Here is a 69,333-nt window from a genome sequence, read left to right as displayed (position 1 = left end):
CATAAGATTACGAGATAAGTCGAAACAAAGGTTTGCTCCTTTTGTAGTTTTATTGTTGGGTGTGGCTATGACTCAGTTGCCTGATTTTTAAGCAAAACCCTTAAAACTAAGTTGACGATTCAGAACTGTTGGATTAAGATATATGTGTGTTATCCTAACTCCTCCCTCTCCCACATGTTGTCGTTGGATTAAGATCCAACGCCAAGCAAGTCGACTGATCTCTATCTTGAAAACAGGTGACTTATGTATAGCAAACTAGTTTATTGTTTCATGTTTTCTTGCTTCATTCGATTACCCAAAAACTGTTATCAGCACTAGGAACCTTCAAGGTCCGGTTTATGACATCACTATGAACCTAGTGTTTATGAACAGTGGAATAGCCAAAGAGCGCATCACCTCCACCTCTTAAACCCAAAATGTCACATTCTGGCACCTCCGCAGCAGTGACTGGTGCATTTCTTTGAGAATCATGTGTTGTAAATGTGTTCTACTGAAGCTGAAGAAAAGTGCTTTTTTTTTCTTGTATCGTACTCTGGCATAGGTTTTGTTGGTCACACGGTTGTTGAATTTAAAACAGCACTGTGGAAACCAAATGAAGAAACTAAAATAGATGGGACCAAAGGCAAATAACAATTTATCCTTTTAAGTCTGATAACATGACTTCAAATTAGATTTATCTTTCAAGTAGTTTATAATTCCTAATGCTGAATATTTTTGTAAAAACTTATTGATTATCAGCACTGGTTGTCTGTTTGCAGATAAGGGACCTGCACATCGCTAAAGAAGAAGAAGATATTGGATTTTATGCTGGTTTTGTTGGTGAGTTCTCTTCAAAGCAAAGCTCCTCTTTTATGTCAATCTTCTGAAACACTTGAACATAGCTGTGTAAGGATATTGTTCTGTGAAGGATATGCCTCAGCTTTATCTATCATGATAAACTTATGGTGCCTTTTCTGTCAATGAAGGTGCTTCATATATGTGTGGCAGAGCACTCTCATCTGTAATATGGGGAGTTGTGGCTGATAAGTACGGGAGGAAACCAGTTCTTGTAATTACCCTATTTTCAGTGTAAGGATATTCATTCAACATCCCTAAAATGGATATTGTTTCAACAAAATGTAGACAGTTGTACTCTCAGACATAGATTTTCTTTGGTTGTAATTTGCCAGATGCAGCCAGAATTTAAGCATGTTTTCTCATCCATTTCAGAATTATCTTCAATACACTCTTTGGACTCAGCTCAAGTTATTGGATGGCATTAGCCACAAGAGGTCTGCTTGGACTTTTTTCTGGTATGCTCGGACCAATTAAGGTACCTTAACCAAATTGAGTGCCTCCCTTTCGGTTACTAGAATCTTCCATCATGTTCTTGCAGCTTATTTACCTACTGCTCAGATGCCTGATTCATATTCTTATATTTATTCAACAGTAGCTTCTTTAAAAAAAATTTACCGGCCTGAATTTTTCTTGCATTATTTCATCAGAGAAGGATGGTTCGTAACTTCAGTTGCGGTGAAATGCACACTACTGTTAGATTGTTAGCCTGTTTCGGAAGAAGCTTGTTTGTTAGAGTGATTGAGGCCTTTTAATAGCATGGTTTGAGACCACATAATTTTTTCCAACCAGCTAGTATTCACATGCTGCACTGTTATTAATTTCTAAGAACAGTATAAAGACTACCCACAATAATGCCAAAGCAAATAACAATTATAAGCTGAAAGTCATGAATGTGATTGTGGTCTGTTAGGATTCAATCTTGCTGTCTTGGTAGCTTTGTGATCTTGAGACCTCAAAGACAACATAGCGATTAGATGTACAAATCAAACGTATCGCCACACTAATTGTTTTTGGTCTTATTTTTGTGTTCAGGCTTATGCTACAGAAGTTTCCCGGAAAGAACACAGTCACCTGGCATTATCACTTGTAAGATGCTCGAGTATCACTTGTAAGATGCTCGAGTTATTACTTAAAATTCTTCTGTTACTCCCAAGTTCCAACTTTACTGGGCAATTATATTAAACGGCCTGTTGCTTTTTGTTGGATAATCCATCAGATTTCCTCCTCACGTGGCATAGGCCTTATTGTTGGACCAGCCATTGGTGGTTATCTTGCACAGGTAATATAGTTCATTTAATCTTTTCATGGAACTGAGTCTTGGTCTGTTATCATCTATGATGACTCTACATCAAACTTATTATATTCATTATCAAGTTTTTTTTATTGTCCTCTTTCTAATCATCCTATTATATAGTTCATTTATCTGCTGTTTTATATAGATCAACCATTTACTCATGATAATCAAATTATGGCAACATATTCTCCCATTTATAAAACTTATGTTAAAGAACATGCATGAAAGATGCTAATTCTATTCATTATTAATTTCTAAGGCGCCAAAACTAGCTACTTAATTTGATTGTTTCAAATTTATTATGTTGATATGCAATTATGGTTAAGAAATGTTTAGAAGCTCTGTAAGCAAATTTTGCTTGTGGATTGCAGCCTGCAGATAAATATCCAGGCATATTCTCTCAGAACTCCATATTTGGGAGGTAAGCATGTGAATCCTTTTTAAATGCTTTTTTATTCGCTTTGCTTATCTTTTTTATATCCCTTTATTCTTTGATGCTAATTCTGTTTAAACATGCATTTTTTTAGGTTTCCATATTTTCTCCCCTGCCTATGCATATCACTCCTTGCCATTGCTGCTTTAATTGCTTGCTTCTGGCTTCCGGTGAGTCTGTTGTTCCTAGATGCATACAATTAATATTTTTGTGTTGAAGCAAACACCGTTTTGGGATAAGAAATAACCGTTTCCCCTTTAATGTTCACTATAAGCGGAGTTGCATGCTCCCAGTAGGCCTCTGTATTCTTGCCTGACCAGCACTTGTTGGTGTCATAACATAATGATTGGCAAGGATAGGTAGATGACAAATAAATGAAGTACAACGGGTTGAGAAATGTCCTTTTTAAACTAGATATGACTGTGATAGGACATTTGTTCTATCTACCATATGTATTCTGTATTTTGTCCTAAAACACAGCTGGGCAACTAGTCAGTTCTGTAGGATCTGAAAGTAGACCCTTGAGAACGCAATAATATCAAGTAATAGTTTGATAATAGCTTGCGTGGTTAGTGGGTTGGTTGTACTCCCTGCCTACCAGTGATCAAATATCAGGTTTGGCTCCTTGTGTGTCTTATTAAAGCGGATTGTTCCTTCAGTAGTATACTAGTATATGCGACATAACCATCAATAACGAGGTGCCCGTGGCGAATTTGTCAACCTTCAACCTCCATGACTCCAAATTTGTCTAGAAGTGTGTTTTTAAGAACCCCGTTTTGGCACTGAATCACATTTCTACGTGATAATCCATCAATATTGAGAGTTTGATAAAAAAAGATATTTTGTTGTTTTTGTTCAGCATTACATACAACTGCGGTGCTATGATTTCTTGAATGGGCACTCAGCTAATGATAAGAGTAGATAGGAATGGACTCAACCAATGATAGGAGTAGTGTTAAGGTATTTCACGTTTGTTGTATGTGTAGCCACACTTGATTTTCGGACAAAGACTTTACATGCTATGAACCCCCAGATCCTAAGCATAAGTTGTAAGTCTGCACAATGGGAGACTGAGTGAAAGGATCAAGGCTATCGACTTGAGTGGGTGAACAAATTTTGAGCCTGAAGTTTGGTTACTTGGCAACAGTTAGGAATTTGGTGATGATGTAATTGCTAAAGTGAGGGGAAAAGCTAGCATAAGTTATTTACAGGATTCAAACACAAAGTTTTAGAGACAACCGAGGCGTGAAGGTTTCATGTCAAAGTTCAGATCCTTGGCGGGATCCTATGTCTCCATTGAGGAAGCTTGATCCAAGATCAAATCTATCACCAACGTGCTCTGTCAAGGGCTTGAAAATGCAAACCCCCCTCATTTGTGGTAGCTTCTTCGCCTTGCAGTAGGCGAGTTCCGAACCATCACAAACTTCTTGAGGCTTTTCACAATCTTCTCGAAGGCTCTCAAGTGATTACTAGCCGACACGCGGACGCCAATCTCCAAGAGTAATAAACTGCGATCAACTATCTTGGAGACTAACTCCCCTCTTTCTTCTCTCTCTCTCTCTATCTATCTATCTATCTATCTATCTTTCTCTCTCTCTCTCTCAGATTTCCCCTAGAGGATCCTTGAGGGCAGAAGAATAAACTGGCCAAGAGTTTCAGTATAAGAGGGTTGAGGTAGTCCCATAAAAAACTAGCCGTTATGAAGAAATAGCAGATACTCTGAATCTCAGAGGTCCCAACATTTTGAAATAGCAGATACTTTGATGGTCAGAACAGATCTTGGACCCGTGACATGAACTCAGAATTCTGACTTTCGAGAGGACAATGGACTGAAGCCAACATCGCAGGTTCCAACTTGAACCCACATTTGGAAAGTTCAAATGACCTCGAAGTAGTGTTTCCAGAGAGCGTTTTCCAAGGTTCCGAGATTTCAAAAACCTCAGCTGAGGTGGACCGAAAGTATTGTTGGACACTTCAAGTATTTTCGGACACCTCAACTTTCAGACGCAGATATTCAGAGATTTCAAAGACTAAGTCCAGAGGAGAATCTCAGGCACTTCAGAAATTTTTGGGAGCTCTGACTATAGGATGGAAAAGTGACCTTGATCTTCATTTCTTTGAGGCATATTTCCCAACCTTTTTGGGTTCTTCAATGCTGATTATATTCTTTGCATTTGGGACTAAACACTTGATCACACTTGATGCACACATTAGTCCCTTAATTGTTTTTCCATCAATCATCAAGACCCACTTAGAGATCCAAAGTGCACTTTCACTGGGCTCTGTTGACAAGGTGCCCAGGAGCGGATGTGGTAGAAAGGGAGTTTTTTTCTTGCTTGATTGATAGTGAATAAAGTGTAGCCTTGCATGACTCCTGATGGAAAACATCAGCTTGAGTCCTAAGCAAACTAGCAACTTAGAAGGAGATCTGATCTCTAGATGGAAACATTGAAATCCAACATATAACGATAGAGGCTTATCTCTAAGCCTAGCCTGCTGCCGGCTGCCGCCGCACCCATCTGGCTCTGGCCCTGGGTTTGCGCTGGCAGTGGTACGGTATGTGCAACCCCACATAAAACATTACCCACATGAACTGACCTGTACTTGATGAGTTGACATGTCTGAAATGGTGCAGGAAACTTTGCATAAACACAAAGATACGATTTCAAATAATTCAGTTGAAGCTGCTGAAGAATCTCTTTCCGATCCAAATGCTGAAGAAAACTGTGGTGGATGTCTCAGTTTATTCACAAACGGCCCATTGATTTCCGCTATCACTGTATATTGCATTTTCTCTCTTCAGGACATGGCTTATGCAGAGGTAATGTTATATATTGCTGTGGTTCTTTAGCAGCCCATGTTTTTCGTTGCTTACATTGCCATTAATATTGATCGATTTTCTTCTGGAAAGACATAAATTGCAGGTATTTTCACTTTGGGCTGTCAGTGACAGGAAATATGGTGGATTAAGCTTTTCTTCTCAAGATGTGGGCAGCATTCTTGCAACCTCAGGTATTATAGAGTAGACACAATAGGAAATTCCCACTAAAACTGGAGTTGAGAATTTACAGGTCATGACCCTTGGATTTATTCATTGAGATTGAATCTATGATGGGGGATCCAAGGGAAGCTCTAGACCCTTGTAATGTGACTATTCATATGGCAATGCAAACATATAAAATAGGGAAATTTACATCTATTCCACTGCATAATGGCATCTGGTGTTGCCCGTATTTTACTGACCATAGTGAGATCTGAATGATTAGACTAAATGAGTATTGCCTATTTACAATACTGAACGTTGCAGTGGCATTTGTTGGAACTGCGCACTTTGAAGTGGTGCAAATTGCCTATATAAAATATGTAATGTGGGCACATATTAATGCAGCTTTATCTTATATGACTAAAATATATGCTCTTAATTTTTTTTAATTCAGGCTAGCACCATAATTTATATGAAGCATGTGAGCAATGGGGGACCTTTTTTTTGCGGTGAACTCAGTTAATCATTTTTCATCCATTGTGCTGTGTTGTGTTACATGCAAAGTTTGCTACTTTTTGTCAGGTCTCTTCCTCCTAATATATCAAATTTTGATTTTTCCGTCGGTTGCGAAGTCTATAGAACCCATCGCATTAGTCCGAACAATTGCAGTAAGACCATTTATTACTTGCTTGATAGCTTGGTTATATTATAACGGTTCAGCTTATTAGACATTGTGGTGTGCAGATATTGACAATACCACTTCTTTCGAGCTATTCATTCATGCCTGCATTATCGGGGTTCTTTCTTCAGTTGGTAGTAAATTGTGCATCTTTTCTGAAGAATGCTTTCTCAGTGAGTACAAAGCTCCTTCTTTTGTTGTGTGGAACAAGTTTTGAAGTTTGGACATGCTAATAGTTCCTATTTTTACTAACAAATTTTATGTCTCCATTTATCTTATTGATCACTAAGCAGAACCGCAAATAGTGATTCTATTTGTGCAATACAAATTCGAACAAGCCGCTAGTTATCCATATTTGGACAATTATTTCAAAGTTGCCTATGCTTATCTTACCGATCACTAAAAATGACACGTTTATAGCCTTATATGTTTCAACTAAAGGCAGCCGCTACTAGTTGCTACAATATTTTACTCATGCTCTTCTAAAATATTTCAGGTAACTACCATCACTGTGTTTAACATTTTAATGAATGATGCTGTGGTAAGTTCACAGTTTTACTAACGATGGGAAATCATATCAATAGTTATCTTCATTCATGCCTGTGGAAGTTGGCACTCACCTTTTTAACCTTGGGATACACATAACAGAGTCAAGACCTAAGAGCTTCGGCCAATGGCCTCTCCGTAACATTAATGTCCATCTTCAAAGCTATTGCTCCAGCTATTGCCGGTGTTATGTAAGTATCTATGATCCAGCATATCCCACTATCCTATTCCAACCACAGGGGAAGATTTAGCAAGTGTAGGATAATATGCAGATTTCAGTTTGATTAGTCTGGAACAGGTGTTAGAGATGAATTCACTTAATATTTTCTGTGGCACACAGCGACTATATCAGCTCCCCAGATAGTTGCATTTACTTTTTTGTGTATCAGTTTGTTGGTAGTGGCAAATTAAACAAATGTCAGTTTATTTGTTGTGATTTTCAACTCCCGAACTCCTTTTCATACAACAGATCAATATCATAATTCATTGTTTTATATTTGTATACAACTGTGAATGACACTTTATTTGCAAAACTGAGGCTATCTTGTATTACATTTTCAGCAAAACATCACTTCACCTTACCATGTTAATTGCATTTTTTTCCTTGTAGATTCTCATGGGCTCAAAGGCGTCAAACAGCTCCATTTCTTCCAGGTATTTACGTTGGTACTAAATCGATCTACTTGTACTAAACCAATTTCTATCCCGCATCGTATGCAAATGCTTTAACCATTTGAATCGAAGGATTAAAATACAGAAATGCATGTCTAGCATGCTAGTTTAAAGGATAACTGGAGATATGTAGAGCTTAACCAATGCTACAGTCAAAAGGGTCATTGATTGTGAAAGTCATCTCTTAATTTTTCCTAAATTATGATGAACGAACACGAGAGGTTCTTTCTCTCCTTGACTTGCCGACTGCTTCTGCTATTGGTGTGAAATGTCTCAACTTCCTAATTCATACGAGGCTCATTTGCGATGCTTAAAAGGGCAACATAGTAAAACCAGAAGATGCAGTGATGGACTGATTTTTCAAAATAACCTAGTTAAATCCACAACTCCAGTTTTGGTTAAGCTATTCTCTTTTCTAAGTATTACTATTAGTGGTCATACTATTAGGGCCACATAGTAGACCAGAAGATGCATTGAGAAGAGCTTCATGCGCTAGCCAACGCAACCAAAAGACCGATCTGATCGAAAGGGCTAGGAAATCCACTTATACTTCAACACCCCCCCCCCCCCCCCTCATGTGTGGCTCCCTTATGCCTAAACGCGGACCGAAAGTGGGTTGCAATTTAGATGCCATGAAGAGTTTCATGCAATAGCCAACACAACAAAAAGACTGATTTGATGAAAAAGGCTAGGCAATTCATTTATATTTCAACACTTCCTCTCACGTGTGGCTCCATCAGTCCTAAACGTGGACGGAAAGTGGGTCTGATACCATGAAGAGCTTCATGTGCTAGCCAACAAACCAAAAGACCAATCTGATGAAAAGGGCTAGTCAATCCACTTATACTTCAACAGATTGACTGAGTTCTATCAGGATCACGTTAATTCTGCACCTTTAGTTTTGGTTAAACTAAGATTTCGTAAGGAGATTAACCTTCTCACATTTAAGGTTTTACAGAAGTGCAAGTGCAAATCGTAATATACATTCCCTCCATCTGGAAATGTGGGTCGGTTTTGACTTCTTTTGAGTCTCCAATGAGAAACTTTGACTACAGTTTCCACCTATGATATGGTATGGAAAAAAAATGAAAGAGTTTTACAAGAAAAATGCTTTGACATTATTTCCATAAGTGACTTTTTATCATCTCACTTACTACTATTAGTGGCAATAAATTCAGAAGGTTAACTTCATGCATATCTCACATGCTTGCATTTCCTACTTTGTTTGAAACTAGCAACTTGCATTTCTTAACAGAGGGAGAGCGAGTATTTACCCAAACTGAAAAGATTGCCTACTATTGATACGATGTAAATCATGAAGCTCTAATTGCGTTGATACCTGCTTCGAATTTATGTTGCAGGCGACCACTTGGTGTTTTTCATGCTGAACGTGGTCACGCTTGTCGGTATTACTCTCACTTTCAGACCGTTCTTTGCTAGAAGCAGCACGAAGCACTAATACAGGCTACCATGACTTCGAATTACGATCTGGACGAACATTAACCAGGATTTATCAAATACTCCAGTGTCTTAATCTTGCTCCCTTAAGCTTAATTAGCGATTTAGCGTATTTGTTGTACGCCGCAGACTATTAGTACTGTTTATGCTGAAAGGGCTGTATCTGCGTATTTGACTGTTCGATAATCTATAATCTTGTTTCCCATGTGTGTTCGCGTGAGCTGAGAAGTTTGGCACAGCGACGCAGGTACTTCCACCCTTTCGCGTGAACTTCTGACCGTCCATCCATGTATATCTCCAACCGTTGATCCTTTCCAAATTCTTTGAAGTTCCCTGCATGTACAAGACGCACTTTCAGTAACCGTTGGGACATCTCCAACAATTTGTTATTAGCATATTTTCGACGCATCAAGCTACGGCAGAGCGAGACTGGAACGCCTCCTTTTATCACCCGAAGGAGAGAGTGATGCGGGCCTTTATGATCAAAATGCTATTTCTCTTCACGAGTTTTATGTTGACTTCTTCCATCATTATCATTTGCAAGCAGGACGAGAAGTTGTTATGCAATAAACTAATTAAAAAACGTACAAATCAAGGATGAGTACCGAGAAATGATGTACTCCCTCTGACCCATATTACTTGTCCTAGATTTAGTACAAAGTTGTACTAAATCAACGACAAGTAATTTTGGCCAGAGGGAGTAGAAAAATATGAAAAAAGTCACCATGTGCGGTACAATCGAAACTTACCATAGATAACAAATAACCAACAATTGACATATGCATCAAAGAACAATAAAATGATAAATATGAGTAGTGTAAGGACCTATGATTATGCATACTTAAATAATCACCATTAAGCATGTCATTACATCATTAATGCAATATGAAAATGGCTATTAAGTATTTTATTTCTTCTATAAACACTTTAAACCGTAAATACGAACCTTGTGGAGCACTCCTTGTGAGTTGTTGTAGCAAGGAGCGGTTGAGGCGATAGGGAAGGGCGGTCGGACCTCAGGGGAGCAAGGGACGACGGGAACTCAGAGGGGGCAAGGGCAGCGGGAATAGGACCTAGCAGATCTGGATGCCAAGGGATCGTGGGAGCTTGGGCCGGCATCGAGAGGAACCTCCGTTCCGTTGGCAGAAGGGCGGCGGCCAAGAGAGAGGTAGTGGCTGAGGCCGTACGTGACAGGGGAGGACAGTGTGGTCGATTGGGTCGAGTAGGAATAGAATCGAACCGGTACGTGGCAGTTTCGGTGTTGTATGTAATTTGGTGGGACGATAAATTGTTAAAAGGTCTGTTTGTAAGCTGCAGCCCCTGGTGGAAGCACGAAATCGTAACTTCCAGCCGGTAACGTATTTTTTGGAGTGCTTCTATGGATCTGCTTCTTGAAGCCGGCCCAAAACAAGATCTTTGTTTGGGCTCCAGATTTCACAGCCTAGAAGCCGTTGGAGATGCTCCTAGGAGCCTAGTCAGATGTCGTTGTGAGCCCCCTCGTGCTAATCAGATGGTAGCTTGAAGTTTCGAGCCTACTATTCTATGTGTCTCTCACACCTCGCTTGAAAAACTCACATACCAATGTCTCCCATCTCGGTTTCAAATAAATTGGCACAATTGGATGTCGCTCCGCACCCAACCACCAGGTCGGAGCCAGACGTTGCACCACCTCCTTGGGTTCTTGCCACATGTAGCTCTTCCTCTACAATTTCCTTCCAACAAAGCTTCATGTAAATCATTGTGACCTTCCATCTCCGCCTCCACCTCTCACATGTGCTTTAGGTCTGCGGCGAGAACATGAACAAAGAGAGATGCACATGTTGGACATATGGCCTAGAGGCAATCATGTGATGCAATCATGTGAGGATGTTATTTCCAAAGTAATCATGAATTAATCTTATTGTCCTTGAACATCATCACTGATATGTATCAATAAATATGTGATTTGTTTGTGAGACTATATATTCTATGATGTTATTCTAATGGTCCCTAGTCATTGAGGTTATGCGGACACATAACCTAGACTAGCAATGTGACTCAATATGATGACTATGTTTCACAAGTCATAGTGCAAGGTGTTTCCTACTGATAGCATGGACTCGACAATGAGATTACTGAGTCGGATAGACCCGCACTGAGACACAACGAGATGACCTCATGAGATGATTGACATGCACTGCACCTGCGACACTTGGACTAACTGTTCGTGGGATCGGCGAGGAGGAGCAGGCAGATCGACTACTCTGCATCGACACACATCACCGACTCTATTTCCGCTACGGGTCTGCGTGTCTAGTGGTAATCTTGTGATACATTATCTACAGCATTGATTCGGGCGGAATCGGTAGAATATTTTATTTTGTGCCAGCGTAGCCTAACGTGTTCCCCAACAGCACACAGGGCAGGCTCTGGGCTTGTGCAGCCAGGATGACCCTGGGCCTCCAACAGCTGGTAGTCAACAATAAGCCGCATAGTGTCTTCCTGTTTTCTCCTCTCCTCTACACTTCCCCATTCCCCAATCAGCAATTGTCAATCAACCTCGGTTTTAATCCCTAGGGCCCAGGGGCGGAGGGAGCACCCAGACCAGCACGGGCCCTGGCCCCCCCTAATATTTGGAATTTGTACTTAAGCCTCCTCATAATCTTTGCAATTTTATCCTATAAGCTCTAGTTTTTATGCTTCGGCCCTCCCAATAAATCATCTCTTCTATTCTGGCCCTCCCTATGTTTTTTTCCTGCCTCCGCCCCTGCTAGGACCCCTCTATGCTAGCTATCCTAGGACCAGCCTTGGATGCACATGTTTTAGATGGGCTAACTAAGGAACGAAGGAGGCATGCAGGCCAGGGGGCTATGAACAGCCAGTTTCTTCGTCTTGCTCTTTTCTATCCATTGTGTGGACTCGCACCTCCACCGCCATTAACTGCTACTCTCTCTTTTGCCGCCTCGACGAATAGCCGGTTGCTTCGCCTTGCTCTTTTCTCTCCGATGATGTATGGACTCTCGCACCTCCGCCGCCTTTAACTGCCACTCTCTCCTCCGTGGCCTCCACCGCCACGACCTACCATCTCTCGGCCAACATATGGAATCCCCCAAAAATATATAAATCTGTACATAAATGACTTTCAGTATTTCTCACTCATCCATGAATCATCTTTTGAATATATCACTGCTCCCTCCGTCTGGAAATAAGTTACTTGAATTTGTTTAAATTCGCATGTATCTATACACTAAAACACGTCTAGATACATAAGAGTCTAGACAAATCCCTGCCACTTATTTTTGATAAAATTGAGTACAAAGCTATTCTGCAGATTATGAAAGCCATGGGTTTTGGTAGTGAATGGTGCTCATGGATCTCACTGATACTTCATTCTGCAATAAGTTAGATTCTCCTGAATGGTGTGCCAGGCACAATCATTCACTATAAAAGGAGTGTTAGACAGGGAGACCCATTATCTCCCCTTCGTTTTGTCCTTGTGGCTGATCTTCTTCAGACTCCTCTCAACCATGCCATGCACCACGGACTGATCCAAAGACCTATCAACTCAGATGCCAGCCCAGATTTCCCTATTATCCAATATGCTGATGATACCATTATTGTGATGAAATCTGATCCTGCTCAAATCATGGTGCTTCAGAATATTCTCCAACAATTCCATAAGTCTATCGGTCTGAAGGTGAATTTCCAGAAATCAAATTTGATCCCTTTAAATACTCCGCATGATGAGGCTGATGCCTTGGCTGGATTTTTGAGCTGTCAGATTGGGTCCCTGCCTTCACGTACCTTGGCTTGCCACTTGGGCACTTGGCACCACCAAGCCTAAGATTGTGGATTTCATGCCACTGATCAAGAGAGTCGTTGAAACCAGGCTGACTTGTTTTCTAATATGCTGTCAGATGGGGGCAAACTACAGATGGTCAATTCTGTTTTATCATCAATTCCCACATTTTATATGGCCACATTTTTTCTTCCTCAAGGTGTTATCTCCCAACTGGATAAATACAGGAGACACTGTTTGGCGAGGCAATGATCTCACCAAGAAATCCCCTCCACTTTTTGCCTGGGAATTGGTTTGCAGACCCAAATCTGAAGGTGGTCTTGGTGCCACTAACCTGTAGAAAAACAAACTGTGCATTCATTATGAAAAAACCTGCACAAGTTTTTCAACATGGTTGACTTGCCTTGGATTTCATTTGTTTGGGAAAAGCATTATGCCAACGGCATCTCCGCAAATCTTTCTGCTTGTGCCTCGTTCTGGTGGAAGGTCTGCATTAAACTTTTGCAAACATACAAGTCACTTGCTCGCCGCTCACTTGGTGATGGTAAAACCATCATGTTCTGGCATGACATTTGGGAGGATACCCCATTATCTAATAAATGGCCACACCTTTCTCATTTGCCTAAGATCGGAATTCTTCTGCCAAGGACATCATTCAGTGTGATGATTTGAGTGCTCAGTTCCATCTTCCTTTCTGTGAAGAGGCTTACCCGCAATATCAGGAACTTATGCTTATGCTGAACCAACTTGTCCCACCTCAGGACCAAGACACTTGGTCATATAAATGGACACATCCTGGTTATTTTGTGGACAAAGCCTACCAGATGCTCATTGATCACATTGAGATTCAGTCTACATTTGGTTGTTCCTTATTAATAGGCTTAACACCAGAGCTAATCTTTAGAGAAAGAACTTTCGACTGCCTTCATATTCCTGCGTTCTTTCTGCCTGATCACAGGAGGAAGAGAGGGATCATCTTTTCTTCACTTGCCACTTTGCCAAAGCTTGTTGAAATTACTTATGGCCCACTTTCGGTCATACCCAGGATGTGCATGCTAACATTGCGTCAGTCAAGCATATTGCTCAGGTGCCATTTCATATGGAATTTTCACACCGTTGCTTTGGAGCATGTGGCATGTGAGAAATGATTATATTTTTAACAACATCCAGCCGAGCCTCTTCCGATGCCGTGGGATCTTCAAAGAGGAGCTCAATCTTGTTGCGATGGTTTCCGCTCGACCGCGGGGCCGCGTCTGATGCGGTTGGTTGATTTTTTTTACTAGCCGTGCGTGGGGTGGGACGATGTACGAGGACGGACCGCAGACCATAAATTAAATAGCGGTTTTGCTATTTAGAAGTCCTTTGTTTTTTAGTTAGACATCGGTTGACATGTTTAGTCATTGGATTTTAATCCAACGATAGCAAATTAGAGATGAAAGAATACAGATGAGTATCACATCTTAATTCAACGACTTTAAAACAAATTGAGTTTTAAAACTCTACTAAAAATTAGCTACTTGAAAATAGACACATGCATTAAATATTAAATAATAGGTACGGAGCAAGACAAAATGGTAACCAATCTGACACACACATGTGTTGCGTGTATCTTTTTTTGTCAACGCGAGACATGTTAGGTATCCAACACACGCACATTTCTGAATTTCTGTTCATGTACTTGATAATTTCGGATTTAAGTTTAGCACTAATTTCGTGACCCTCGTCTGTGCCTGCGGTGGGTTACAGGGCGAAGGAGATGAGCGATGATGCCCCCGGCGGCGGCGGCAGCAGCAGCGGTGGCGGGGCGGTCGAGCCGCTGCTGAAGAGGTCGAGGTACCACCCCAACTGCCCCGGGTGCAGGGTGGACAGGAGGAAGGAGGAGAGGGAGGGGTTCCCCTTCACGGAGCTCTCCTGCATGTGGCTCGTCACCATCTGCTCCAGTGAGTGACTTTTGCTTCATCGCGCGTAAGCGCGTTCCTAGCTTATCCTCCGTTGTTTCTTCACTTCTTTATTTTTCCTGAGAACAATTGCCTAGTAGTACAAACATTTTATCAACCGGAGTAATTAGTTTTCAAAAGACGGAGTGATCGCTCTCTCTTTGTTTCGGCTAATATTGGTTCTTACGTTCTCCGTGATTGACTTATCCCGCGTGTGGACCATATTTCTGATATCTGCGTTAAATCAGCTTCTTGCCTTCCTGGACTTTGTTCCGGTTGATCTCTCGCTGTTTAGCTTTGTCTGCAGCACGCCGGCAGGCTTGGCCTGAAAAATGCAGCGTTTGCTTTGTTCATTTTCACTTGTTCTTGACTTCTGATGTGACAGCAGTAAGCACATGGGTCTTCAGACATAACTTGCCTTCATTAGCACTTGTATCTTTCTTGACTAGTGCTCTTCTGTGTCATCCGGATCTTTGTATCTTTCCTCTCAGCTCTCACCTACAGGTTTGGCTTCCGCGACTAACTCTGCCCAAAGTTGCAACCCCGAAACATGCCACACTTCTACTGAATCTTCTCCCGGCGGTATCTCTGCATTTGTTTCTTGGAATCTTTCTTTGCAACACCCACCATGTATTTTATTCACATTTGGCTAGTGTAAAGTTGAATCAAATAGACAGTCCTGCTCTATCACAGCAGATGGTTGTTTGGCGTGAGTTCGATTAGTGGCCATGTGAAACTTGGTTCTTTCTGCTTGTCTGTGGATGGCTACTTTCGTGGTTAGTCGGATGGCTTTTCCATTTGTTTACTTGAGATGATTTTTTTTGTCACTTTAACGCACATCAGATCTTTTACTAATATAATTTCAGATATTTTACTAATATGATTTCAGATATTTACGGTCATGTCCTATATGAATTAATCATGAAATTTTTGTTATTTGCAGGTTTGCCGTTACATTCCTTGTTCCCCTTCTTGTATTTTATGGTGAGCAATACTACTTCACTCTCTTTTTCAAATATGCAATATAGCCTTTTCTTGGGCTTGTACATAACCTTCTTTCTGTTAATGCATCAAGAAAATTTCACTTCTGTTTCATGGAAACAAGAGAAGAGTTACAAGTGTATAACAATTTTAATGCTCTATTCGTTGCAATTTTTTTATTCATGTACTATTTGTTGATCCATGATACAAGCTTTTTTTTTTTGAGAAAACATGATACAAGCTTTGCATAAGATTATGAGATAAGTAGAAAAAAAAGGTGTGCTCCTTCTGTACTTTGATTGTTTCCTGTTTTCTTGCTCATTCGATTACCCCCAAAAACTGTTATCAGCACCTAGGAACCTTCAAGGTCCAATTTATTACATCACTATGAACATAGTATTTATGAACAGGGGAATAGCAAATGAGCGCATCACCTCGATCCACCTCTTAGACCCAAAATGTCACATTCTGGCATCTCCACTGCAGTGACTGGTGCATTTCTTTAAGAATCATGTGTTGTAAATGATGAAGTGTGTAAGTGAATTCCCTAGCCCTTTCCAACAGAAAGGTCTTTTGATTGCGTTGGCTAGCGCATGAGCTTGCAGTAAATATGCTTTCCTACTGAAGCTAAAGAAACTTGTTTTGATTTTTTTTGTTTTGTTTTGTTTTGTTTTCTTGTAGCGTACTTTGGCATAGGTTTGTTGGTCACACGGCTGTTGAATTTAAAACAGCATTGTGGAAACCAAATGAAGAAACTAAAATAGATGGGACCAAAGGGAAATAACAATTGATCCTTTTAAGTCTGATAACATGACTTGTAGTTTATAATCCATAATGCTGAATGTTTTTTGTAAAAACTTATTGATTATAAGCAGTGGTTGTCTGTTTGCAGATAAGGGATCTGCACATCGCTAAAAAAGAAGAAGATATTGGATTTTATGCTGGTTTTGTTGGTGAGTTCTCTTCAAAGCAAAGCTCCTCTTTTATGTCAATCTTCTGAAACACTTGAACATAGCTGCGTAAGGATATTGTTCTGTGAGGGATATGCCTCAGCTTTATCTATCATGATAAACTTATGGTGCCTTTTCTATCAATGAAGGTGGTTCATATATGTTTGGCAGAGCACTCTCATCTGTAATATGGGGAGTTGTGGCTGATAAGTATGGGAGGAAACCAGTTCTTGTAATTACCCTATTTTCAGTGTAAGGATATTCATTCAACATCCCTAAAATGGATATTGTTTCAACAAAATGTAGACAGTTGTACTCTCAGACATAGATTTTCTTTGGTTGTAATTTGCCAGATGCAGCCAGAATTTAAGCATGTTTTCTCATCTATTTCAGAATTATCTTCAATACACTCTTTGGACTCAGCTCAAGTTATTGGATGGCATTAGCCACAAGAGGTCTGCTTGGACTTTTTTCTGGTGTGCTCGGACCAATTAAGGTACCTTAACCAAATTGAGTGCCTCCCTTTCGGGTAGTAGAATCTTCCATCATGTTCTTGCAACTTATTTACCAACTGCTCAGATACCAGATTCATATTCTTGTATTTATTCAACAGTAACTTTCTTAAAAAAATTACTGGCCTTAATTTTTCTTGCATTCTTTCATCAGAGAAGGATGTTTCATAAATTTAGTTGCGGTGAAATGCATACTACTGTTAGATTGTTAGCCTGTTTCGGAAGAAGCTTGTTTTGTTAGAGTTATTGAGGCCTTTACTAGCATGGTTTGAGACCACATAATTTTTTGCAACCAGCTAGTACTCACATGCTGCACTCTTATTAATTTATCAAAACAGTATAAAGACTACCCACAATAATGCCAATAAAAGCAAATGAAAATTATAAGCTGAAAGTCATGAATATGATTGTGGTGTGCTAGGATTCAATCTTGCTGTCTAGGTAGCTTTATGATCTTGAGGTCTCAAAGACAACATGGTGATAAGATGCATAAATCAAATGTATCGCTACATTAATTCTTGTTGGACTTATTTGTGTGTTCAGGCTTATGCTACAGAAGTGTCCCGGAAAGAACATAGTCACCTCGCATTATCACTTGTAAGATGCTCGAGTTATCATTTAAAATTCTTCTGTTACTCCCAAGTTCCAATTTTACTGGGATATCATATTAAACTACCTGTTGCTTTTTGTTGGATATCTATTAGATTTCCTCCTCACGTGGCATAGGCCTTATTGTTGGACCAGCCATTGCTGGTTATCTTGCACAGGTAATATAGTTCTTTTAACATTTTCATGGAACTGATTTATTTATTACCGTCTTGGTCTGTTATGATCTATGATGATCCATTTCGTCTGATTGTGATTAACTCTACATCAAACTTATTGTATTCCTTATCAAATTTTGTTATTGTCCTTTTTCTATTTACCCTCTTATATAGTTCATTTATCTGCTGTTTTATATACTTCAATGATTTACTCATGATGACCAAAATATGGCAAAGTATTCTCCCATTTATAAAAATTATGTTAAAGAAGATGCATGAAAAATGCTAATTCTATTCATCATTAATTTCTACGGTATGTTTTCTGCGCAAAAACTAGCTACTCCCTCCTATTCTAAATTCTTGCTGTTGTTCTAGTGCAAATTTGAACTAAAAAAACGACAACAATTTGGGATCGGAGGGAGTACCTAAATTTGATTGTTTCAAATTTATTATGTTGATATGCAATTATGGTTAAGAATATGGTTAGATGCCCTGTAAGCAAATTTTGCTTGTGGATTGCAGCCTGCAGATAAATATCCAGGCATATTCTCTCAGAACTCCATATTCGGGAGGTAAGCATGTGAATCCTTTTTAAAATAGTTTTTTATTTGCTTTGCGTATCTATTTCATATCCCTTTCTTCTTTGATGCTAATTCTGTTTACACATGCATTGTTTTAGGTTTCCATATTTTCTCCCCTGCCTATGCATATCACTCCTTGCCATTGCTGCTTTAGTTGCTTGCTTCTGGCTTCCGGTGAGTCTGTTGTTCCCAGATGCATATACAATTAATGTTTTTGTGTTGAAGCAAACACCATTTTGGGATAAGAAATAACCATTTCCCCCTTACTGTTCACTATAAGCGGAGTTGCATGGTCCCAGTAGGTCGTAACCGGTACTAGATCTTAGCAGCCGCTATATTCTTGTATCCTGACTAACACTTGTTTAACAGAATAATAGGCAAGGATAGGTAGATGACAAATAAATGAAGTACAATGGGTTGAGAAATGTCCTTTTAAAGAACATGCTGGTAAACTGAGATATGATAATGATAGGACATTAGTTCTATCTACCAATATGCATTCTGTATTTTGACCTAAAACACCTTCAACCTCCGTGACTCCAGTTTTCAGTAGGCGTAGTGTGAGTGAGTGCGTCCGTATAGTGGTGGTGGTGTGTGTGTGGACGTGGGCGCCAGAAGTAGTACTTGATGTTTTTCTTAAGAACCCCGTTTCCATACTGAATCACATTTCTGCGTGATAATCCATCAATATTGAGAGTTTTATTAAAAAAAGATATTTTGTTGTTTTTGTTCAGCACTACATACAACTGCGGTGCTATGATTTCTTGAGTGGGTGAAAAAAATTTGAGCCTGAAATTTGATTACTTAACAATATTTAGGAATTTAGTGATGATGTGATTGCTAAACTGAGGGGGAAAGCTAGCATAGTAATTTACACGATTCAAACACAAGCAAGTTTTGGAGACAACCGAGGCTTTAAGGTTTATTGCCAAAGTTCAGATCCTTGGCCAGATCCTATCACCAACGTGCTCTGTTGGTCTGTCCTAAAAGCAAATGCAACCCCCCCGCCCCCACCCTTTATTTGTGGTAGCTCCTTCACCTTGTGGTAGGTGAGTTCCAAACCATCACAAATTTCTAGAGGCTCTTCACAATCTTCTCGAAGGCTATCAAGTGATTACTGGCCGTTTAGGAGACGGCAATAGTAATAAACTGCGATCAATTATCTTGGAGACTAACTCCTCTCTCTCTCTCTCTCTCTAAGATTTCCGCAAGAGGACCCTTGAGGGCAGAAGAATAAGCTGGCCAAGAGTTTCAGTGTAAGAGGGTTGATGTAGTAAATATACAGCCATAAAAGACTAGCCATGATGATAAAACTGTGAATCTCAGAGGCCCCAGCATTTTAAAATAACAGCTACTTTGACGGCCAGACCAGATCTTGGACCCTCTGACATGAACTTGGAATTCTGACTTTCCAGAGCACAACGGACTTACGCCAACATCGGAGGTTCCAACTTGAACCCACGCTCGGGAAGTTTTAATGACCTCAAAGTGGTCTTTCCAGATAGCGTTTACCAAGGTTTAGAGGTTTCAAAAACCTCAGCTGAGGTGGACCGAAAGTATTCTCGGACACTTCAACTTTCAGACGCAGACATTCAGAGATTTCAAAGACTAAGCCCATAGGAGAATCTCAGGCAGTTCGGAATTTTTTTGGGAGCTCTGACAATAGGATGGAAAATTGTCCTTGATCTTCATTTCTTCGAGCCATATTTCCCAACTTTTTAGGGTTCGTCAATGCTGGTTATATTCTTTGCATTTGGGACTAAACACTTGGTCGCACTTGATGCACACATTGAAATCCAACTTATAGCTATAGAGGCTTATCACTTGGCAATTAGAGATCCAAAGTGCACTTTCACCGGGGTTTGTTGACAAGGTGCCCAGGAGCAGATGTGGTAGAAAGGGAGTTCATTTCTTGCTTGATTGATAGTGAATTAGGTATAAACATCATATAGCCTTGCATGAGTCTTGATGGAAAACATCAGCTTGAAGTCTAAGCAAACTAACAACTTGGAAGGAGATCTGATCTCTAGACGGAAACATTGAAATCCAACATATAGCTATAGAGGCTTATCTTGCCTATCCTGCTGCCGGCTGCCACAGACCCCATCTGGCTCTGGGCCTGGGCTTGTGGCGGCAGTGGTACGGTATGTGCGACCCCACATAAAACATTTCACATATGAACTGACCTGTACTTGATGAGTTGACATGTCTGAAATGTCGCAGGAAACTTTGCATAAACACAAAGATACGATTTCAAATAATTCAGTTGAAGCTGCCGAAGAATCTCTTTCTGATCCAAATGCTGAAGAAACCTTTGATGGATCTCTCGGTTTATTCACTCACGGCCCATTGATTTCCGCTATCACTGTATATTGCATTTTCTCTCTTCAGGACATGGCTTATGCAGAGGTAATGTGATATATTGCTGTGGTTCTTTAGCAGCTCATGTCTTTTGTTGCTTACATTGCCATTAATATTGATCGATTTTATTCTGGAAAGACATAAATTGCAGGTATTTTCACTTTGGGCTGTCAGTGACAGGAAATATGGTGGATTGAGCTTTTCTTCTCAAGATGTGGGCAGCATTCTTTCAACCTCAGGTATTATAGAGTAGACACAATAGGAAATTCCCACTAAAAATGGAGTTGAGAATTTACTGCAATTGTTCATTGAGATTGAATCTGTGATAGGGGATCCAAGGGAGGCTCTAGCCCCTTGTAATGTGACTATTCATATGGCAATGCAAATTAACATATAAAATAGGAAATTTTACATACATGCCACTGCATAATGCCATCTGGTGTTGCCTGTATTTTACTGACCGTAGTGTCATCTGACTAAGTGAGTATGGCCTCATTACAATACTGAACTTTGCAGTGGCATTTCTTGGAACTGCGCACTTTGAAGTGGTGCATATGATTTACGAGTAAAACATATGCTCTTAATCTTTTTTGATTCAGGCTAGCACCATAATTCATAGGGGCCTCAGTTAATCATTTTCCCGCCATTGTGATGTGTTGTGTTACATGCAAAGTTTGCTATTTTTTGTCAGGTCTCTTCCTCCTGATATATCAAATTTTGATTTTTCCGTGGGTTGCGAAGTCTATAGAACCCATCGCATTAGTCCGAACAATTGCAGTAAGACCATTTGTTACTTGTTTGATAGCTTGGTTATATTATAACGGTTCAGCTTATTAGTCATTGTGGTGTGCAGATATTGACAATACCACTTCTTTCGAGCTATTCATTCATGCCTGCATTATCGGGGTTCTCTCTTCAGTTGGTAGTAAATTGTGCATCTTTTCTGAAGAATGCTTTCTCAGTGAGTGCAAAGCTCCTTTTTTTGTGTGGAACAAGTTTTCAAGTTTGGACATGCTAATAGTTCCTATTTTGACTAACAAATTGCATGTCTCTTTCATTGATCTTATTGTTTGCTAAGCAGAACCGCAAATAATGATCTGTTTGTGCAATACAAATTCGGACAAGCCGCTAGTTATCCATATTTGGACAATTATTTCGAATTTGCTATGCTTATCTTACCGACCACTAAGAATGTCACGCTTATAGCTTTATATGTTTCAGGTAACTACCATTATTGTGTTCAACATTTTAATGAATGATGCTGTGGTAAGTTCACAGTTTTATTAATGATGGGTGATCATATCAATAGTTATCTTTGTTCATGCCTGTGGAAATTGACACTCACCTTTTTAACCTTGGGATACACATAACAGAGTCAAAACCTAAGAGCTTCGGTCAATGGCTTTTCTGTAACATTAATGTCCATCTTCAAAGCTATCGGTCCAGCTATTGCAGGTGTTATGTAAGTATCCATGATCCAGCATATCTCACTATCCTATTTCAACCACAGGGAAGATATAGCAAGTTTAGGATAATATCCAGATTTCAGTTTGATTGGTTCCAGAACCGGTGTTGGGATGAATTGACTTAATGTTTTCTGTGTCACACAGCTACCATGTCAGTTCCCCATATGGTTCCATTTACATTTTTGTGGATCAGTTTGTTGATAGTGGCAAATTAAACAAATGTCAGTTTATTTGTTGTGATTTTCAACTCCCAACTCTTCCTTTCATACAACAGATCAATATCATAATTCATTACTCCCTCCGGTCCATAATAAGTGTCTCAGATTTTTCACAATACAATGTGTATAGATTTTTCTCATTTATTCCACAATACACCTTTTTTTTGGTACCCGCACCCAGCCAATAACTACTCACATCAATTTATTATTAGCTCAATATGAGTGGTCAGGCACTAGAAATGAGAGTTGCCTTGGTCCAAGTGCACAAAATCTATATGAGGTGTATTTTTGGAATGGAGGGAGTAACATAGTACAAAGTTGTACTAAACCTGAGACACTTATTATGGATCGGAGGGAGTATATTATATTATATTTTATACAACTGGGAATGACACTTTATTTGCAAACCTGAGGGTATCCTGTATTAAATCTTTTCAAGGAAAACATCACTTCACCTTACCATGTTAATTGCATTTTTTTTCCTTGTAGATTCTCATGGGCTCAAAGGCGTCAAACAGCTATATTTCTTCCAGGTATTTAAATTGGTATTAAACCAATCTGATTAAAAGGGCGACGTAGTAAATCTAGAATTCATATGAGGCTCATTTGCGATGCTTAAAAGGGCAATGTAGTAAAACCAGAAGATGCAGCGATGGACTGATTTCTTTCAAAATAACCTAGTTAAATCCACAACTCCAGTTTTGGTTAAGCTATTCTCTTTTCTAAGTATTACTATTAGTGGTAACACTATTAGGGCCACATAGTAGACCAGAAGATGCATCGATGGACTAAGTTCTACCAGGATCACGTTAAATCTGCACCTTAGTTTTCGTTAAACTATGATTTTGTAAGAAGATTAACCTTCTCACATTCAAGGGTTTAGAAAAGTGCAAGTGCAAGTCGTAATATACATTTCCTCCGTCTAGAAATGTAGGTCGGTTTTGACTTCTTCGAGTCTCCAATGTGAAACTTTGACTACAATTTCCACCTATGATATGGTATGGAAAAAAAGAAAGAGTTTTACAAGAAAAATGCATTGACATTATTTTCATACAGTGACTTGTCTTTTTATCATCTCACGTATTACAATTAGTGGTAATAAATCCAAAAGGTTAACTTCATGCATATCTCACATGCTTGCATTTCCTACTTTGTTTGAAACTAGCAACTTGCATTTCTTAACAGAGGGAGAGCGAGTATTTACCCAAACTGAAAAGATTGCCTACTATTGATACGATGTAAATTATGAAGCTCTAATTGCGTTGATACCTGCTTCGAATTTATGTTGCAGGCGACCACTTGGTGTTTTTCATGCTGAACGTGGTTACGGTCGTCGGTATTACGCTCACTTTCAGACCCTTCTTTGCTAGAAGCGGCACGAAGCACTGATACAGGCTACCATGACTTCGAATTACGATCTGGACAAACATTAACGAGTATCTATCTAATACTCGTGTCTTAATCTTGCTCCCTTAAGCTTAATTAGCAATTTAGCGTATTTGTTGTACGCCGCAGACTATTAGTAGTATTGTTTATGCTGAAAGAGCTGTATATTTCTATTAGACTGATCGATAATCTATAACTTGTGACATATACAGCTATTGTTGACCCGAAAGTGCACAGCGACGCAGGTATTTCCACCCTTTCGCGTGAACTTCTGACTTCTGAGTTCTGACCGAGTGACCGTCCTTCCATGTTTGTCCAAGGCGCACTTAAAAAAACCTTTGAGACATCTCCAACAATTTGTTACTTAGCCATTACTAAGAGGGAAGAGAATATTTTACCTCGTCAATAACATCTCCAATACATCATTACTAAGAAGTTATACTAAGATAGAAAAAAATTAGATTCATATGAGAGGATGGAGCCCATAAAGTACAGTAAGATATTAGCAGTAGGGGATCTCTCTATTGAGTTGTTACTGAAAAAAGCCCAAGCAGTTTTTTGTACAAGTATCCTTAACTGTTACTTAGTACTTCACTTTTCTTCCTCTATTCCATCCACATCATCAAAAAGCCTATATGCCATGTCGTTACGAACAACTGACATGTACCATTGAAATGTCTTTAATAGATTATTCCAATAAACATGATTTATTACATGGTAATTGATCTTGGTTAATCCTAAGACTTTCATAAAAATGATTGGTCATGATTAATTTTACAGAAAATTACATTATTAAATTTAAAAATATATATGTTTTCAATGTATCAAGCTTCGGCAGAGTGAGACTGAAGCGCCACATTGTGTCACTCTAAGGAGAGAGCGACGCACGCCTTGCATGATCAAAATGCTACTTTCTTCATGAGTTTTATGTTGACTTCTTCCATGATTATCTTTTGTGAGCAAGACGAGAAATCATAAATGAGAAAATATGCAATAAACTATAAAAAGTAGTGGGTACCGAGAAACGGTGTAAAAAATATGAAAAACTCACCATGTGCAGTAACTACCCTAGATAATAAATAACCGACAATTGACATATGCGTCAAACAACAACAAATGGACAAATATGAGTAGGGTAAGGGCTTATGATTATGCATACTTAAATAATCACCCTTAAGCATGTCATTACAACATTTATGCATTATGGAAATGGCTAAGATGTGTTTTTTCCTTCTATAAACACTTTAGACCCTAAATATGAACCTTAAGCTTCATATTTAAAACTTCATCCAATGATGCTGAAAACTTATGGAAATCTCATTTATATATGATGATCCCCAGTTACTTCTCAGAGTTTATGGAGTCCATTTGGTTCCTAAAAAATAACTGCTTTGCTTCAAAACCTATATTTGAAATTATTTTAGAAAAATATTCATATATAAACAAAAAAATGTATTTAAGGTTACTATGTCCTAATGAGCACAATAATTTTTGTGAACTTTAATGAATTTTTAAAATAAAGTTCATGTTGAGCCAATAACACTATCTAAATATAAACATTCTTTCAAATCAAACTCGCCACCTTGAGTTGGAATGTTTGTGGTAGGTCAAGCACTGCCCAAAATTCATCTCAGCAAAATTTCATGACTTTTGGAATTTTCTAGGTTGTCAAATCAACTGAAAAGTAAAAAAACAACAGAAAATACAAAAAAGGAAAAGGGGCAACGTGTCAGCCGCACTCAATTTTTTTGGGCAGTTTGACTTTTTTTTTAACTCAGAATGTGAGTGAAACTAAAAATTAACACATGTTTTTTTTTTGAAATCTAAGAAATCACAAGCCATTCAATGAGACTCGTAGAATTTTAGCTATTTTGGACAAATGGTATATTAAAAACTTCTTGTTTCACCCTCAAACTTTTTAATTCAAAGTTTGAACTACACATAAAAATTTGAAACATTCCACTAAATCACTAATCTTTTAGTGAGCGTTCTCATAAATTTTTAGCTAATTTGAACATATGATTTGGGAGAAACTTGCTTGTTTAGTTTCTGCCTTAAATTTTTAGTCCAAAATTCGAACTGCACAGAAAGCTTTTAAAAAATCCAGTAAATAAAAAATCATTTCGTGGGCATTCTGATAAGATTTCAGCTGATTTGACGGATGGTTTGGGAGAAACCTTGCTGTTTAGTTCCGTTCTCAAATTTTTAGTGCCAAATTCAAACTGTACAGAAACTTTGAAAACAGTACAGAAAATTCATACTGCACAGAAACTTTTTAGTCTCAACTCACTGGTTAACCAGAAAGCTCCTAGGTGGGATTTGGAGGGGATTAGCGCGGACTGCCCACCCAAGAGCAGAGCATGAGCTTTTGAGTCCGCGAAACACGGTGCGCGTAGCAGTTTCCTCTTGTCCGGACGCCTAAAATATTTCTCCTCCCCGTCGCGCTCCCCCCTCCTTCCCTTCCTCCACTCGCGCTTCGCCCCTTCCTGCTCGTCAGATCCCGTCCTTCGCCTCGTCGCCTTCGTCGCCGTCCGCGTGTTTCAGGTGGCAGCCATGGCGGATCAGCTCACCGACGACCAGATCGCCGAGTTCAAGGAGGCCTTCAGCCTATTCGACAAGGACGGAGACGGTTCGATCTTCCCCTCCTCTCCCTTATTCTGTTATCCATCTCTATAACTTGCGATTTCTCCGCTTTCGCACGATTTTACTCGATGCGCCCGTACACCCTGCGGTTGATGGGGCGCGTCGATGTGTTGGGACTTGGGTGGGAGATCTGATCGGCGCAGGGTACACGCGGTTGCTGGTCCGAGTGGATCGCGGCGGAATTGTTTTTGGGGGGTTGTTGAAGATGCAGTAAATCTAGCTCTCATTTTTGCACTGCTTGCCGATTCTGGCTCCATGTATCCTTGCCAGTGCAGTCACCCTGCAGTAAGTTGGGGGTTGTGACTTGTGAGAACACTCGGGCTTTGTGCTCGTCGATCACTCATGGGTTTCCGATTGAATGATGTGCTATCCTCAGAGAGATCGGCCTTGGTTGGTTCTAGGATGGCTGTTTGGTCATTGCACGGGAGCTCCTTTAGTTGAGTAACCTATGACCTTTCAATGTGCACAAACTAGAAATGTATTGAATTATGCGAGAACGTGGCGCTGTTGTGTCTAGCATTGGTCTAGATGTGTAATAGTGGCCTCAGCTTGGAGAAGCGAAGCCTGCAGCATGGCGGGTTGCACCTTTGCTGAGGAGTAAGTCACTAGCTTGCTGTGGGTCACTAGTCAGGCAGTCACTATTGCTAGGCATAGCTAAGCTAGAGAAACAGTGATGTGGTGCATCGTAATGCAGGTGTTAGGGTTAAATGATCTTGTAATGCCACATCCGCATGATGTTACACAATTATACATTGGCAGGTGGTAGATAATGTGGCTATACTACTGAGTATTATTTGAAATTTATGTAGGCTTTGGGTCCTTTCAGTGGATGTGCATGACATAGGGGTAATGTTATAGTATAATTGACTTTTGCAGGGATTACCAAAGGGCACATTTTCTTATTTATGAATGTGACACCAGAGTTATCATCTAATTTCGCCTATTATGATTTTGGTGGCATTAGTCTAATTTAGCCTATTATGATTTTCTTGCCAGAGTGCATATGGTGGCTGGCATAGTTATTTATATTGTTGTTTATTGATTACGATTGGGTGTACTATCCTGTAGCTAGAAAATTTGCACATTAGCTGAAGCAAAGAGAGTACCTCACATGTTACCGCTGGACAGAAAAATGTCTGCACTCTGGCAAGTGTTGTTTGTAGATTTTGGCCAGAGGTTGAGGCTACATAAACAAGAGACAAGATTCACTCTAAAAAATAAAGGGACAAGACCATACTGGTTGAGGTTAATTCACATCAATTTCACCTGGTGTCTTATATTTCTGTACCATGGAAATATTTCCAGGTTGCTTTTAGGGTTATGGAAGAAGTACCTAGCTGACAGCCACAATGAATGAACTGATCAAAATCAGTAATAGTGACCCTTGATCCTCCGAGAGCACCACCATATTTGTCTGGAGAAGTTGAGAAAATGCATGAATTTTTTTTGTTATCATGGCTTGTTGAATGTGTTTGTTGGCATTTGGTATGAGTACTGTCAGATTTTGTAGGGGCTGTAAAGAAATGTCCTCTGCAACTTAAATTCTGTAGATATGAATATTTGAAGCATCCACTGATGCTAGTCTTTTGTAAACTTGCTATGCTATTAAAAGCATGTCATTTCAACTTCCTAGTTTCCATAGTTCTCCTATACGATGAAACCAAGACCTGTTGTAAATCATGTAGTGGATTCTCAAATATGTCTCCAATCTTGAAAGTATGGAATTGATTTGAGAAGTACTTGCAAGTTAGAATGTCTTTGCTGTGATAAGATTACATGTCTCTCCTTTTCCGTTTCCTTTTTCGGCTTTGGTGCTGATCAAGTCGATGGAATGTTTACATCAGTCTATTCTTTTTTAGTTAATTGTACTAAAGGTAGTTTGCCGTTTCCTGAATGTTCTTATTCTTTCAAATTTCATCATTGTCCACGTCGAAGTTAATCCACTTTAAAGTTAAGTATACGTGTTTGTTTTGCTACACTTGAATGATTTCATGCATCCAGATAAAGAAAAGGATAGTTCAAGATTTTCTGATGGACCTAACCATTAGTCCATTGTTGCCCTTCTCATTATCATACCGGAAGCTAATGTCCGAAGATTAAATAAACTTAAATAATATTGCTTTCTCTGAAAACCCCAAAATGTTTGTAGGTTCCCGTACTGTACAGATAGCAAGGTTTTTATCCGGGAGGTCTTGCTGTACCAATCATGGACGTGCAAATGCCTCGTCATGATGTGTTAATTACTTGTACAAAAATGTCTAGAAGATCATTTTGAAGACTTGCCTATTACTGGCAGGACGCATCTAGATGTAGCATTTTATAACTATGAAATGGCTACCTTATTCCACAATTACTGGTGTTTTTCTGCATACGTGTTTGGTTTTGTATTTCATCTCATAGTGTTTTCAAGTCAACAGGTCGATTCAGGTCACGACCTGATCGGCTAGTCAAGTCAGCAACTAGTCAAACACTAGTCATTTTTAGGCAGGTAGGCAGCAGGTTTCCAAGTCATATAATGCATGTTAAGACTACTTTTAGTAGGCCGCACACATAAAAGCATAAGTTTAGTTACATGGAATTTAATAGCTGATATAGACTTCTGGGGCATCCCATACTTCAACTGTATTCATTTCATATTTTCCTCTATTCTCGTGTATCATTTGTAGGATCAGTTAAAGTAATTCCACTAAAAACTGGTTGCCTCCTGGAACAGGCTGCATCACCACCAAGGAACTTGGAACTGTGATGCGCTCGCTGGGGCAGAACCCAACTGAGGCTGAGCTTCAGGATATGATCAATGAAGTGGATGCTGATGGCAACGGAACGATCGACTTTCCAGAGTTCCTCAACCTGATGGCGCGTAAGATGAAGGACACTGATTCTGAGGAGGAGCTTAAGGAGGCTTTCCGTGTGTTTGATAAGGACCAGAATGGCTTCATCTCTGCGGCTGAACTCCGTCATGTCATGACCAACCTTGGTGAGAAGCTGACAGATGAGGAGGTGGATGAGATGATCCGTGAAGCCGACGTTGATGGTGACGGTCAGATCAATTATGAAGAGTTCGTGAAGGTGATGATGGCCAAGTGAGCTGCCATTATGAAGCTAGTTCTTTCCTGATGGTAGTAACTAGTTTAGCCTTGAAAACTGACAGCATTTGGTTATGCACTGTTCCTTCCAGTGAATGAACATATTGCTTGTTTGTTTTCTTCTAAGGGATGTTGTGAATTTCGTGTGTTTGCAGTTGTATTATGGTTGTACAATGTTGCTTTCCTTCAAAATTGAGATGATGGGTTTCTTGTAGTTTATTGTAGCATGAATATTTTTTGTTTCTGATCTTGGGTGCAAATTATTTATATTATTTATACGAATATGATTTTCCAAAACAATGATCTGTACACACTGTAGACCTTCCCATTTTAGGCCTGGGGATTTTTTTTTTCACAAATCCTGCGAGAGATGAATTGCCTGTGAAATGCGTGCTCGAACCTTCGTATTCCAAATAGGTGATTAATCATATTGGAGAGACGAATAGTTTTTGTTTGAAAAGTTGACTGCAGATCTCATGACGGCACATTTGGTCGAAAGTGCAATTTTGCCAGTCTTGATCCATACTTTCCTTCACTGATGCCTTTCTCTTTCAGAAAGATGCTATCCGTACAATTTTTTAGCATCTTTTCCAGCAATTTACAATAGTTCTTCTGTCCCTGCTGCAACTTTCAGGATTTAAAATACAATCACCTGAATTAATTCGGAAAAGGGAAAGCAATGCTGGCAAAGTGGAAATCACTTGTTTTCTATGAAGAGTTGCTAGAAAACGACAGTTCCTGGTTTTCCTTGGTACAAAAAGAGGGGAAGAGTAATCTTAAGCAAGGATTATTCAACTAGGAATTCGTCAGATCGACTGTGTCCTGTCGACTGAATCTTCTGAGGAGTTCCTAGCTGTTGTTTTTTCTTCCCAGCAAAATCAGAAGAACTTTCCAACGCTCAGAGATATCTATTCCTTTGAACTTTGAAAAGCAAAAGAATAATGACTTGAATTGGTATGGTATTAAGTGTCGCAATTTTGTCTAGATAAACAAGTATCTAGAGTCTAGACGCATTAATACTGGACGGAGTGAGTATATCATTCAAACAACATAAGATGAACCTTCACGGGAAGGCTTGCCAATAACTTAAAAAAATGGGAGAACGAAAGAAATCAATTTGATCACTCGTCTGCAATAAATAGGATTTTACCTATTCCATTCTTCTCTACTTTACTCCGTCTTATTTATTTAGAATTTTGGAGGAATACTCTCTTTCCCGATTGCAGACAAAAAAAAAACATATATCTGAAGGATCCACAAGTAGCTAGAATGCCGTTATTTTTTGTATATCCCCTCAATTTCAGTATTTCCATCACTATTTCCATCGGAAAAGGGTGTAATTTTGTTGGAATAATCTTGCCTAATGAAAATAGTACACGCAATAGCTAGAGTTCTAGTTGTATTCAGAGTGGATTCCTAGCTGTAATTGGACAAGGTTAACTAGATGGCAAGTGCTGCCACGGGTGACTGGGTGAGTCCGTCTAGAATTTGGAGTGCTAATCCGTGTAGGTGTTCTGGTCCTAGCTAAGCTGGTTGGGTAGTGTGTATATATACACAACTAGATCAAGAGGGTTGTAACGTGAGATTTATAAGAGAAATAAACAGACAAGACACGACAGGTGCCTTTGGTCATAATTTGGTGATCCTCGTGTGCGTTTTCGTGTGATTGATTTTTGAGCAAAACTGAAAAATTTATCCTTTTCGTAGAAGAAAAGATAAGAAAGAAAAAGCAGCTCAAGCAAAGTAGGTTCCCGGCAGGATTGTATAACGGGCAAACTTTAACGGGTTGTCATGCATGGCATGAAACCAGATTTAGCTTCACACATCATCTGGAATCCTGGCGTACGTACGCATCAGACCAAGAACTGCATGCGACCAACTTTTGGTTATTATCACACACACAGTGCATGCACTGTTCTTTCAGTTGCAGCAAAATAATGGCCATCTCATGGTCAGACGGCTAAAGCAAAAGTCCACCTGCTACTGCTCAACCCGCCAGGGTACGGTTAACCTGAACCCATGAGCTACCCGTGCCCAACTTCTCAGCTACCAGTTTGAAACACATCTGCTAGGCTAGCTAGCTAGATTCCACACAATGTACTCATACTTTTGACGGAATGAAAAAAATGGTATTATTGTACTACTCATATACTCCTACGTACAGAATTCTTTTGACTTTGGGATAGACAGAGAGACGAAGAAATGGATCACCGGTTGACGAAGTCAAATTCAAACATGGATTGAATTCACACGAAATAATTTGATCAGTTCCTGCAAGATTTTGAAAACAAAAGAAAAGGAATTCCCCGCACGTTCTTCCGAGCGGGCATTCAACGTCTACTGGGTCAGCCTATTATCCGAACAAGATTCTGGACAGCGTTGGCGGAGGGCACGAGTCAGCCGTGACGGGCGCCGCGCGGCGGCTCCCCTCCGACGACGACGAAGACCCGGACTGCTCGGTGCACTCGACCCTGCTCCGCCTCATCTTCACGCGCACGCGCGTCCCCCACGACGCGACGCGCCGGTAGGCCCTCCCGACGACGTCCCTCCCGTGGCCGTGGTGCCGCCACCCGGCGCTCTCGAGGGCGGCTTGCAGCTCGGAGACCACCTCGGCCATGGCCGGCCGGCGCTCCACGCTCTCCGACACGCACCGCGCGGCCACGGCCAGGACGCGCGCCACCGCGGCCTCGGCGCCCTCGCCGCGTGGCGGGGCGGGCACCCTTTTGTCGAACACCTTCCGCGCCAGGCCGGCGCGGATCAGCGGCACCGCCCAGGCGACGATGGACGACGGGGACGCGTTCACGTCCATCACCTTGCGCCCGCTGACGAGCTCCAGGAGCACCACGCCGAAGCTGAACACGTCGCTCTCCGGGCCCAGCCGGCCCGGCTCCGTGTAGCTCGGGTCCAGGTACCCCATCGTGCCAGCCGGCACCGGCGCCGGCGTCGGGCCGGGGCCAGCGCCTTCGGTCGAGACCGTGACCGCGAGGCTGAAGTCGGCGAGGCGAGCGCGGCCGTCGCGGGCGAGGAGGATGTTGGCCGTCTTGACGTCCCGGTGTATGATGACCCGGGGCGCGGCGCCGTGGAGCGCGCGCACGGCGAGCGCCACGTCGAGCGCGATCTGGACGCGGCGAGGCCAGGCAGGGAGCCGCGGGGACCGGTGCAGAAGGTCGTGCAGCGAGCCGTTGGGCATGAGCTCCATGACGAGCAGCGGCGGCCTCCTGGGCCCCGCCATGGCCACCAGGCCGACGAGGCTGACGACGCCCGGGTGGTGGCGCGCGGCGGTGAGCACGGCGATCTCGTTGGCGAGCTTGGCCTCCCCCTGCGGGTGCGACGCCCTCTTGACGGCCACGGCGATCACCCTCCTGCCGCCGCCGCCGCCGACCTTGAGCTTGGCCCTGTACACGCAGCCGTGGCTGCCCTTGCCGACGACGTTCTTGGCCGCGAAGCCGCCCGTGGCCGCCTCGATCTCCTCGTACGAAAACTCCCTCATGGCTGGCTAACGTGCTCCAGGCGTCTTCCTAGGCCATCTACGGCTGCCTTCTCTGGTGCAATGGTACTCCAATGCCGTGTTTGATCGGGAGTGTAAGCAGTGCAAAGCAGCAGCAGTAGTAGCAGCAGCAGCAACTAGGCAGGGGAATAAAGGGAAAAAGAAGAGAGGCGAAGAAAGGTAAAGGGCATGGATCAAAGGTGGTAAAGGTTGGTGATTGCAAATTTTTTTAGAGACACGGAGGGGGAGAATTTGCGAGAGAGAGGCGATGATGATGATGCCTTTGCTTGGTCCCCTAAAGAACGAAATTTGTCTTCTCAAGGAGAGAAACAACAAATTGGCAGACCAAGAAAGCTAAAATGGATTACTCGCTGTCCCTCTCCTCCGTTCTCTATCTCTCCCCACTGTTTAAAAGATAGAAAAAAGGCGGTGACGCACACGGCGCTTGGGGGGGCTCGGGTCGTTCAGGAGTGGTTGCGATGGCGGGTGCAAGATCCTCGCAGCAACCCAACAAAATCGGCAGCAGAGGATGTTTATTTGTCAGCGGAGAATGTGGGCGGACGGGTTTTGATTCCATGGATATAGGAGTATCATACTCTAGGAGATGTCCCTGTTTGGACGGGCGTCCCCCACCTGATCACACTGCGAGAGAGGGGGGGGGGGGGGGGGGGGGGGGGAAGAACTGGGTTAGCTTTAGTGGTTGTTGTGATATTCTGCGTAGCGGGATGGAAAAGCCTATGGCGGTTGCTGCGATGTGAAATTTTGAATACTTATTATTTTCCTACTATCAATCTTACAGTACATTCCGCTCCAAGATATACATCAAATCGTTTAGTCCGGGAGCATTGTTTAGTGCATGCGAGAGGAAAAACAACATGCAAGATAGATTGTGTCACATTTCTTTGTAACAGAAGGAGAAAGGATTGCATGTGCACGCTCGCTCGCTCGCTCGCCATGCCAAGTTTTAATAGTGTGCGTGAGCATGCTTTTGTCAGTGAAAGGACCGCTGTCAAATGTAGATGATGGTGAGAAACGATAAATGGTCGACGTTAATTAGTATGTTAATACGAATGATTACGCTGGTGTGTATCCAGAGCACCGGCATGCACATACATTTTACCGGTATTGATGGAGTGATGTCGGTATGGGCCCAGACCAAGCACCCTGAGCAGATACACAAACTACTTACTCCCTCATCAAATCTAGACTTGTTTCATTGTTTAGATACATGCATATTTAGATAAAACTGCGTCAAATAATATGGATCAGAGAGAGGTTTTAATGGTATTGACATAATGATGATGGGAATCGACGAACGTCCTCTTTTTCGAGAAAAATATATATGATAGGATCGAGATTGAGCACGAGGGATACAAAGTAGCAAACCTCTTATCTTCATTTTGCACTTGCAGTCGGTTGGGGAGGAATAACGTTATGGGAAGTGTCTGACGCGATTACCTGTTGTCTTCATCTTTCATACTTCTCGTATTGTTTGTTTTTTTCCTAAGAAACATCACCCCTTGTTCGATTTGTCAACCATATGTTTCTAGGACTAGGCATGGACAACCCAACCCAAAAGACCGATGTCTGGGTTTCGTGTGGGCTACACTTCCCGGCGTAAAAATATTTAAAGCACAACATTTTCACTAAAAAATAGCAATGAAATACCATGTTGATTGAAATAACCATCATTCTAACGTAAAGAATGGATTCATGTGTTTCAAACCGGATGGGCACCAAGGTAAATTAGGTCAAGTTAACTCCAACATCGATCATATCGCCATCACCATAGAATAGTGGTCTATCTAAATTGTGTGCGGGTATAGCCAAGTATTGCCCAGGGTGTTTGTGGGCATGTTGTTACCGTTTTTGTCCCGTTTTTCGCAAGTTAACTGAGCAACTCTCTTTTGCTTTATTAACGATTGAGACGACATAAGAACTCGATCCGGCTCGGCTCGAAAAAATAAGCGACATTTTCTCTTCCGAAACATATAAAGGGGAATGCATTTTGGCCTCTGGCCTGTACATCCAGACACGTTCTATCTGGCCGCGATTCGCGTTCTATCGAGTCGGGCGCATTCTTCCCTTGCCAACATATAAAACCATCCTGCATATCCTTGGCTTGCAATCCAAGGTCCTGTCATTTGTTTTGGATAATAATCCGCAAGGTCCTGTCATGACTTCAATCCTCTTGTTTATTCGTTACCAAAACCGAATACCCACCTCACCTAAACAAACGCATCATGGCGCCGGTTGCGATAAAAACAACCGGCAGAACAAAAACAAAAGTCTTTTCACGTTGATTTCCCATCACCGGCCAAAAAACCCTGACACACGCCTGAGAATTGACGTAACTTTTCACGAAGGAATCCGCGTGGGGGTGGTTTAGGTGGCTAGGAATCACCGGATCAGTAAACTACTCCCTCCAGAGAGTAGTACGGTACATCTTTTTTCTTAGGCCGCTTTGTCCGCGGGTTTGTTTATACATGGGGCGATGCCGTCGGTGAACAGAAATATCCACCCCGATGACCGCATCCGAAAGAGAAGAAGATCGATCGTGCATATCGAGCTTATCCAGGTCGAAAGATGGCTTTGTGCTCCGACCGTGATGATGCGTTTCACTAAGCAAAGCAAGCAACGATCGAGCTGATGATGATGACAATGATGATGAGCACCTCGCACTACACACTAGTTGCCGTTTGATGCTTTGGTTACAGCTACTAGCAGTAGTCGACGGTCGTCATGATTCTGTCTTCCACGGCGTACACGTAACGCTTGCGGTCTGTCCGGGGCACATCATTTCCCCGGCCGCTCGGCAAGCAGCATCTTCTTCTGCGTAGGAGTTTGGTTGAAACGAAGTGGTCAGGTTTGGGGGTGGGTGCATGCGTGACGAACTCCATCCAAGAATTTCTTTGACGTACTGTTGTTAATTTGGCTAAGTGTGCATCTTTTTTAGGAAACCTTTTATTTTTTTTAAGTGTGCATCTTTGACGAAGGGTTTGACATGGGAGAAGCGGGCAGACGAGACAAGCGAGCAGCCGTGTTGTATGCTTTGTATATATGTGTGTGTTGTCCTGTTTTTATGGCAAGATAGACGGGATTAGGTACCGGATAGGATTTGTTTTGGGACATTTGGTTAGACCATTTCTCCGGCGTGGCCGAAGAATCGCCTATCACGGACCACGTGGCAAACGTGCATGGTGAGCTACCTCAAAGAAAAAAAGAATCGTACGTGTATACAAGAGTGGGTGCACGTACGGCGATACTTCATTATTTGACTTTGAAAAGACTCTTTTTTTTCTAAGACTAGTTTTTCGGGAGAGAATCTATTTTCTAAGATCAAAGAAAGGTTCGTCACTGCGGGGTATGCATGCCAGCGTATTCAGTCCAGCACAGGCGATTTTAACAAGGCTTAACAGGATCAAGCGACGGTACCATGTAAAGATAAAGACTTCTTTTTCTCCTTTGGTCGATGGATATGTCGACAAAGATTGAAAACGAGAGTGAGAAAGATGACACGGATAAATCCAAGGCCTAGTTTGTTTTTTAAGAGGATCCAAGGCCTAGCTGTTTCCGATGGAAGAGCGACCGATTGACTCGAGCAAATAGGGAAACGAGACTTCCTATCTCCGAGTCACAACAATTTGATTTGAGAGAGAAAACAGGCTTCATATTCGCCGAGCCTTTCGTAGCGCAATAACCGGGCCGAAAACGAGCCGCAACCTAAAAGCCCATGCGTGTTTTTGTCTTTCCGCAGCCCATTGGGACTGGAGCCAGCGGCCGAACCGAGAACTGCTCGTGGAGAGTCTCAGTTGAGTTTAGTACCACATCGGGAGTCCAAGGAGTATACCTCTCGTCGTCTCGCTATAAAAGAAGAGCCAGGTGCGACCTTGGTCCTTACTTACCTGGACGGGGTCTACGGGCGATCAAAAAGGCCCGTGGCCTAGATCAATGGCCCACATTGCACTTGGTGGGTGCGCTGGTTTATCATCTCCCCAAGTGGGAGAGTGAACGTCATAATTTGTGGTAGAGGGGGTACGCGTTCGCGCGGCCCCTGCCAATCTGTAAATTTAAATTTTGGTCCTTCGGCCCCCTCAGCCTGTAAAATTAAGCTCCCTGCCAATCTGCAAGATTAAATCTTTGGTCCTTCGGCCTCTCACAGCCTGTAAAATTAAGCTCCCTGCCAACCTGCAAAAGTAAAATTTGATCCTTTGGTTTACATGCAAGCTTGTTGTTCCTTTACGCTTATTATCTGTCACATAATAGAAACCTACACGAACTTTTCTACCAGCAAATTATGTCTTACGACAACTGTAGATGTATTAATCCAGCAAACCTATATGGATATTCATAATACGGCAGGATAATTTGGTTACTGTCATGGGATTGCATATATCACAATTAAGCTGTGATGAATCCTTCATTTCCACATGAAATGTACGGACAATAATCTCGTGTTCTTTTCGAGATAAGTCCATATTTACGACCCCGAACTAACCACATAGTTAAAATTACCATTGAACTCCAATACCACTTAGAATACATCTTTTAATACCACCGTTTAAACTACTCCTACCATTCACATAGGAGATACGTTTTTACCAAATCAACTACTCTCCCAATCCATATTAATTGCCTCTAATTTGCCCAAATTTAGATGTATCCATGCCTAAAAAGTGTCTAGATACATGTAATATTTTAACAATTAATATGAATAGCAGGGAGTAACCTTTTTCAGTCAAGAAAATTGTGAAAAATTAATAAAATTAAAATCATGTTCTCGGTCTACCGTTAAATCTCAGCTTCATTGGGAATACGATCGGTAGAAAAATGATATATTTTGGTTGAGGTTCAAATTTTAAATTAAAAAATTATAAGTTGCCATAAAAATTAAAATAAAACAGAAAAATCATAAATGTTGTCGTGAGTATACTGTTAAAATTGCAGCGATCCCCTCTGTAATGTGGTCGTCAAGGTCAACTGGTTAAAACCCGTCACATATGCGAAAACTATCTTTTCATTGGGTAAGAGAATAATTTAATAGTTAAGGTTGTGTTCTAACTGTTACAAAATTAGTATGTGGTTAGTTAGGAGTTACTCCCTGGAGCTAGCAGTCAGCGCATGGGTCGCAACAAATTCACTCAGATTTCTTTGCAAAATCGTCGAAATTGGGTTAATATAGTCACGGCCCACGTGGAAATCCACTCAGATTTACGACCCCACCCGTCAGTGCCGAAGCAAATCGGAGCGTCGTTTCGACTTTGGTGCGTGCCCCGCTGTCTCGTTTCCCTCTCCTTCACTCCATCCGATTCGATTCCATTTCCATCCCGTTTCCCCCGAAAATTCCCCACCCGATTTCGACTCAACCGCCTCTCCGTCTCAAACTAGATTCCCCCCAACCCATGCCGTCCCCGTCCCTCTCCGCCGCCGCGGTGGCCAACCCGGTCTCCCCGCTAGCCCTAGACCCTAGCCCCGCCGCCTCCCGCCCCGCAGCCGCCGCCACGGCCGCTCTGCGCAAGCGGTCCGTCCTCCTCCTCGACCAGCGCCCGCACCCCTCTACCCCGACTTCGCGCGCGGCCACCGCCGCCGCGCCGCCGCTCTCCCAGGCGCGGCGGAAGAGGGGGCTGTCGTCCTCGGGCCGCCCGAGATGGCAGACCGCTCTCAGCGTCGCCGCCAAGAACGCCGCCCTCCTCGCCGTGCTCCTCTACCTGGGCGACCAGGCCTGGCGCTGGGCGCACCCGGCTCCTCCCGCGCTGCTCGACGACGTCGCGCTTGCGGCCTACAACGCGCGCGTCGACGACGTCGAGGCCTCCCTCGTCCGCGCCCTACGGGCGCTGCAGGTTCAGGTCGAGGCCGTGAACCGCAAGATCGACGGTGAGGTTGGGGCCGCACGGGGCCACCTCGCGGCGCTGCTCGAGGAGAAGAGGCTGGCCCTGGAGGCACAGCTCAGCCGGCTCGAGTCTAGGACCGATGAGTTGAACGACTCTCTGGGCGGGCTCAAGCAGATGGAGTTCCTCAGGAAGGACGAGTTTGAGACTTTCTTAAATGAGATAAAGGAGAGCCTGGGCCCAGATTCGGGTAGTGAGGTCGATCTGGACCAGCTCCGCTTGGTGGCCAAGGAGATCGCCATGAGGGAGATTGAGAAGCATGCTGCCGATGGGATTGGCAGGGTGGACTATGCTGTGGGGTCGGCTGGGGGAAGAGTTATGCGCCACTCCGAGGCGTATGACGCTGGGAAACGTGGTGGCCTCCTTTCTGCTTTACCATTTGGCGGTGGAGACAAAGGCGATCCGTCGCAGAAGATACTTCAGCCGAGCTTTGGGGAGCCCGGCCAGTGCTTACCCTTGAAAGGGAGCAGTGGGTTCGTTGAGATCCAGCTAAGGAAGGGGATAATCCCTGATGCGATCACACTGGAGCATGTCTCCAAGGTAAAATTTCTTGACAAGCCATTTACATAGCTATAGCAGTCTCTTTCGTGTGTGCTCAGTTATTCAGTGCAATGTTGATTTCATTTGTGTGCCCTATTATATCCCGAATTAAGTGTGAAATAAATTGGCTGACCTAGACATAGGAGTGGGGTTAGCCATCTGTCAGCGAATTCAAATTGTTGAAATTTTGTGAAACCACGAAGAAGCAGAAGTTTTTGTAGCATTTGTATGAAGGTGCTTCAGGTTTGATGCATAAGCTCCTATTAGCATTTGCGTTCTATTGGGGTATGTTGGATTATCTAATCCTAGATGGAATCTTTTTCCAAGTAAAGCATTTAATAGAAATGATAAATTATGTTTTGTTATTAGCACTCTTAAGCTGCTATGTTTAGTCAACAATCAATGCTATTCCATTCTTTATCAATCATTGGGTACATAGCCTGTGGTTAAAGCAATCATACATAGAAATGCTGCTCCTTCTACAAAACTTGCATTATATCCTTGGTAGAAATTTAACAAAAGAAAACATTTTCCCTTCCATGGTAATATCAGTCCGAGGTGCTTTCTGATCTGACTTTTCTCATATACCTTTATTTCCAGTGGCCATTTATATACTGTATTTGCTCTAAAGTACCTATTTTTGGCTTAAAACAATTGTGATTTGTTTTATGAAACACATAACATTCTGTTGCAACTCTTTCTAGTTTGTTTTTCTCAACCTAAGCTATTGTTCAATACATTGTATTAAATAACTGCAAATGTACCAACTTGTTTAAACAAAACTCATTGCTGTTCTGACTTCTGAGCCATATTCCACCCTATGAGAATTGGCAAGATGATCGGTTACTTCTATAGTCATCCAACTAAATAGGAGCCAATGATACTGCCAATTTTCTTTTGTTCCTGTTGAATGCAAAGCTCAGTTCTGTTTAGTTGGCTTAAGCTCGAGGGTCCTAACATTTTAGCTTTGTGTTCTCAGCCTTGTTGCAAGTAACATACATGCTACATCAATTCTTGTAATACGCAACATGACTGAAGGAATTTTTGGTAATAGCAAAGCACAAAGTTTTATCAGGTTATGGCTTGTTGAGGCTTACTAGAAATATGATGGCACCCAACTTTTAGTTTTTGAAACCTGGTTATTCTTGATATTTCAAGTTAATATTGTTTACCGTATCCTTAACTATTTGTGAAAAAAGCATTTTATGCAATCAGGTTAGTAGCGGAACAATGAGCTCTGTGAACATATTATGCTTATCTTTGCATAAGATTACCATTTTGGTTTTGTTTATTTTTATTAGCGATATTTTCCAACAGACCTTACCATGTATCCTGTTTAATAGTTGACTTTGTTTTTCTGACCTTTTGAATAGTACTTGTTGTGTATCCTTTTGTTACTAATTAGTGATAACTAGCATGGGCAGTACTCTTGAGAGGCAAATTACTGTACAAGGGATTGTTGTTTCTTGTTTTTATGGACTTGCTGTATCGAAACTTCCTGCTAGTAGGCTGATGGTGTTGAAGATACTGGTGATTTTAACCAAAAGAAAGAACTCTAATAAACCTGGTGGAATTTAGCATTTAGCAACATATACAGAGTTGGTCATAATTGTAGCATAGAATGGTTGAAATTTACCTGCCCAACTTGCTTGGGACAAAGGCTTTGTTGTTGTGTACAGGGAGTTGTTCATATTTGTAAGTTTCAAGTTCTTTTTTCAAATTCGATACCCGTACATTTTTTAAGTATAAATATCGAGTATCTATTTCCACCCCAAACAAAGCTAAACTATTTTGTTTTCGTCACCTCATTCTCAAATGTCCTCTCAAGTTGACATGCCTGTGCACCAAGTTACACACAAAAAATATATAGAGCTGTGAATATGAAGCAAATTTATTTTATTCATGTTTGCACACAATCTGTTTACATTCAAGTTACATTTGATAGTTCTACTGATGGACCATTTCTTAACTATCACGTGCTCAATACGCTAGCCTAGGACAGATAAATGCTCCTTTAGAAAAGAAGATAAATACAGAGTATTCCCTCTGATCCATAATAAGTGTTTTAGGTCTAGTACAATTTTGTACTAACTTTACATTAAATCTGAGACACTTGCTATGGATCGGAAGAAGTACTTATTTTGGTCTTGCGAAAATTTCTTTGTGTTCGAGCATGCAACTACTGAACTTATTCTGTTGCATGACATGCAGGATGTGGCGTATGATATGTCCACAGCACCAAAGGACTGCCGTGTATCTGGGTGGTATCAAGGGCCACCTACCGAAACCCCCCCAAGTCATGCTGCAAAGATGTCTACCTTGACCGAATTCACTTATGATCTAGCCAAGAACAATGTCCAGACATTCGATATTACTGTGGCAGATGTTAGTGTTGTCAACATGGTTAGGCTGGACTTCGCTTCGAACCATGGAAGCTCTGCTCTGACATGCATTTACCGCATCCGGGTGCACGGGCATGAGCCAGTCACTCCAGGAATTTCTAGTTAATTACACAGATGAGATGGAGAATCCTGTAACTCTACTTTTGTATGTGTCTTGCTTTAGGGTTATTCCTCTGGGCCACTTGCTAGTTTCAGTCTAGGATCTTGTCATGTTCACACTGTAAAAAAGGTAATTGTCGTTTGTGCAATCTTCCTAGTTCAATGATAGTAGATTGGTAGAATGCACAGTTTGTGCCGTCCATAGGTGGCTACTATCCTTTTGGTGCAGTACTTCTGGCGATTGTTTGAACTGAAGCAGGTTTGTTGGAGAGAAATGGGAAATTTGTCACCCATTCTTATCGCCCTTTATATTGTAATGGATGTTTTATGTACTCCTTCCGTTTCATAAAGATTGACGTGGAGGGAGTACAACTTTGCTGGTAGTTCGATAATTTGCCCTTTGACAGGTTGGGCCCACACAAAATGTTGAAAATACACTCGTCTACTGTGGTCTCATACAACCAGATTCATCTCCCTCCCAACTCTTTTGTCGTTCCCGGACAGCGGCGGCAACCTGTTTGGGTAACGGAACGGCCCTAAACGTCGAGGGCAACTAGAGCTCCATAGTCACCTATCAGCCTTAACCTCAGGCACCTTCACGTGTTGGCGTTGCCCCAGCAAACCATGACATTTTTCTCCCGACGCCAGAGGCCCAGAGCAAATCCTTCGCCACGGCATTCGGTCCTGTCAAACCAGAAGATCCCCAGCGACCCATGACCTTTTTCTCCCGCCTCCAGAGCAAATCCTCCGCCACAAATTCGGTTCTGTCAAACCAGAAGATCTTCAGACAATTCCTTCTGCCTGGATGATTGGGTAGACGGTGCTAAAGCTGATTGCAAGACCAGACGCTCGAGCCATCGATCAGGCCACCCGAATTATGGTCGTCTTCCTCAACACAGGTGTTGCCCTCACGCTGTTCAGGACACAAAGGATATCCTTTTGGTAATTCAAAGGTGGATTTGGAAGCACGTGCTCACCTGTATGTAGAGGATTTTTTAATAACATTTGACAAGTAAAAAACCGAATATACGTGTGTATATATTACGATTCTTCAAGAGATGGAAAAAGAGCAATTTAGATGACAGACTTGAAAAAAAGAAGATATGCTTGCATATCGACTCCACCAGACTGATATTGTGCTCTACGGAAATAATATTGAATGTATAATTTTTGGACGAAAAAGAAATTTAATTAGTAGTTTGGTTTAACTCCATATAAAATTCATAAATTGCTAATTTTTGGAATATTCTATATCAAAAATAGAAGCTGATCTTTATAATACAATTATTATTTTACAGAATTCAAAACAAAGAGCTGTAAACTTCTGAAATTGATTTTTGTTGCGTACGGCGTACGTTCCATATGAAATCCACAATAACTAAATTTTGAAAGTAATTTTAAAAGAACACAACTCTTTTTGTCATATGAAATTTGAAATAAGAACTAGAGAGAAATTGACAATTTACATAATTCACACGAAGTTCATATTGAGATTAAAATATATGGAATTGGCATTGGAATTAATTAGTAATTTATTTGCACTTGATATTTATGCAATGTGTATGGACGAGAACTCATGTTAATGTAGCATGAATAGGTTTGAAGAGTTACATCTCACATGATTGCATGCTGTAGAAACCTCTTCGACTGCATTATCACAAGAGTTCTAACTCACTGCTGCTAAGTTGATTGGACCTACGTTGAAATTAACGTAAACGCTTTACAAACCATGGTAAAAATAAAATAAAAAGTAGGCAGAGTCTATGGATAATTTTTTTGCCCGCCTTTTAGACCCTATTCGGAGGAATCTTATAAGATTTATACAAGATTTCAACCCATTTTTTCCTATATGTAACATTTGTTTCATACAAATGAATATGTTAGATTCCTAAGGAATGTTTCTAAATTTGTGTAATTTATATGGATTGAAGTGTGTATGATATTTTAATTTTAATCTTCTGTTCTTATTCTCTTATTCTCGTGATTTCAAAATCGTACGAACTGAATAACGAATAAGGCTTACCCGTGGGGTGGGACGAAGCCCATCTATCTCGTCTTTTTTTTCCTGTCCTTCGTGAGACGCACCTCCCGTCTAGTTGCGGAGCGCCCCGGCCCCCGGCCCCCTAGCTCGTCTTCCTCCTCGCGCGAGCGCCGCCACCCCTCCCTCCTTTTGGCCCATCTCGCTGCCGAGCGTCCCAGCCCCCCCTCTCGTCTTCCTCCTCGCGGCGCCGCCGCCACCCACCGCCGGTTGATCTCCCCTTCGATTCTCTCGCTCCCGACCGTTTCTCCTCCCATCACCCAACGAACCGATTCTGCCCTTTAGCCCCCCTTTTCATCTCCTTAATCTCGCCCAATTCGTACTGAGGCAAAATCAAGGTAGGCCGGTCCTCCTCCTGTGTTTTAGAAACACAATTCTATTTTTTGCTCGAATTGTAAATTTTGAATCCAACATATTGACTACCGCGTGACGGAAATAGTGGATTCATTCATTCTCTGGGAAACGGTGGTTGCGTGATTGAAAATCTATCTTTTCTCAGGAGTACCTGAGGATATTGTCTTAGTAGTTTAGAATGCTTGTTTTTGTTTTCGACATATATGTTGCTGATGCTATCTGAATTAGGAGATACCCTCAATTCAAAAGTCAATCTGTAAGGATTTCATTTTTTTTCTGTTCAAAGCATGCTGAATTCTTCTGCTTTTAATGTGCGGCCTTCACCATTATAATCAAACACACTAGGAGTTTACAATTCGTAACTAAGCTCGGTCTTTCCACTGCACTGTGCGGCGGGGTCGAATGTTTTATCATCTTTTAGTGAAGCTGTATTTTTTTTTTACCATAACCACTGCCTTTTGTGTTACATAGATGGACGGAAAAGGAAGCTATGTGCCGCCTCAGTATGTTCCATTATATGGTGTAGACACTGAAGAGGATCACGTTCCTGCAGCGGAGGAGAATACTTCTGCACGCCATAAATTAAGCCGGGATCCTACACAATGGTCTTCAGGCATCTGTGCTTGTTTTGATGATCCACAGAGCTGTATGCTACTTTCTGACCTGTGACTCCTTGATTTACAGAAGGAAAGATAAAAGGTGCTCTTTGGTTGAATGATAAGATAAAATCAAAACCTTGAAACTGCACCTAGTAACATATCTCTGTTTTCAGTTATCAGATTTATCACATTGTAGTACTAGTTTTGATGGTTTCTTAGCACATATTACATAATATGTGGGAACAAGTGGGTGCTTTAGAGACAAATTTGATCATAGTTATGACTTATGAGAACAGTCTTATCTATTTTTGTTAATCTTGGTAGTCGGTGGCGCTCTAAGTTACATTTTAATTCTTATATTGAGGATCGATATTTCTATGCCGATGGCCATTGGTGTAACCCAATTGAATACTCAACTCCACAACTAGGATAGAAATAATCATTGAAGTTACTGCATTCAAGTTCAAACAATATGGAAGTAATGTTGTAATGTTCAAATATATTTTCATTTTTAGATGAACATGATTTGATTGCATTATCCTAAGAGTAGTCGAATCCACTTTCCCGTTCAGAATTCCCAGTGTTAAAGTTACTCTTGTAATCTCACTGGAGCCAACTTTCATAAAGATGAGACTGACTTAGACTAATAGAGAATTTGTGCCCCTGTTCCAATTCATAGGGAGAGTATCAATAGCTTCCTGTCACCTTCTCATATGTGGTTAGTAAAAGGGGATTGAAAAAGAAAACAGAACTAATTCTCGTGGTGACATATGCAGTTAGTTAATATTTCCATGGTGCTGTGGAGTTGAGCTGGAGGAAAGCGTGAACTTAAAATTTGAACAAGTACTGTGATATTGGTTTCAGCTTATTCTTACCCCTGGTTGTTGCTCTTTTCTCTGTCCTTTTTGTCTGTCCTTTGAAATCACAGTAACAAGGTACTAAATATGGTAAAAACATCATTTCATTGTACAATTGGATTCGCAAGGAAATCTCTGCACTATTCCAGCATTGCTTTACATAATTACATTAGAAAGTCATGATAGCCTAAGCAATATTCTTAATGCAATTCGGAAGTGTTATCAGAATATACAGTATTATTCTGAACAGAAGTCCTTTTACTTGCAGAGTAGGAAAAGTGTTCTTATACCCTCAAATGTTCTGATCACATTCTAGGTTGTATTGGTGCGGCTTGCCCCTGCTTCCTTTTTGGAAAAAATGCACAGTTCTTGGGTTCTGGAACTCTTGCTGGATCATGCACTACACATTGCATGCTTTGGGGTCTTCTTACAAGTTTCTGCTGTTTGTGTACCGGGGGACTTGTATTAGCAGTTCCGGGGTCTGCTGTTGCTTGTTATGCTTGTGGATATCGCCAAACACTAAGAGCAAAGTACAATCTTCCGGTGAGTAGTTAGAACTTTGCTTGCCATTATCATTATTACCCTTTAATTGGTCTGTAACTCTAATTGCCTATTGCTGTGTGATTATCTTTAGATTCTTCATAGGCCTTATCATCCATTCATGCTGTGATTTATCAGAGGCAGCCTGTCCTTTCCTTGGCCAGAGTCATTCATCTAAAATACTTATATTTTCCAGGAAGCACCATGCGGCGATTTGACGACCCACTTATTCTGTCACTTGTGTGCCATATGCCAAGAGTACAGGGAGATCCGTGAGAGAACAGACAGTAGCAGCTCTTCAGGTCCTAGTGTCACCCCACCTCCAATTCAGACAATGGATGAACCTTGACTGGAGCAGATGATATATACATATCCAGTCTGACAATTGTTTGACCATTTATGTTGTATTCACACGGTACTTCTACGAGCTCAGGTTTGTAGAACTGTTGTAAAGTTAATCTGTAACGCAAAAAGGTGTACCTTATTTAGCACGGCTGTTAAATGTAACATTATCTTTTTATACATTTATTTTGGGGGTTGAGATTGGAAAGGAAAACAAAAGAAGTGATTTCCTATTTCCTCTGGTAAAATGTTCTGCTGTATCATTGCTTAAGGCTTGCAATAATGCAACCGTTCCTGCCTTGTTTATGGTAATGGTTCTCGTGTCCCTAATCTTTAGGTTCGTGCCTGATGTGATCGCCAATTCCCAAAGCTGTATTTTGAGCACCTTTTATGAATAATCTGTCGTACTAAAACACTGATTACATAAGTAATAAGTTGCTTCTTGTTACTTGTTTTAGTTATTGCAATTTTGCATCTGCCTCTGCCAAATTACATGTGAATACAACTGCATCCTTTTTGTTCACTTACACAAACTTGGAATTAACATTTTGTGGGATATTTGAATATCTTGGATTTCAAACGGGCCCTTGGTTCTTTCTACCTAGACAGGATTTGTTTGCGCTTTCCATTTTCTGAGAATGCCTTTGCACGTTTGCTACCCGGCACCATTACCGTCTGTCCAAGATTGTTTTCACTGTGTAGTGCCAATGTAGGTTGGGCGAGTGTCCAGTTACCGTCTGTCCAAGATTGTTTTCACTGTGTCGTGCTAATGTAGGTTAGGCGAGTGTCCATTTGACTGTATTCGGCTAAAAAGATGTTTGATTATTACAACAAAAGTGACAAACTTAGCCGACATCTTCTTATACTACTAGTACAAGGTAAATAATCATTTTAAAAACGCATACGCTACACATAATCAACAACACAATCTAGGGCGTCCACCCCATTCCTTGGCTTCGGCATTTAAGTGATTTGCATATTTAGCATCCCTGAGGCGATCAAAATAGATACAATCCTCTTCTAGTATGTCCACGGAATCGTTAGCCTTAATGCCATCACTGCCGATATTGTCGCTGGTCCAGCCAATGAAATGCTCTTGAAGGACGATTTTCTCAAAGTCCTCGCCCATGGTAACTTTCAAAATCCGGATGCACAATCATGGCCCCACATATCCCACGGTAAACGCAGCGACCTTTTGTCAACTAGTGAGTGTGCACGTGCATGCACATCCTTACAATTTTAAACATGTCTTTTCATTTTCATTTCTCTTCAATTTTTATTACTTTCTCCGGCCGGAATTATTTGTCGAAATATTACATATATCTAGACATTTTTTACACATAGATACATCTGTGTTTGGACAAATTTGAGACAAGTAATACCGGTCGGACGGAGTATCTTCTTTTATAGGGCATTCAAATAGATGCCATGGTCTATCTATATAAACCTGCGCGGCCAATATATAATCCATGTATATTGCATCATATTAAATCCACGGACACAATAAATTATAATTAGTTGAAGAAATATTACAATTCAACCCCACTTTAAAGCGATACTACAAGTATGTTACATGCTCATTCGTAATAGACTCAGCCTTTGAATGTCCAATAACTCGTCGAATGAAAAAAGTGGCTACTTCAGAATATCGATCTTTGCAGGAGGCAGAAAAGGTATTGTAAATAGAAAAAATAAATTCCTACAAGTATATTACATGCTCATTCGTAATAGACTCCTTGGTTTAGCTTGTGTTGGAATTCTTCTCCTTCACAATCTGGCCAATTACAATTATTTATATCCAATCACTTAAGTTTCACCATATGCTAAAAGTATGACTCATACAATTCATATATCCAAGAAACAATAAACTGTAGCACATAAAGTTTGAAACTTATGTTTCATTCTAGAATAACCAAACTGGATTACATTAACAAAGAATGCCAATATACATTGTCCTAGAGTCCAATCATCTCAAGACCCTTCTACATAATCATGCACATAAGTTGCAAAACATTTCACATGCGCAAAATTAGTTCATGAATTCTTCTGCATCCAATAGATTTGTTAAGATCAATATCTCAGATATAAAATTACAGGGACGATAATCATGAACATACTTACATACATCTTGTCTTTTGTCTTTCGTTCTTTACGTGAACTTCACCGGCAAAAGCTGCATTGTATCTTTCATTAACATGCATGAAAGAATCAATGATCTAACATATTGGTTTCAGTTCTGCAAATAAAATTATATATACCACAAATTAGAGAGGGAGAGACAAACCAGCAGACCATGTCCCTTTCTGCGCTTATTAGCAGGGAGAGACAAAGCAGATTGTTTTTTGTCAGATATTGAACAGGGAAAAAATATTTCTATAAATTGTGCAAGTCGTTGAGCAACGACAATGGGGATATATAGGGTGGAAAAAGGTTTAAAATTTTGACGAAATTTCGGTGGGTCCTGAAATTTTAGCCCTTCAGTCAAAAAATTCAATGTGAGCCCAATGTAAAATAGATAATATAAACTTCTTCTATCCTAAAATCAAGTATGCCATTTTTCTTTTTGGACAAGAACCGAGAAATAAGTTGCATAACATGTGCAGGACGAATTTTATGTCCCGCTACAATTTCAATAAATTTTGGTGTAATTTAAAACACCCAAATCCGAAATGGTTCCCGGAATGTCATTTTGGTGGGTAATGATTTTTTTTTGTCCAAAACGAAATTTGAAACCTTGGGGGTGGACTAGCCTCCTTAAGGTGTACAGGACACCAACCACCACCTTGAAGTCATGAACATGTGTCCATCAAAGTAACGAAATTTTAAATCCAGTTGGATAAAAAATGGTACTAAATGCAAATCTTGAAGAAACAGTGGGAGTTTGGCGCTTGAGGAGCCGGGGGACTAGCTCCGGCATCTCGATCCTGCTGGATCAGCTGCTCGGTGGCGAGGAGGTCGGCCTTGGCCAGGAACGAAGAGGTAGCGGAAGCTTCAGACGAGGAAGGCCACCAGGGACTGCAGCGAGCGCTCGTGGTGAGGAGAAGAGAAGGGAAGATCCGGACCTCCGAACTAAAAGAGACCGGGCCTCTGATGGAGATGTTGCTGATATCCATGACGATCTTGACAAGGCCATCTTCCTCAGCACCTTGGCTGATCGCCTTCACCTCGTCCGACCTGTTCCGCCGGCCGCCACCGCCGCCTCATTTATTGGAGGATGATGGCGGTGGGACACCGTGTTGACAAGGATGTTGGATGCAGGGTCCATGAACCCGAAGCAGAGGCCAGCCTTGAGGAGACTCCTTTGCGCCGCCTTGTAATAGCCGCGGATGAGGTCGAGTAGCGATGCCAGATGACAGCCCATCTCATTTGAGCCGTTATATAGCTTGGCCAACGGCATCGTGAAAGATCGGTATGGTCGGCTAGAGGGGGGGGGGGTGAATAGGCGACTAACAAATTTTAATCTTTTTCTTTTTCTTTTCTAGAAAGATACAAACACTTAACCTAGGATTTACTAAATTCTCTAAAGATAATGCAACCCTAGGATGAAGTGCAATAGCCGAAGCAACTAGATAACAAGAATGTAAAGGGTAAGAATGGATACCACATGAGAGACGGAGATTTTACCGGAGTTCCACCGATTGAGGTAGGTGTACGTCTCGTTTGGAGGAGTGCTCTACCACAAAGGTAGAGACGCCACAAAGGCTCACTCTATTCTCCTCTCACGACACCACAAAGGTGAGTGAGCTCCACTAATGGCTTCCTTGAAGGCGAAGACCGAACCTTTACAAACTTGACCGGGGCTAGCTTCACAACTCAATTGGAGGTTCCCAATCCAATCCTCAAGCTCCACAATCCCCAAGGGAAGAGCTCAAGGCAACCACTTCCGTCTAGGGCTCCCAAATGCCCAAGAGAAATGAAATCCACAAGAGAAATAAGGGGAATCAACTTTGTGACTTGGTGAAACCCTAGATCTAGGTTTTCTCCTCCAATCCTCAAAGAATCAACAAGGGGGAAGCTTTATGGAGGGAGATCTAGTAGAATGAAGCTTATGGAGTTCTTAGGAGAGAGGGGGCTGTTCTTTGCTTCGTGCTCGGGCAGAAAAAGCATTGGGGACGAAGGGGTATCTATTTGGATTCCCCAAAATCTAACCGTTATGCACTGCGAGTTCCAGGGGCGGAACTTCCGCCGGTCACCGGAAGTTCCGGCTGACCGGAACCACACCGGAAGTTCCGGCTGACCGGAACCACACCGGAATTTCCGGACCTGGGCAAGCAAATGCACACCAGTTAGGCTCTAGAGTTGGTTCTCTCTCACTTTTTGGGTAGGCTTTATGTGGGTGCAAGATGTTTGTTTGTGTACGTGAAAAGCGATTCACCCATTACCTTCTCATGTGGACTCCCTCTTAATAGTACGGAGTTCATACGACTCAATAACAGAAAAATCCGCTAAAACTCCACTACTCTTCGTTTTCCAATTTGAGGACATCGAATCGTTTTGCGCCAATTGATATCAAATCTGAAATATTTAACGCACAATTAGTCCACAACACACATTGTCATCACCACCAAAATTAACTAGGAGAGAAATGCCCTTTCACATCGGACGAGTGCTGTCGCCACTCCGGTGACGTTTCCCGCCGGCCATGATGGAGACGACGGTTGGATTCCGAAATGGCGATGTGTCTCTTCTGCAAACGGTTTTTTATCATTTTAGATTTTTTTTTTATTAGAACAAGAATTTGTATTAAAACAATAACAAGAATTTAGGATCGAGACTTGCCAATTTCTTGAGAGCCAAGAGAGGAAAGAGAAAATCTCTTCTCCACCTACCTTACCGCCGGCCTCCTCCCCTGTATAAGGAGGGGAGGGGCTGCCCCCTGATGACACCCTGCTCCTCTCACGCACACGGGTGGAGAACTCCAACATAGCCTACACCACGCCATCGTGTTACTGGGATCTTGTCAACCTCTTTCCCTCGCTTGCTGGATCAAGAAGGAGTAGACGACATCAAGCCGTACGTATGAATACCGAGGAGGTGTCGTTCATTCGGCATTGAGATTGATCTCAATGAAAGTACGACTACACCAACCGGTATAAAGTCCACAATCCTCCTTTTTACTAGCATCTATGAGATATGATCTTGGATTTCTTCGTACGAATTTTTTTGTTTTCCATACCACGATGGGTTTGTTGCATGGAAAACAAAAAATTTCCTATGAGAAATGCGGAAGAAGTCGAAGCTCATATCTACTAGATGTAGTAACAAGGAGATTGTGGACTTCAAACCCGTGAAGAACACAAAGCGTTACGATCTCAAGATTGTGGTTGGTGTAGTCGTACTTTCATTGAAATCAATCTCATTGCCAAATGGACGACACCTCCTCGGTATCCGCACGTATGGATTGATGTCATCTCCTCCTTTTTGATCCAGCAAGCGAGGGGGAGAGCTTAATGAGATTACGGCAGCACGACCGCATGATGTAGGGTATGGTGGGAGAGCTTAATGAGATCCCGACAGCACAACCGCGTGATGTAGGGTATGGTGGGAGAGCTTAATGAGATCCCGGCAACACGACCGCGTGATGTAAGCTATGGTGGAGTTCTCCCCGGACTGGGCTTCGCCGTGCGGTAGGAGGTGGGGAGAGGAGCATGGTTTGGTCAGGGGGCAACCTCTCCCCTCCTTATATAGGGTAGTAGGCCGATGGCAAGGCAGGTGGAGAAGAGATATTTTCTTTCTTTTCTTACCTCTGAAGAAATAGGTAAGTAATCCCATCACTAGGGATTACTTCCCTCAAATCTTCCTCTTTCCTTCTTAGAGGTGGCCAGCCAGGGGAAAGCCCATTAGGATTCCTCCCCTCCTTCTGTTCGCGCTCCCCACATACGTGGAGTTCCGCCACGTGGTGGAGAGCCTCCCACCGAAGCCCTTCTCTATCCCCTAATGGGCCTATGGACCACTGTATTGTGACAATATAAATGGACGGGACATTTGTTGGGCATGAACTTTTTTTGGAATCGCCCAAAACTTAAGGCTAGCCTGTTAGCTCACGAGCTATCTTTGCGAGCCGAGAGGATCACGCTGAAACACATGACTAAGCCCGGCCATCACCTTTCCTGAGGCTGAGAGGGTACGATGAAGAGTTGAAGACACCAAATGATCACACGAAACCTATGGAACGAAGGCACGTGTATTGTCCCGCGATCATGTTTTCTGAAAGACAGAAAAATTAAAATGGATTGGAAAGACAAAATGTGATGTATCCCCCACCCCCACAAAAATGAGGGCATAGCGAGCCATCACTGTTTGGTAAAGCTTGCTTTGGTAAGTGTAGATCCTTGTAAACTTTGCTGTGCCCCTGTCCCCCAAAAAATAATACTAACTAGCAGGTGTGCCTGCGCGTTGCTACGGGTCAACAAATCACAAACTATTTATTTTTATTTTCTGTGTAGGCAACTCATGACGCCGTCGAGGTCGGCATGCGGGTGTGGTGGCGTCGGTTGTAAGACGGAGTAGGAGAAATCGTGAAAAAAACTGGAGGAAAAGAAAATAACAGGCAGTGGCATATTGATTGTAATTTTAACGAAGTTAACCTACAACAACTCATGGCACCGTCGAGGTCGACATGCGGGTGTGGTGGCGTCGGTTGTAAGACGGAGTAGGAAAAATCATAAAAAAAACTGGAGGAAAAAAAAAACAGGCAATGACATACTGGTTGTAATTTTAACGAAGTTAACCTACGACGGCGACCGTACCATCACCACCAATTCCAATTTAATATATTGGTATAGATTGTAACACGGAGTGGAGTAGTATACTTACACGCTCGCTTGGTTGTCTTGGTGTTTCTTAGTGTGGATTGTCCTGCTTGGAATTACAAAAAAAAGTCTATTATACTAAACACTGGTTGTGCAAAAGTTATGCCAAATTTATATTGATCTTTCTAAAACTTAACATAAAATACACATATAAATCATTTTTATTCATTACAATAACAAACATTAATTTCTCAAAATATGAAATAATCATTATAGCAATCCTGGATTCTAAATATAACCTCAGTTCTCCATCAAAGGATTCACCACATGCCCAAGAAAGAGCACAACGCTGGTTCTCTCCTCAACGATGGCAAACAAGAAGGGTCTGCTGGTAATAAAGACCTGCTATCGGAACTACTGGCTAAGAAACTGCACCCCCAGCATGTTACAATCGGTAAAGCATATGAATTATGTTGTTTTACATGATAGGGTCAACTGTGTTTATGGTCTTAACTTACAGTAGTCAGTAGCATAATCCACTTGTTCAGTCAACTTCCTATATCTGGTTTCACTATTTGTTGGTTACCTGAAGTCCAACATGTGATTATTCACTTGTCAAATATATAGACTTAAGGTAACCAAAAGAAACTCCAAGGTGATGTATGAACTCTTAAGTGTTAACTGCAATGTTTATATGATGAATTAGTTCCCTAGGGATGGGTTTGTCTATGAAAGATGTCTGCTCAGAGATCTCTAGACTCTGCCAACTTCTACGTTACATTATTGAGCTTGTTACCGAATTAAAGAATATGCTTGTACTAAGAACCATGAAGAAGCCTCTTAAATCTCATTGTGGAATGTCCAAGGAACTTCGACTATTCTCCAAGGAGGGTTTTGGATAATCTAGAAGAAACATAGACTGACAGACAAGTTTTGCAAAAACAATGAACTTGCTGAAGAGTACTTGGTAATAGAAACATGACCTGTGACACCTTCTCTACAATCAACATGACATATTAAATGCTTCCATCTGGGATGATGATTTTGAGGTAATACACTTTTGACCCCGCATGAAACAAGATAAAGATTTTTCATGGTCTAGAATACCAATTTGTCGTAATGGGGAAACATAAAACTGCATACACATACAAAGGTCAAGATTTTAGGAAACTTGAATGTAGATTGACTTTTTCTCAACAAGGGCTAATTTTTGGGTGATACTTAATGTACAAACATAATAACTTCAGGAAAAAACCAACATGATGTATATGTTAAGTTGTTGTCACATGCTTTTTCAGGTTTAACCAAATTATGCTCCACGACTGCCAACATGAATTATCAGAGGCCATATATATAAGCTGCTTCCTAACATGTTTATCAGCAATGAACTGGCTAGCGAAAGCTCAAACCTTTCATGCAGGACGAATATGAACTTCTTGATGTATACCAAACTTCCAACCGATTATATAATAATATGGAACTTGCAACATCATCTTCTTATCAATGTGCTTCCAAATTAAGATACATTTAGCATTATGGACGCTAGTGATAAGAGATTAACTACTACTCCCTCCGTTCCATAATATAGGACGATTTGGCAAACTAATTTAGTTTACCAAAACATCTTACATTAAGGAACAGAGGTAATAGTAACTAGCAAATATATGGATTTCTGACCATATACCACCCATCTACAATCTTATCCATTGTAGTCATAGTCCCCAACATCAAACCTGTCCTGAGGGAAGAAGGCAGCAGCGATGACCTTCCCGCCATACCATATCCCATCCAACCACCTCCTGCACCAGGCTGCGTCGGCGAGGTGCGTGTACTCCAGAAACACTTTCCCGACTCCGGCCACCACGGAAGCAGCCCCGCTGCCTTCGATGCCAGGTCCAGGCTGCGGGATCACCACCTTCACTAGGTCGCCGTACTTGCGTGCCTCTTCCGTGACATTCTCCAGAAAGTGCTGGTAGAATCTGTCGTCCTCAAGGCGGTCGCTCGGGGAGAGCATCTTGGTCAGGCATACAACCTTGGTGCCCCCTTTTTCATCGTCGTGAAGCAGCACCGGAGATCGTTGACGACCACGCTTGCTAAAACGGTGGTAGAATCCGTCATCCTCGAGGCTGTCGAGCATCTTGGCCCCTTCGTCATCGTCGTCATGCGGCGCCAGGGATGGTCGACTACTGCGATTGCTCCAACGCTTGTGACAAAGAGGCCTGTCGGAAACAATCCCATATGTGCGAGTACTACCGTCTGGTAGCTTCCGAGGATCCATGTTGATGTTAGTCATATACATCTGCTGCTGCAAGCCAGCCAGCCGAATTAGAGTTAGTACAAGATTAAGAATGCCCCTAGTTTAAAGCTACCGATGAAACAACATCAGAAAAGGAGTAGCTTAAAGAAGCCACTCAGTCAACAGATGAAACAACATATAAGAACAAAATTAAGAGTTTCCCCGGTTTGGCAGCTACAGCTTCCTTCATCAGTTCAAGTTGCAAGTCCGAATCGATGACTTTGCAATTCGAACAGATGAAGGAACCCATGGATCGACCAGGCGGGGGGGGGGGGGGGGGGGGGGGGGGAAGGGGGGGGGGTGGGTCGAATAAAAATCTAAATTGAGAGTAGATCAAGGAAGGGGCGGGAGATGCGAACCTGGTGCTGGCCTTGGCGGGAGTAGTCGTCGGCCGGCCCGGAGTTGGCTCTGCTGCGTAGATAAAGGAAGATATCGGAGAGGCTAGCATCCTTCAGGTGATCGGGGAGGCCGTCGGCCGGCGGTGGGGATGGGGGGGAGAGTTGTTGTCGTAGTTGTAATCGCAGTCGGCCATGGCGATCGACGCGGCGGCTGGCGATTCCGGCGGTGGACGAAAAGGGGATCGATGGTTTCGTGTGGTTGGTCCCTATCTCGCGGTCGGGCTGTCCATGTATGTGCAGTACTCACTAATAACGCCCCGAGTCGGGCCGGGCCGGGCCGGGCCCGGCCGAGGGTATGACGTACGATTAGGATTCGGTTTCCCACCAGTTTGTGCAGGGCGGGCTGAGCTGAGAGATACGACGTGCGGACCCGGCCGGTTTCTAATAGGATTCGGTTTCCTTCGTCAGTCCCTTGAAAAAGAAAGACATTACTGTATCTTTTTTTTGGGGGTTACTCTCCCTTTTCTGAGGTGGACTCCGGTAGGGGAACGGCGACAGCGGCGCGTCGGCGGCTCGCTCTGGCAGCGTTAGTGGTCATTAGATGGTTAAAGGATTCTGATGTAATCTATACTAATGTATTAAATTGGAGTTGGTGGTGATGGTACGGTCATTACCGTTTTTTTCATGATTTCTCTTACTCCGTCTTACAACCGACGTCACCACACCCGCATGCCGATCTTATGGCGCCATGAGTTGACTACACAGAAAATAAAAATAAATAGTTTGTGATTTTGTTGATCCGTAGTAACACGTGGGCATACCTGCTAGTTTTTATTATGTTTGACTAGTGCAGTGTCCATGCGTTGTCACGGTCACTTAGAGTGCGTTTGGTTTGCCATCAAGCAAAAGTGGATAGGGATAACCATTGATGGCGTGTATAAAGATATTTCTTTCTGTGTTTGGTTGTCTAACATGGATGAGCCAGGTTGCTGTTTGGTTTCTAATTAACCTGGATGAGCTGAATTGTGGTAACATTTGTGTGCCACAATGAGATTACCTCCTCAATATAATGATAATGGATAAAATTCTCCAATATCTGATACAACATTGATATGCGTATATGACAAATCAACATAAGTCACCATTATTACCAACATAAACAAAAGAGAAGAGAAGGGGGAGGGATCAGTACGAACAGAGAAAGATAGAGACAGAGACAGAGACAGGGAGAGACGGAGAACGACAGAGAAAGGGAAGTGGAGGAGGCACGCAAGGTCGGTGCAGGACCAGCTGCTGGACGATGGGGTGCACCGAGGAAACGCCTCCCGCGGGTGTACAACCACCGCCCCCTCACCCAGCTCCTCTGTTGGTCGCCTCATGCGGGAGGGAGTAGCACCGACGGCGGGAGGGAGCGGCGCCCAGGCGGCAGAGAAGAGCAGCACCGACGGCAGGAGGGAGCGGTGCCCGCGCGGCAGAGAAGAGCGGCGCCGATGGCAAGAGGGAGCGGCGCCGGCGGAGCAGATGGGAGACACGTCGGCGGCGGGACGTAGCATCGCACGCGTGACAGAGCAGAGCAGCGCCGAAGTAGGGGGGAGAAGTGCCGGTGGCGGGCGAAGGGAAGGCAGGAGGAGAGGGAGGGCGACGACAGCCACAATAGGTCGGGAGGAAGAGGAGTAGAGGTGCAGCGGTATTGGTGTCGGGGAGAGATCTGGGGAAGGAGACGCATATTTGCAGAATAGCCCATATAATTTGGACCGCGGGTTGAATTAACAAAAACTTGAAGGGGCAAATTACAAAGTTCACAGACAGACGACGGTGACGAAGGAAGCGTTCCTCCCTTTATTATTTCTGGAGGGAAGGCAGGAGGAGAGGGAGGGGGGGGGGCAGCCACAAGAGGTCGGGAGGAATTCGAAGAGGAGTAGAGGCGCAATGGTATTGGGGTTAGGGATAGATCTGGGGAAGGAGACGTATATTTGCAGAATAGCCCATATAATTTGGACCGTGGGTTGAACTAACAAAAACTTGAAGGGGCAAATTGCAAAGTTCACAGACAGACGAAGACAACGACGAAGGAAGTGTTCCTCCCTTTATTATTTGGGTAGATATGCTTTGTACTTCTTGTGATTTCATATACTCCCTCCGGCTGGAATTACTTGTCGAAATATTACATGTATCTAGACACATTTTAAACGTAGATACATCCATATTTAGGCTTGAGACAAGTAATATGGGTCGGAGGGAGTAATAGATCTGAATCTTTCTCGCAAAAAAAAAGGTGTGTGTGAGGTGCTGCGTCCGTGCATCGTGTTGGTGGTTTGCTTTGTACTGACACCTATAGCGGGGGCACGCAGAAGGTACATGGGCAAAAGGATTGATGTTCCGTCACTTGGTAACGCGGAGGCTGTACACCCCCCACTATTTACACCCCCCTTCCTATCCACATGTTTGCCTTTCCCCTTTTCTCTCTCTCATAGTTAATCTACACCTAATAATAAAGGAAGGAGTGCTTCCTTCGTCGTCGTCCGTCAGACACATTTACATTTTAGCCCTTCTGTTTATCAAGAATCAACCTGCAGTCCACATTATGGACGAATTTTACCCTACCTCCACTCCTCCTCCTCCCGTGGCCGCCGGCTCCCTCCTGTATCCCCCTCACCCTCCTCCCGCCTTCCTCTCCGCCCGCCGCTCCACCCCTGCTTCCCTCTGTCTCTACCAAATCTCCTCCTCCGCTCGCTGTGCAGCTGGCTCCTCTTCCCCTACTGCCGTCCGCAGACCGCCACCGCAGTTCCGAGTCCCCCGGGTCCCCCGGTTCTTCTCACCTCTGTTTCGGCGCTGACGGTGGCCTCCCGCAATGGGCAACATCCTCCCGCGACTACCCCGCCCCACCAGGTCCCGCGTTGACTCCGTTCTCGTCGGAATCGAGGCCTACAACGATCCGCCCAAACCCCATGGGCTCCCATGCGGACACGGCGGCGATGTGCGGGCATGCACAGGAGGAACGGCGGTGACGCGCGTGGGCGGGAGCGGCTGTGGCACGCGCGGTCAAGGGCAAATCAGGGGAGAGGGGCGGCGGCGCACACAGGAGGCGGGGTGCGCGAGCGGCGGTAGCTCTAGGTAGAGGCACGCACGGACGGCGGTGGCTCGGTGTGATTAGCGAGCCGACGATTCCTCACTAGGAAGGGGACGGGCAGAGGAAGAATCGGCACAAGAAAAAGGCAGGGAAAGAAAAGTGCCGCTGACAGGTGGACCATTTTGTCAGCGTGATAGAAAAAAACACAATTTTTTTCCTAAAAAATTTCTCTTCTAGGGGAACATGCTAGATATGTTCAGTTTAGTGTTAGTTCTTGAGTCTGTAGTCATGGCCGTCGTTTATTGGAGTATTACGTTTTGTGTGATCTACATATGCGGAACTTTCTTCGTTGGATAGTGCAAAGTGCAATTTCTTCGGTTGAGTTAACCTGATGAAAAAGATCCACTCAAATTACAATTGACAGCACGGAACACAACACAAGACATCGCATTAACAATGAAATGGCTTTTCTTTGGTTTTTCTAAACTTATTTTAGGTCGATACATTACTACACGCAATTAATAAAAATGATCTTGACATCAGTATGCAAGTATTATGGACGAGCAAAGTATTATTTGGCTAAAATGCATATGGTTTCTCTCAATTGTGTTTTGTTCATGGGTTCCAAATGCTAGGTCTATAAAAACTTTTGATCATAGCGGGGAATATAACACCTTCTAGGCAGACAACAGACATGACATGCTTGACTTTATATTATGAAGTAAATGACACCTTGATTCATACACATTATTGTTCCGTGCATTTTGATTGAAGGCCAAATTATGTTTTGTTGACTTTTCTGTAAACATGAGTTTTCATGTGCAAATGTTTAATGGGCCGTGGCAACGCACAAGCATTGTACCAGTTTAAACTAAATGGGGATTAACAGTCTGATGACCATCACAACTTTTGCTCTTCTCTCTCTTCTCTTTTTCTCTCTCTCCCACTTTTAGACACATTACGGTACATGGCATGTTTTTAAGTCCATATTTTGTACATTATGGTACACGACCTTATTAGTTTCTAAATACCTCGTGTACATGAGTAGTATATAGCAAGTACATCAGGGTACATGTCAGTACATAGCAAGTACATCAGGGTACATGTCAGTACATAGCAAGTACATCAGGGTACATGTGAGTACATGGCAACATATCGTCAAATATACGTACCTCGTCAATTTAAATACCCTATCAATACTCATTTACACTACAATTACGATCAAAAGTATTAAGCACCTTCTCAATGTACATCGTCAATTTGTAGCACCTTGTTAATATACACATGATGTACGTCATCAATTTCAAAAACATCACACAACAATCACAATACCTAGTCGTGTACCCATGGTACATGATGGTACTCAAAAATCACAGCACAATCATCAAAGAAGAAACCACAAATATTAAAAAATCATATGGTACATGAAGGTACTCACAGTACAAAATTGCAAGATCACAATACAAGATTCAAAAAGAAACCAAACATCCAAGATCAACAAAACACAATACCTCATCGGTGAAGTACCAAATTAACTAATCAATCATCAACCATAAGAAATCAGTCGATGGATCAAAGATTAAAAAAAAGGATCTGGGTTCCAATGGGCGATCTGGGTTCTAAACAAGATGGTTGCGTGCCGAGCTCATCGGTGAAGGCCGGCGGCGGGTTGACGTGGGGAGGATGGGAGAACCGCCTGTCCCATGGCGGCCATGGCGCTCGGCCTCATCCTGCGCCCGTCCCCCCAGCCACGGGCTCCGCCTGTTGCCGCTGCACCGTGTGTCGACCGCCGCGGCGCCCCGTGAAGCGCAGACCAGGGCGCTGCTGGACGACGTGTCGGGCGAGGCGAGGGAGGGCGAGATCCTGGCCGTGAGGGGCGCCAGCAGGTCCGGCAAGTGGACGCTCATCCAGGGGAGAGAGGGAGCGGCAACAGGGGAGGTGGGGGCGAGCAGGAGTGAGAGAGAGACGCGAGAGAGACAGGGGAGAGGGACGAAGGGGAGAGCCATCTGCTGCCAATCACTGCATGTGAAGGGATTAAGAAAAAGTGGTGGGGTAGTGGGGGGCAAGTGTGTGGACACGACGCGGGGTGTAGATAGTGGGGAGGGCACCGTGACGTTTGGTGTCAGTTGGCCTGAAGTTCAGACATTGGGCACTAATTGCATCACCATAGCTTCAGTTGCAATCTACTGAGATTTCTTGGGAGAAACTAGCCAGAGAATGGCAATTCGAGCGTCAATAATGTGAAGTTGAGGGGCACCAGTTCGTTTTCAAGTCGAAATATGCTCCGAGAAGTTCCTCCCAACGTGCTTTCTCCGGGCCGTCAGTGTATATTGTGCATCATGGAGGATGGCTGGAGCCACGAACGGATAGAGTTGACAGCAGTAGTAAATTCTTTTCAGAACGAACAGCACATTCAATTAACACTTCAAGTCGTTACAGGCTATGGCCTGACCGGATAAAGTCTGTGAGAAGAAATGCTAGCCCTAGCTAAAACACAATCAACATGACAGAAAGAGCAAAACTGAGACTGGCTTGCTAAAGAGAGGATCTCTGCAACAAAGCCCACACAAGGACCTGTCACTGCCTTCATCTTGTAGCTTGGGAACAAGGTTCAGAGACATGATGGTGCCACTATAATCTGTGGGCAAACCTTCAGAAATCATTGCTTCAAGGGAAGACTGCAGGCTGACAAAACCGTGAAGGCAATATTGAAAACAGCGTATGATCTTCACGACGGGTCCATGCCACACATGTAAGGCCACTGCAGTTATTTATCTTGCCGTAACTGTTTGAGTACGCGTGTATAGCTTTACTACTTCTCTCTTTGTCCATCTGCAATTCATCCACACCCTTTGTCGGCAGCACAAGTCGGATGCTCCCATGAAGGAAGATAGTAATTAATTGCAGTAAAAAAGAAGAATACTTGCCATCTGAAAAATAAGTACGGAGTACGTAAAAAACGACAAAAGGCAATGGGGGAAGCAGTAACAGATTAATCACAAGGACGCAACATCACACATGTGAAACAGTAATTGGGAGAATATGATAAACTGCAGATGCAAATTAATCCACGTCATATGCGTATGCACTTGTGGATATAGAAGGAATACCAATGTCAATTATAAACAAACAGGTATCTTAGCTAGGTAGACTGAAATTTTGGTAGTTGTATCACTACAGGAAAAGTAGCGGTGGAAATCACATACCAGGCTAATATGTATGAAAAAAATCACCTAGACGTTTAAATCTAGGTAACCATGGTCATGTATCGCTCCCCTAAACAGATACACAAGCAACCTTTACTTGAAAAAACACAAAACAAATGGGCAGAATTTTTTTTTCCAACAAGTTCAGAACACTACCTAAAACAGAGAGCAATGGTGATTAGAATGTAGGGATAAATCACTGCTGCAGACCACAGTTGATTCCACCATGTCAGAATGCAATGTGATATGTACCAGCTGCAAGTATCGAGATACTTGAGTCCAAACTAAATGAAGATCAAGATAGCAGAGAATGCAAAATATGAACGGTGTTACATGTGTCATCATGTAAACACTAACACAATAACAAATGTCAAATCAGCATTGCGCTTATTTATGTAGGGAATAACTATGTTCTGCAACAAATATTACTAGTATTTCTATGTTCGCTTTGGTCAACAATTGTCGGTTTTTTGACCTTATTCACTGACTGAATTTATACACAATGACTTGATTGTGGAATTGATCACTGCTAGTATGGAACATGCATTGTTTAGTACCTATATTGCTAAAGGAATAAACAAGGAATATTAACTAAACATGGTCTCTAGAATCAGAGAATTTAGTTTCTGGAATCCCGGGAATGGAGAACTAATGGAAACCTCGTTTCAGAATTCAGATATGATATCTGTAGTTTAAACTTGGTGAATTTCAGTTAAGGAATAAAAGACTTATACTGACACGTATGCATCGCAACATACGGATAAGGATTTGAACAAACAGTTACCTGCTGCAGATTAAATATGTTGTATCATGGCTGTTAACATATTGTAGACTCTGTTTGGAAAGGAGTCAGATACCAGAATTTGTTCACTCCCAAGAGGATTTCCCAATGCTCCATGGGCCCCATCTTACCAAACCCCATTTGGAGAAGCTTACCACATCTGCTGAAGGTATTGAAGCCTGGTCCAATTTCTTCTGCGTTGAGAAAAATAATGGGCCTATCATCACTAACCGAGGCCCATGGGTGGATTTCTTCACTGCATCACTGGTTTCACCTGCTAGTTTTGATTGGGCCAGAAGAGTCCTCTCCAACATGTGGCAAGTGTTCACTGAGGGTTCCGATGAATGTAAAAAATTCTTTCTCCCTAATTGTTGCCCATCGAAAGAACCACTGATTTGCAAATTGTCTGCTAGAGCTGCCAACATCAGTCAGGGGTTTTCAACACGACAAGCCCCTAGAAGCTGTGCCCTTCTCACTGCAAATGCATCCACTTTAGCCCTTAGAGTCAGAAAGCCCAGAAAGCCACCACTTGTGGTTACTGAAGTGAGGAGTGAGAGGCTTAGGAAGAAAGCAGTGGGTTTCAAACACTCAACATGTGTTGATAAACACTGTCTTGCATGCTCTTCTAAAGCACCTGTGGTTTCTCAGAAGATTGTCAAGAATTTGAGTGAAAGATTTGAACTAGTGATGGATCATGAGGACTCTGACACTCAGAGCCAAAAGAAGAGAAGCAAAAAGTCATCCAATGATAGCACACCCACTAAGGAGAAGATGGATAAGAAGGGCAAGAAGACACAGAAGAAACTATGTTGCTAGGACATTCTGTCCGGGAACATATCTGTGTGCATTTTGTTATGGTTTCACTAGCATAAAAACTATGTAATAAGGCTTCGAACTATGTGTGACATGGTTATGCCCTCTAGCTTTTGTGTAATAATACTCCCTAATAGTACTATGTATTCATGCTGTGTGCATGATCATATGGATCGATTTATGCTTTTGCATGCTGAACTGATGCCGCAACTTTTTTGCCACTCTGGCATCCCAAACTGGTTTCTCTATGGATACAACTGATTGGAAAATTTTATCCTGAAACATAAGAGGCATTAACTCCTCCAAAAAGTGGCCACTGATTGCTAATAAGGTGGAAGAAAGTGGATGCAGCATTATTTGCTTCCAGGAAACGAAAAGAGAGAACATTGATTCAAAATTCATTCACAATTATTCAAAATTCATTCACAATTTCTGCTCTAGAAGACTCAACAAATTCCTCCACCTGCCCTCAAATGGCAAATCAGGTGGCCTACTGATTATCTAGAATGGGGCTATGTTTAATGGGGAATTGGTCTTCATGAACGAATACTCCTTGACTGTCTATTTTATGGATTCTCACCAACATTTATGGCTCATGTGAAGATGGTAAAAGAACTAAATTTATGTAGTGGCTAAATGGAATTGACTACCAGGATGATATTGACTGGCTTGTGGCAGGGGATTTCAACTTCATCAGGTCACCTGAAGACAGAAAAACACCTGGGGGAAATTACAATTATATGATGTCATTCAATGAGACCATCAACAAGATTGACTGGATTGAATTCCCTCTCAAGTGCAGAAAATATACATGGAGCAACATGCAGCAATCACCCCTGATGGAGAAGCTGGATGTCAATTTTCCTAACTCTGAAGCATTTCCATTGGCTAAAACCACCTCTGATTATATTCCATACGTTATTAAAATTGGTACCAAAATTCCAAAATGTCATATTTTTAGATTTCAAAACTCATGGATGACCAAACCTGGCTTCGATCAAGTGGTCACAATGCTTGGCAACAACATCAACACATTCAGGATTGTGCAAAAAGAATTACTGCCAGACTAAAAACTCTGAGATATTCCATGAAAAAATGGACAAAACGTCCCTCTGATATGGATTCTATGATTGAAGACCTAAATGCAGCCATCTTCTTTTTTTATGTCACTAGTACAATGCCTGTGCGTTGCAACGGGACAAAAAATTAAACATATGAACATTGATAAATATTCATCATAGTTCACAAACGACTACATTACTCTTGGCTTATCATTGGTTGAAAACAAATATCGCCTTGTGATTGCTTCACATATACGGTTATTACCACACATAATGCATTCGAAAATTCAATACTTCACATAATCCATATAAAAATCAAGTGTGTATAAAAGACAGTAGTGCACGGTAATAATCCAAAACATTAAAACTCCAACTCTTGTCGTCCCCACATAGTAGATCTTTGGCTGTTGAAACTGTGGCATTCGTGGTTGAGTAAAATGCATTAGAGGTCCTAATTCTTTCGTAAAAGTCATAAGTTAGTCTTAATTCTTTAAAACTGCACGTTTGAGTTCCAATTGTTTCATAAGTGGTTTCGTGCAGGTCCTATAGTGGTTCGGCCACGTGTCTCCTGCCGACGTGGCTATTTGAACCCACATGTGAGGTGACAGGTGGACGCATTTTTGCTGGAAAAAAAACCCGCATCTTCTTCCTTCTCCCCCGTCAGTCCTTCACTCTGTTTCCTCCTTGCTCTTCACCCGTGCCCCCTCTTCTCCTTCTCTGCTCTCCTCCTCAGCTCCTCTCTTCTCCAGATGTTGTTGGATCGTTGATGTTGGAGCCAGATGCCGTCCTTGATTTTCTTGGAGAGTGGGACGACCTGCTTGTGCGTGAGGAGCTTCTTGCTGACGGAGCCCTGGTGGTAGATCCTGTTCCTGCTCTGCATCAACACGGGGCTGACGATGCCATGGCGGTGGGCGGCAGAGGGCTTCGAGGCACGGGAGCGCAAGGGGATAGGGGGAAACGGACGAGAGGCTCACCGTGAATGCACTTGAGTGGTCGTACGGGAAGGAGGAGCTCGGGATGGTGGAGTTCAACGGCGTCTGGCGGCGCCCGAGACAGAGCGACGAGGCGAGGGCGGCTCGAGGCGAGCTGGGGTTGGGGAAGAGCATCAGCGGCTACAGGGCGTCTTCGCAGATCCGAGGAAGGTGGCGGTGGAGTCCAAAACTCACCGGAGAAGGAGATCGGGCGGCGGCAGTGCACGACCGGACTTGGGGAAGAAGGGCTTGATGGCGGCATTCCTAGCACCTCAAGTCGATTCCTTCCTCAGGAGAACTCAGCGCGACGAGGCGAAGCTCGGGGGCAAGGTGGTGCGTCTCGGGGAGGTTGATGGCCGCGACGGCGAGAAGAGGCGGTGCGCAGGCGCGCGCAGGACGGAGGTTGAGGGGACGAGGCAATGGCGGTGTTTGGCGAGCACGGTGGCCTCCTCGGCGGGGGACACGACGGCTTCCCGGACTCACCGGAGTATCTCCTGCTTCGCCGCGCACTTCTCCCGCGGACTCAGCCCCTGCCCAATCTCCATCTGCACCGCGAACCTCGCCACCACGCTCACGAACGGCCACGGCGACGACAACAGCTCGTTGGTATCATCGTCTTCCTCTCCCCGCCGCTGCCGCCAGTCCAGGACCGCGGCGAACGGGGCGCCACCTCTGGGTTTGGAGTCGGGACACGAGGTGTCCTGCGGGTCGGGACAGAGGCGCCGAGGTCGGAGCGCTAGAGGCAGAGGAGGCGCTTGACGAGACCGTCGGCGAGGAGCGCGTCGAGGACCTCCTGCGGCAATGGAAGCCGGCACGGAGGGCGAGCTCCAGGACGAGCACGCGGGAGCTCGCTGCGCGTGTGAGCTCGTCCACCTGTGGAGGAGAAGGAAGAAAGAGAGTGAAGGAGGGGAAGAAGGAAGAAAAAGGCAGGGTGTTTGTAGGAAAAATGCGTCCACCTTGGCAACCGACATAGGACCTGCGCTGAACCACTTATGAAACAATTAGAACTTAAACGTGCAGTTTTAAAAAATTATAACTAACTTGGGACTTTTACGAAAGAATTAGGACCTCAGATGCATTTTACTCTTCGTGGTTTGCACACGGGTTTACAACTATGGACATCCGGAATCTAACGATCAGTCGAAATGTTTGTATTTCCTAATTACCAAACCAATTTGTTTTTTTTAATAGTGTCAATGTTGAATATCTGATTGATGTACCGGGATGTAACATCGGAACTTTTCCTACATATGAATTGATTTCTCAGTAAAACTACAGATCAAAGAACTACTGCAAATCATTCTGGAGCAAACAGCTTGTACTGCAAGCATTTAGCAACAGTATCAGAAAGGGAAGTTGTTCTATACTTTCTGAAAAAACACACACACGAAAGGCTGTGATAATTACATGAACTAATCCACGACTCAGTCCAAACTGTTCCACTGTCGCTCCTTGCCGGCCTCTCTCATTGCTGCTGTCTTGTAGAGAAAAGCTTATTCATCGTGAGTCCGTGAGTAACGATGAGATCGAGAGGAAACAAATGGAAGAGGTAGGCGAGCGCCTTCTGGCCAAGGAGGAGGCATGCGGCAGGCCAGCCCCCCAACTGCGTGTACCCAACAGAGACAACGCCAGCCACACTCAGCCTTCCAGGGAGGCCGGTCTGCAATGCATTGACGAAGCTTGGCGACAGCGGCGGCGGCACAGGCGACTGGAAGGCCAGCGACGGAGCGGCCACGGCGACGGTGGCCGGTGATATTGCAGACGTTGTCCCACTGGCGGTTGGCATGGCAACGTCGACGAGGTCGTCCAGAAGCCCACGCGCGGCCAGTCCGGTTCGCCGCCCGCTCGCACGTCTGGAACGCGTCTTTGTCACGTCGTGCTGCCGAGCGACGGTGGAACGGTTTGGATCCCAAAGCTAGCCCTCCCCAAGCCAAGCCGCCTTACCAAGCAGTCCCTCCCGCATCGTCGCGCTGAACCTCATGGAGGAAGAAATCGACCCCATCTCCGTCAAGCGCCGTCGCCGCCATCATTTTATCCGGATCCGGCCATGCGCCGCCGCGCGCCCATCTCCTCGTGCAACGGTCTCCAGCTTCGACCGCCACCTCCAGGAGCTCCATGAGGATTATGTGAACCTCTTGGTGCTCCTCCTCGACTCCCGCGTGGCCCGAGTCATCCCCGCGCCGTTCCTCTGCCTCGGCCGCCGCCGCGGGTGGGGCTTGTCGGTGCGGGGCGTGGTAGGGGAACTGGGGAAGGGGGAGGAGGGGGCGTCGCGGGTGGGATTGGACAGGCTCGCTGACGTGAAGAGGCGGGCGGCGAGGAGCGAAGAGGGGGCAGGGGGCCGAGCGCGGGGCAGCAAGGAGCAAGGAGGCGGCGGCGAGCAGGGAGGAGAACCTGCAGGCGTCGCGTGGGGAGGGAACGGGGGCGTGGTGCGACGGGATGGGGAGGAAGGGGACACAGGGCGGCAGCAGGTAGGCTTGGCGAAGGTGGCGGCGGCGTTGGCCGGGGAGAGGCGAGAGACGGGGGCGGGCTTCGACGGGATGGGAGGACGGGTGTGTGCAAATTTTGCAGAAAAACCCTTAGATTGCAGGACCGTGGGGTTGATTCTTGAAAAGAGCAGGGATTAAAACGAAAAAGTGGTGACGGACCGAACCCGACAAGCCTTGTTGCTTTTATTATTAGGAATGAAGGTCGATTAGTATACTAACCACGTACTCGAGTCGAGTATACTCGGTATAACCCAGCTGGGGGCCTACAAGGAAGCCTATTTCGACTCCAGGAGTCTACATGTCAAGTCTTGCGATTCAAGATAAGGAAGATTAATTAGAGTATATCTCCTCATTGTAACCGACTTGGACTCTACCTAACACCTGAGTTCTTGCATATATAAAGGACCAGGAGGGGGAGCCAAGAGGACACCCCAACTTAGATAGAAGTCGCCTAGACGCACTCGACGACTCTGTGCATCCAGACTCTACGGCATCCCATTGTAATCGACTTCTCAATATAGATCCGACAAGCAGGACGTAGGGGTATTACCTCATCGAGGGCCCTGAACATGGGTAAATCGTGTCTCCTGTGTCCTTGTTAGCCGACGATTTCGCCAACACACACTCGAAATCTTTCCTTGATACAAGTCCATCAATATGGACATTTTGTCAAAGTCACATCTTCGTCATTGGCGCCGTCTGTGGGAACAAACGTGTGTTGGAAACACGACCTCGGCGGTTTCAGATCCAGCAGAACCATCATCGACTCAGGCGGAGTCGATGACCCTCGAGTCCTCTACCGCTCGCCTCCAGTCCAACCCCGCAGTCTTGGACAAGCTTGATGCCCG

At 43.1% G+C, this 69,333-nt stretch overlaps 7 protein-coding genes, 1 long non-coding RNA gene and 1 other non-coding gene across 10 annotated transcripts in view; 6 read left to right on the top strand and 3 right to left on the bottom strand.

Moving 5' to 3' along the window:
- The window catches only part of LOC112270916 (probable peptide/nitrate transporter At3g43790), a 10,861-nt gene extending 1,752 nt beyond the window's left edge, over window positions 1-9,109 (top strand). The window contains exons 3-17 of the mRNA XM_024459537.1: window positions 759-819; window positions 966-1,068; window positions 1,210-1,312; window positions 1,870-1,923; window positions 2,054-2,116; window positions 2,503-2,552; window positions 2,659-2,734; window positions 5,200-5,385; window positions 5,489-5,576; window positions 6,130-6,215; window positions 6,292-6,399; window positions 6,723-6,767; window positions 6,875-6,963; window positions 7,383-7,426; window positions 8,806-9,109. Of these exons, the coding sequence (XP_024315305.1) occupies window positions 759-819; window positions 966-1,068; window positions 1,210-1,312; window positions 1,870-1,923; window positions 2,054-2,116; window positions 2,503-2,552; window positions 2,659-2,734; window positions 5,200-5,385; window positions 5,489-5,576; window positions 6,130-6,215; window positions 6,292-6,399; window positions 6,723-6,767; window positions 6,875-6,963; window positions 7,383-7,426; window positions 8,806-8,903 (1,254 nt within the window). The 3' untranslated portion in view covers window positions 8,904-9,109. The remainder of the gene's footprint in view (window positions 1-758; window positions 820-965; window positions 1,069-1,209; window positions 1,313-1,869; window positions 1,924-2,053; window positions 2,117-2,502; window positions 2,553-2,658; window positions 2,735-5,199; window positions 5,386-5,488; window positions 5,577-6,129; window positions 6,216-6,291; window positions 6,400-6,722; window positions 6,768-6,874; window positions 6,964-7,382; window positions 7,427-8,805) is intronic.
- A 5,147-nt stretch (window positions 9,110-14,256) lies between these two features.
- On the top strand, window positions 14,257-24,104 carry LOC100824896 (probable peptide/nitrate transporter At3g43790). 2 transcript variants are annotated; one of them, XM_024460059.1, is made up of 18 exons: window positions 14,257-14,317; window positions 14,427-14,620; window positions 15,561-15,601; window positions 16,491-16,551; window positions 16,698-16,800; window positions 16,942-17,044; window positions 17,604-17,657; window positions 17,765-17,827; window positions 18,347-18,396; window positions 18,504-18,579; window positions 20,629-20,814; window positions 20,918-21,005; window positions 21,458-21,543; window positions 21,620-21,727; window positions 21,988-22,032; window positions 22,140-22,228; window positions 22,940-22,983; window positions 23,742-24,104. In XM_024460059.1, exons 2-18 carry the CDS (start codon window positions 14,437-14,439, stop codon window positions 23,837-23,839), a joined length of 1,479 nt encoding a protein of 492 aa, XP_024315827.1. In that variant the 5' UTR covers window positions 14,257-14,317; window positions 14,427-14,436; the 3' UTR covers window positions 23,840-24,104. The 2 variants fall into 2 exon arrangements, 1 of the variants encoding a protein (XP_024315827.1); XR_002963965.1 differs by lacking the exons at window positions 14,257-14,317; window positions 23,742-24,104 and adding an exon at window positions 21,283-21,331 and having other exon boundaries at window positions 14,330-14,620.
- A 2,125-nt stretch (window positions 24,105-26,229) lies between these two features.
- LOC100823371 (calmodulin) lies at window positions 26,230-29,843 on the top strand. Its single transcript, XM_003566783.4, has 2 exons — window positions 26,230-26,465; window positions 29,193-29,843. The coding sequence occupies exons 1-2, from the start codon at window positions 26,390-26,392 to the stop codon at window positions 29,564-29,566; spliced, it is 450 nt and encodes a 149-aa protein (XP_003566831.1). The 5' UTR covers window positions 26,230-26,389; the 3' UTR covers window positions 29,567-29,843.
- Window positions 29,844-31,672: 1,829 nt separating this feature from the next.
- On the bottom strand, window positions 31,673-33,695 carry LOC100824584 (serine/threonine-protein kinase-like protein At1g28390). The gene has a single exon (XM_003565584.4). The coding sequence runs from the start codon at window positions 33,053-33,055 to the stop codon at window positions 31,919-31,921; it is 1,137 nt and encodes a 378-aa protein (XP_003565632.1). The 5' UTR covers window positions 33,056-33,695; the 3' UTR covers window positions 31,673-31,918.
- Window positions 33,696-36,949: 3,254 nt separating this feature from the next.
- On the top strand, window positions 36,950-37,110 carry LOC112271242. The gene has a single exon (XR_002964234.1). It is a non-coding gene; the product is annotated as a U1 spliceosomal RNA (small nuclear RNA).
- A 1,250-nt stretch (window positions 37,111-38,360) lies between these two features.
- Window positions 38,361-42,357, top strand: LOC100843043 (SUN domain-containing protein 1). Its single transcript, XM_003566768.4, has 2 exons — window positions 38,361-39,480; window positions 41,692-42,357. Exons 1-2 carry the CDS (start codon window positions 38,455-38,457, stop codon window positions 41,986-41,988), a joined length of 1,323 nt encoding a protein of 440 aa, XP_003566816.1. The 5' UTR covers window positions 38,361-38,454; the 3' UTR covers window positions 41,989-42,357.
- A 1,683-nt stretch (window positions 42,358-44,040) lies between these two features.
- Window positions 44,041-47,023, top strand: LOC100840913 (cell number regulator 5). Its single transcript, XM_003566763.4, has 4 exons — window positions 44,041-44,357; window positions 44,845-45,019; window positions 46,146-46,372; window positions 46,566-47,023. The coding sequence occupies exons 2-4, from the start codon at window positions 44,845-44,847 to the stop codon at window positions 46,716-46,718; spliced, it is 555 nt and encodes a 184-aa protein (XP_003566811.1). The 5' UTR covers window positions 44,041-44,357; the 3' UTR covers window positions 46,719-47,023.
- A 7,882-nt stretch (window positions 47,024-54,905) lies between these two features.
- On the bottom strand, window positions 54,906-56,398 carry LOC104583056 (splicing factor U2af large subunit B). The gene is made up of 2 exons (XM_010234742.3): window positions 56,119-56,398; window positions 54,906-55,768 (listed from the first exon to the last, which is right to left on the bottom strand). The coding sequence occupies exon 2, from the start codon at window positions 55,760-55,762 to the stop codon at window positions 55,163-55,165; it is 600 nt and encodes a 199-aa protein (XP_010233044.2). The 5' UTR covers window positions 55,763-55,768; window positions 56,119-56,398; the 3' UTR covers window positions 54,906-55,162.
- Window positions 56,399-64,339: 7,941 nt separating this feature from the next.
- Window positions 64,340-66,895, bottom strand: LOC112270574. Its single transcript, XR_002962834.1, has 2 exons — window positions 66,003-66,895; window positions 64,340-64,687 (listed from the first exon to the last, which is right to left on the bottom strand). It is a non-coding gene; the product is annotated as an uncharacterized LOC112270574 (long non-coding RNA).
- Window positions 66,896-69,333: the final 2,438 nt, after the last annotated feature.

The sequence above is a fragment of the Brachypodium distachyon genome, chromosome 2 (genome assembly GCF_000005505.3).
Source record: "Brachypodium distachyon strain Bd21 chromosome 2, Brachypodium_distachyon_v3.0, whole genome shotgun sequence".
NCBI lineage: Eukaryota > Viridiplantae > Streptophyta > Magnoliopsida > Poales > Poaceae > Brachypodium > Brachypodium distachyon.
This window is presented reverse-complemented; position numbering and strand designations above follow the sequence as displayed.

What these genes read in the sequence shown, in the direction of transcription:
- LOC100824896 (XM_024460059.1), top strand. Translation starts at nt 14,437, where the DNA reads ATGAGCGATGATGCCCCCGGCGGCGGCGGCAGCAGCAGCGGTGGCGGG. An exon ending in CAGCATTCTTTCAACCTCAG is followed by an intron (nt 21,006 to 21,457) that starts GTATTATAGAGT and finishes ATTTTTTGTCAG; the next exon opens with GTCTCTTCCTCCTGATATAT. An exon ending in AACAGCTATATTTCTTCCAG is followed by an intron (nt 22,984 to 23,741) that starts GTATTTAAATTG and finishes TTTATGTTGCAG; the next exon opens with GCGACCACTTGGTGTTTTTC.
- LOC100823371 (XM_003566783.4), top strand. Translation starts at nt 26,390, where the DNA reads ATGGCGGATCAGCTCACCGACGACCAGATCGCCGAGTTCAAGGAGGCC. An exon ending in ATTCGACAAGGACGGAGACG is followed by an intron (nt 26,466 to 29,192) that starts GTTCGATCTTCC and finishes CTCCTGGAACAG; the next exon opens with GCTGCATCACCACCAAGGAA.
- LOC100824584 (XM_003565584.4), bottom strand. Translation starts at nt 33,055, where the DNA reads ATGAGGGAGTTTTCGTACGAGGAGATCGAGGCGGCCACGGGCGGCTTC.
- LOC100843043 (XM_003566768.4), top strand. Translation starts at nt 38,455, where the DNA reads ATGCCGTCCCCGTCCCTCTCCGCCGCCGCGGTGGCCAACCCGGTCTCC. An exon ending in CACTGGAGCATGTCTCCAAG is followed by an intron (nt 39,481 to 41,691) that starts GTAAAATTTCTT and finishes CATGACATGCAG; the next exon opens with GATGTGGCGTATGATATGTC.
- LOC100840913 (XM_003566763.4), top strand. Translation starts at nt 44,845, where the DNA reads ATGGACGGAAAAGGAAGCTATGTGCCGCCTCAGTATGTTCCATTATAT. An exon ending in TTTTGATGATCCACAGAGCT is followed by an intron (nt 45,020 to 46,145) that starts GTATGCTACTTT and finishes ATCACATTCTAG; the next exon opens with GTTGTATTGGTGCGGCTTGC. An exon ending in GAGCAAAGTACAATCTTCCG is followed by an intron (nt 46,373 to 46,565) that starts GTGAGTAGTTAG and finishes TATATTTTCCAG; the next exon opens with GAAGCACCATGCGGCGATTT.
- LOC104583056 (XM_010234742.3), bottom strand. Translation starts at nt 55,762, where the DNA reads ATGTATATGACTAACATCAACATGGATCCTCGGAAGCTACCAGACGGT.